The following is a 68,706-nucleotide window of genomic DNA, read 5'->3' as shown; positions in this document are numbered from 1 at the left end:
AGCACTGGTGGCTCTCCTGGCAGCATCTGGGGTCTTCTCTTTACACTCTGCTAGATGGGTCTGAGGAGATTGGGCCTTGACGGTTGAGCCTTCTCTTGCTGCCGCTGTCTGCCATCTGCTCTCAGGCCTCTGAGCTGGGAGGACGGCCTCTGCTGGGCTCATCTGCTTCTTTTCCAAGCCTGGCTGTATGCAGGAGATGGGCCATTGCTCCTTAGTGCTCTTCTTTGGGACTTGGGCATCACCCCCTCCACCTGTCCCTGGTTCCCCTAACTCTGCTGGGTGTGTCCTGGCTCCAGTGCTGGGGCAGGGACCCGGGCACATTGTCAGACAGTGCTGAGGCTGCAGCTTCGGGGCACTGGCCTCGAGCAGCTGGGTGCCCCAGATGTCACAGCAACCTCTGTGTCGCTGGCAGGGAAAGGAGGGTTGCCAGATGTTGAATGACTTCAAATCGCTGCCTGGAGCACACAGGTGGGAGGGCGCTCATCCAGCTTGAGCAAAGGGTCCAGAGAGGGCAGGAGGTGTGGGATACATGACCTAAGCTGGGGGCCCGCCAGGTCTAGGGCTGCCTGGGCTCTGCCAACAGTGCAGGTGCTCCTGGGGGCATGGCTGCAGCCTCTGGCCGCTTCATGCCTCTGCTCGGCAGAGAGATGCAGCCCTTGCCCCACCCCTGGCGTGGAGTCCTGCGTGGAGGCTGTTTGAGTTTCCCATACGTGGTTACATCCCAGCAGAATCACGGCAGCGTGGGGCAGGCGAAGCACTGCAGGTCTGGGAATCAGAGGCTTGAGGTCAACCCCTTCTTTGACACAATTAGCTCTGTGTCCTTGGGAAAGCTACTTCTGCTCTCTGTGCCTCGTTTCTTTATCTGTATAGTGGCAATAATAATACTAATTTTGACTCCACAGGGTTGTTGTGAGGATCCAGGGAGATGATACATGTGAAGGCAGTTTATGAACAACTCTCAGGAGAAAAAGGTCGTTGGCAACACACTGAAACGGTGCTGTCTAAAGCTGCCGCCTGCTGTAGCAACTAGGCCAGCAAAATGCAGCCTAGGGGCAGAGAGGAGGCGGTGGCCAGGAGGCCAGTCTCATGGACCCTTCCCCTGGGCTTTGCAGGCCTCCAGGCCCCTCCCCCTGCAAGGTCTGCACAGGGCAGCTAGAGGGGCTAAGTGATTGTGTAATGGCCACATCTGTCAGCACTGGCCAAATGGTTTTTCCAGGAGTCAGCGAGCTAATGGCCCCACAGCAAGCTGGGAGAGAGTTTCTCCTAAGTGGAGCACTTTATCTACCCGGAACATAAGAGCTGCGTGGCCCCAGGCGGTGGGGACTCAGAGAACAGCTGCTCTGCCTACAGCCTTGAATTTGCGCCCTGTCCCCATTGGCTTGCCTCCCACCTGCTGCCAGAGGCAAGTCTGTTGGTGGCAGCTGAGGTGGCTGGTAGGGAATACAGGAGCCCGGCTGGGGTGTCACCAGACCTGGCCTTGAAGCCAGCACCCTGTACCACCCACAGGCTGTGGGATCTTGACAAGCCCCTTGCCCTCTCCAAGCCTCAGTTTCCTCACCTATAAAATGGAGGCAATGAGAATTAGGCGGGAGGAGATGATGCAGGGTCAGTGTGCCAGCATGTGGCCGCTATTGCTGTCGAGGGCCGTGCGCTCTCCCAGGTGATGGTGATGACAAAGAGGCTCAGACTGCTGAGGGCAGAAGAACTGCGTGAGCTGAGGGAGAAGCCCTGTCAGAAGAAGGGATGTGGCACTGTGACGAGCCTGGGCACCGAGCGTGTGATACAGACAGGCCTTGTGTTCGCCTGGTGCAGCCGGGAAGGCGGGAAAGCCCTGTGCACAGAAGTCCAGCTGCAACCGCGCCTTATAAAATGGGTTCTGTCTCCAGAGAGCCACGGATATCACAAATCCTCCAAATATCGGGGGTATATATACATATATATGCACATATATGTATATATATTTAAATCTTTTTATTTTGAAATAATTTTAGACTCACACGTAAGTCGCAAAAATAGTAGCGTTCCCTTGTACCTGTCACCCAGTTTCCCCCAAAGATAACGTTGACATAACCCTAATCCAATGATCAAAACAAGGAAATTGGCATCAGCACACTACTATTAACTAAGCTATAGACCTTATTTGGATTTCACCAGTTTTTACATATGCTAATTTGGAGGGGGGAGAGTGGATATCGAAACCTCATGACATGTATATTTTCGTGTAACTGTACCATAATCAGGACACAGAACTGCTTCTGCACCCAGAGACCCTCCCAACCCTAGCCCCTGCACCCACTGGTCTGCTCACCTTCTATATACTGTTCTCATTTCAAGACTGTTAAGATATATGGGTGGCTACCATATGTATAGATATACAGTAGCTACATGCTTTTTACAAAACGAGTGTTAAACATGATATGCTAGTCACGATGATTTAGAACATTGACTCTAAAGAGTCAACATTAACTACATACAACATCATTTCTAGGGGGCTCTGCAGATACCATGTGGTGACTTTCATGAGAGAGGAAATCTATTTTTATTTATTTAGTTTTATTGTGGTTAAATACATATAACACAAAATTTACCCTCTTAACAATTGTTATGCAAACAGTCTCTAGAAGTTTTTCATTTTTCACGACTGCAACTCTTTACCCATTAAATGATGGCCTGTTTCCTTTCCCTGCCAGGCAACGGCCATCTGACTTTTCTGTTTCTATGAGTTTGACTACTGTAAGTACCTTATGTAAGTGGAATCATACAGTATTTGTCTTCTTGTGCCTGGCTTATTTCAGTTAACATAATGTCGTCAAGGTTCATCCATGGCATAGCATGTGTCATGAATTGCCTTCCTTTTTAAAGCTGGATAATAACTCATTATAGGAAAGACCACTTTTTGTGTGTCCATTCATCCTCTGATGGACATTTGGGTTGCTTTTACTTGTTGGCTATTGTGAATAATGTTGCTATGAACATGGGTGTTCATATACCTCTTCAAGACCCTGCTGTCAATTTTTTGGAGTATATACCTAGAAGTGAGATTGCTGGACCACATGGTGGTAGTTCTAGCTGTGATTATTCGAGGAGACATCGTTTTCCACAGTGGCTACACTATTTTACGTTCTCACCAATAGTGCACAAGGTTTCCAATTTCTCCACATCCTCACCAACACTTGTTATTCTGTCTCATCAGCAGAGGCTATCTTGAGGAATGTAATTTGCATGTCTCTAATGATTAGTGATATTGAACATCTTTTCATGTGCTTGTTGGAGAAAATTGTCTCTAATGTGAAAGTCTTGCTGATGGAAATTCTGGAAGGAATTGAGTGGATGATGTCTTATTATCTTTCTGGAATAATTTGTCAAGAGGAGATGGAAAGCCAGCCAGCTTGTCTTGGCCAAGGACTCTGTGGCAAACTGTATGTATACCAAAAGGACGCGTGAATTTCCTCTGTATTTGGATCATTACACTGCAACCTACAAGCATATAGGAAGAAAGAAAGGAAGGTGGTCAATTACATCTTCTCCCCGTTGCTGACGTTCCCTATTCTGTTTCTCTCTGTGGGGACGCTCATGGCAACTGGGTTCTGCATATCTACGCAGAGATATGCATATGTACGTGTCCCTTTTCCTACATAAATAGTTGCATATCATACACACTATTTAGTCTTGCTTTTTTTTCTTAAATACATATTTTGGGAAAAGTTCCATATTAATGTGTGTGTGTCTGCTTCTCGAATGTTCTTCTGAAGCTAATTCTCAAGCCACATGTCTGCATTCCCTCAATCGATGCACTTAACCTCTTCAGCTGCCCGCCATGTTTCCTTCCAGCACCTGGCCAGTGCTTGTTCGCTGGCTTATTCCTTACACAGGTGGACATTCAGTGCCCACACTTGTCCATTGAACATCAGAGTGAAAGCAGAGCTTTGTTTGTGGCAGTGTACTTAATCGTTTTGAACTTTTCCTGCTTCAATTCCAGCTAACAACTTGATTTCCCCCTTTAGAGTGTTTTAAAGATAATATGGGCCAGTAGTCTAGTAGAAGACAAACACTATGATGTTGATAGATATGTTGATACTAAACTGTTGACTAGCTTAGAATGTCCATTCATCAGTCGATGTTCCAAAGTCCTAACTTTGACATGCGAAAGTTGATTTAGAGGTTGCAGTCTAATGCATGGAAATTCTGCTTGTGGGAAAGTTGATTTATTCATGACAAGAGTCAGTATCATCCCAAGTGAGAAGAGCAAAGCCGGGAGGGCTGGGGTGCAGGGAGAGCAGTGGAGAACATAGGCAAGGGCAGACAGGAGGGGCCTTGTGAGCCCACGTAAGCTTTACCCTGTAGGTGATGCTGGGAAGCACTGGACTCTGAAGGGATGCTGGGATGACTTGGTCTTTTATTATAAAAATTATGATCATTTATGGACATCTCCTACGTGTCAGCCATTCTACCAGATGCTTCTCGCATGTTATTTCTGATGCTCACATAAATTTACAAGGTTAGTATTGGTTTTTCTAATTTTACATATGAAAAACGTGAGGCTCAGAGGGTTTAAGGGACTTATCCAGGGTCATCAGCCAGTGATTGGTGGAGCCGGAATTTTCACTAGGGGTCATGCGACATTAATACCCTGGCTCTGTGCTTGCTGCTACTATGCTTCCTTTCCTGTTGTCACTGTCTCATAGTGGAGGCCTGTTCCGTGGTGAGCACCAAACTGTTATGAGCGCTCCCACTTTGTCAGAGGGAGAAGAGTGTCTGCTGTCTGCGTGTTGGTTGGCAGATTGGATGGTGCGCCTTCCCCATGGCTTCCAAGCAGAGGCAGGCCCGCAGCCCTGCCCACGCCAAGGGCTTGATTCCCTCTCTGCTGGCACGAGCAGTCAGGCACCCCACATCCCATCCTTGAAGGTCGCTGCAGGGATCAGTCCCCTGCCTGTGAGCAGACCGGGTGTCCCCAGCATGGAACTGGGCAGAGCTTCCTGGAGTGTGGGCTGCACTGCACACTGACAGCAGCCAGTGCAGGCAGCTGGGTACCTCTGCACAGCTATCTGATATGCCTGGCGGCTCAGCCCGTGGTCACTGGGCCTTGCTCCTCTTCTGTTCACTGTTACTCCTGCCCTGGCTCCACCAGCTCCCAACTCTGGGCTTGTTCCAGCCCATCTCTATCCGTCAGGGCCCAGCAGGTACCTCCCATGGGTGATGGAGGAGAGCTTAAGATGGGCTATTTTCAAGCACGGAGGTGGGGTGAAGGGAGGCCAACAAAGAGGTGGTAAAGCACCAGGGGTTGGCGAGCGTGGAGAGCCATTCCCACCCATGGGCCCAGTGCGAGGGCACTGACACTTGGAGAAGGCTCCTGGCCAGCAGCCTCACTCCTTAGGAGCGGAACCCAACCGCTGCCAGCTCGCAGTCTCCCAGTGACACAGCCCGGGGAATAAATAATCCTGCCACTTTCCTTCTGCTCCTGACGCCCTGCTAGAAGCCAGAGGGCAGGGGGGCCCCTGGATGCAGCAGAGTGGGCTGGAGAACGTGGAGAGGGGTGCTGGAGGCTGACTGGAAACCAGGCAGCACACCATGCGTCTGGTGCCTTTGGGACATGGGTCTGATTCAGTCTCCTGGCCTGCCCTGGCCGGTCCTCCCGCTGTCCTATCATGGTGAGGAAAACTTGACCCTAGTCAGCCCTCCCCTGATTTCCTTGGAGGTTCTTGGGTAGGTGGTAAAATGGGGACAAATGTGGCAGTAAGCATGAGAGTTTGGGGAAGTTCTGAGCAGAGTTACAAGGGTTTTTAGGGCACCTCTGTCCTGTCTTTGGGGCACCTGATGCTGCCTACCACCCTGGCTCTGGTAGTTTCCGGAGCTCTGGCTCTGCTCTGCCCTTCCTTAAGCTTTCAGTGCTCATCAATTACTCATGGAAATGAATGGCATGTCCACTCACTCACTTCCATTAATGTCTGTGTCTCTTTCTCTAGATGTCTGTTCAGAGCTGGCTCCCCGGTGCTAATCTTGGGCCAAAGGGCCGTGTTCCTTCTGAGCTCTCGCCTCCTTTGAACGAGGCAGAGTGACAGCCGCTCTGGGGTGAACCTGTGTGGGGCCAGGGAGATGGAGACCCGAGGACAGGACAGTCTCATGAGACACCTCCAGCCAGGCACCAGCATTGCCTCGCCTAATTCCTGACTCACGGAACGGCGAGACAATGAATGATTATTATGTTAGCTGCTAAGTTTTGGGATAATTTATTGCGCAACAGTAGTAGGGGAAACTCATTAAAACATGGAAAGGAGGAGGTGGGCATGGGTGTCAGATGGCAGGAAGAAATGTGGGAGATCTGCCTGCCCCTCCAGGAGTGGGAGAAAGGGAGAGGACGCCTTCCCATGGTTGGGGTGGCTGGCAGCCTGAGTGACAGTGGAAGACTATTGGGGTGGGGGAGGCTGAGGTCCTTTTGTTATCAACAGTGCTCACTGTCTATTGTATGAATAATCCATGCCTGGTGCTGATGTCTGTGAATGAATGTTCGTCTCCCAAGTCTAATCGTTCTGTCGGGGTCCCCCCGCAGATTTATCATTCTGTTCTTTACTTAGTAGTTTTATTGCCAGTGATTAGCGATGGCATCCGTTGGAGTCCCTCTTTATGGGGAAGATTCATCTCCTCGTACTAGTGGGGAGAATCTGGAATGAGCAGGCTTGTGGGGGCAGGAGGCTGTCCTCCCGCTGGCTGCCTTGCCCAGCAGCCCAGGTCCCCTGGTGTCTACACCACCTCAGCCGCCTCCCCTCCTGGCTGGGCCCCCGCCAGCTTGGCTCTGTCTCATTGTCGTCCAGAGGCAGAGAGCACGAGCAGCTCCTCGCTTTTCTTCCCCTCTGCCCCGGTTTGGGGCAGCTTAGAATCCTAGCACCCCTGAGCGTCCCTTCCGCCCCCCCCCCCCCCAGCACCATCTGCATCACACTCGTAGGAGACGTTTGAAGCTGGAAGATGCCCCTGTGGCACACCTGGGGTGTGGCCGTTTGCTGCCGACATGCAGTCTGCTCTTCTCCCCTGCCCGGCCCACTACTGCTGCCTGAGCAGCCTGTGTCCAGGGTGCAGCTTTAACTTCCTCAGTTTGGGTGGCTTGAGCTTCTGCTGCAGCGTCCCTGATGGCAGCTACGCCTCTGGGCAGTGCCTGGAACCCATACGCCCCAAGGCCAAGGTCTAACGTGGGTTCTCATCCCCAGTGTAACCTGCCCAGGCATGGTGCCCCTCTCCTGATGCACCTGTTTCCTGTATGATTCCTAAGAGCTAAACAGGCCGTACGGTGAGCCCTTCCTGTTCTTATGGAGCAGGTGTGTGGAGAGTTGCAGGGGTGAGCAGGTTGGCAGTGAGGGCTTTGTGGGAAGGAGCATGTTCCGTGGGTGGATGGAGGTAAGTCTGCTTGTGGGGGGAGTGGAGGGGCTGGGTAGTAGTGCTCCAAATTGGCTCCTGGACTGGCTTCACATTGCACTTTTAGGCTCCCCCATCCCCCAGCCCTCCTGCACTGGTGCAGGCTGCACTGCGTGGCTGGGCTGTTCTGTGGTCTACAGTGTTGGTGAAGCAGCTTGGGCTTTGCTATTGGATAAACCTGGGATTCAGTTTCCAGCTCCATTCTGTGTATGCACTGATCGCAGGTTTTTCTTCAGCACAACAGAGATAATAATAGTGTAAGGGGCTCACCAATGAACAAAAGCAAAGGAGAATCAAAGTTTGCCAAGACCTTTTGGAGAGACAAGACGATGTTTTGGGCCATGTTATCACTGGTGGTGAAACATGGGTGTACCAATATGATCGTGAAACAAAGTGTCAAAGTGTCAAAGTGTCAATGGAAGTCAGCCAATTCTCCATGACCACAAAAGTTCCGTCAGTCCAAATCAAGAGTCAAAACGATGTTGCTAACCATTTTTTTTTAATGTCAGAGGGATTATTGATTATGAATTTGTACCAACTGGAAAAACAGTTAACCAAGTTTACTATTTGGAAGTACTGGAAAGGCTGCATGAAAAAGTTAGACGAAAACGACCTGAACTTTTTGCCAACAATTCATGGCTCTTGCATCACGACAATGCACCAGCTCACACAGCACTGTCTGTGAGGGAGTTTTTAGCCAGTAAACAAATAACTGTATTGGAACACCCTCCCTACTCACCTGATCTGGCCCCCAATGACTTTTTTCTTTACCTGAAGATAAAGGAAATATTGAAAGGAAGACACTTTGATGACATTCAGGACACCAAGGGTAATATAATGACAGCTCTGATGGCCATTCCAGAAAAAGAGTTCCAAAATTGCTTTGAAGAGTGGACTAGGCGCTGACATCAGTCCATAGCTTCCCAACGGGAGTACTTCAAAGTAACTGTAATGATATTTAGCAATCAGGTATGTAGCACTTTTTCTAGGATGAGTTTGTGAACCTAATTGTCAGACCTCGTATTTTTAAATTTAAATTATTGTATTTTTCATCTTTAGACGTTCCATTGTGTGTGTTTTTTTTAATCTTAAATCCCTGCCCTTGTTATGCTTATGTTTTTCTCTACATTCTGGAATATATGGGATATACTTAAAACAGCTGTTTTAACGTCCTTATCTGCTCATTCATTATTTCTTTCATTTTAGGATCTGTTTCTATTGAATGACTTTCCCCTCTTGGTTATGAATCATATTTTCCTGCTGTTTTTCAATGCCTGGTAATATTTGATTGGATATTGAACATTGTGATTTTTATGTTATTGGTTGCGTGATTTTGTTGTATTCTTTAAATGGAGATGGGTTATATCTGGTGAGCAGCTAAGTTACTTGGAATCAGTTGGATCCTTTAGAATGTACTATGATGATGAAATGTCTTTAATCTGTACTGTTTGAAATGGTAGCCACTACTTCTGAGTGGCTCTTGAGCATTTTCTATACTGCTAGTGCTTAGTTTTAAATAGCCACATTTGGGTGTTGGTTACCATATTGGACACTGAAGATTTAGGCTTGTTTTCAAGCTTTTTAAGGGTAGATCTAGTGAGTCTTTATTCTAAGATTTGTTTAGTCCCACTACTAAGGTGGTGCCCTTCTGAAGATTCTGCATAATACCTTGTATCTTAGGAAGTATTTCTATTCTTATTAGTGGGACATTAACTATTCCTAACTTTGTGTAAGCTCTGGGAATTGCTCTGTCTATGCATTTTTGGTTATTTTTTCCCCTGGCATTAAACATATGTGTATCACTATTCAGCAAAAAGACTTGAGGAGATGCCCTCTGCAGTTTCCCAGAGCTTTCACTCTGTACGGCCCCCTCCTCTCCAGTACTCTGCCCTGAAAATTCTAGTTTTCTCGGCCTCTCCAAACTCTAATTTCTGTACCACAAAGCCAGACTACTGGCTTCTGTTTGGATTCCCCCTTTCTGTACTACAGCCTGGAAACTGTGTCCAGACAATAAGCTGATAAATCATAAGGCTTACCTCATTTGGTTCTCTTCTCTTCAGGAACCTAGTCCTATGCTGCCTGTCGTTCAATATCTGAAAACTGTTGTTGAAGGTAGAAGAATCCCTGTTGCCAAGAAGGGAGGCAGAAGAGGCATGCTTTCACAATGTGTAATTTAGTTAGTTATAGTGGTTTGGTCAATTCAGTTAAAAGCTTATTCATGGAGTATGATAAAATTATTCTTAAGCAGATTCTTGTTGATATCAAGTTCCCATTAAAAATACTAAGGATTCTTGCTTTAAATAAAAATGGCAAAATTGGATGGGCCTACTGGAGTCAACATGGGGGGACGTATCTCTTCTGGTTTGCTAGAGTGGCAGAGAGAAGAGAGTTGTATTGAGAGTTATTTTGGACTTAGTAAATCTCGGGGGCCACCAACAAGGGGCTCAGATTTACTTAGAAAAGCCCTTTCTCTTAGCACCTTCTGCCAATAGCCTGGAGGATTCAGATTAGATTCAAATATGTTGTGGACATTTTTGGAGGCGATAGCTTCTTTCTTCCTTCCTCCTGATTTCTGGAGTGCTCTACTGGGCCCCCTCCCTCACTGCCATGTAGAGTGTAAGAGGGAAAGGCCTTTCTCAGGCCTGGATGGACTGACCAGTTCAGCAAAGATAACATGCTCTGGGAATGCAGTGTGGTCAGCGTTCCTTTAACAAAAGTGCTTAGCTGGGGTCAACTAGTTTCATGTTTTTGATGCCTCAAGAACATGCTCAAAGGAAGCTGTTGGAACTTTTGGGGACACGAAAAATCTCTTAGCGGCTGATTTGTCTTCCCAAGGCCCTTTGGACTTACCCTGTTTCAAAAACTCAGAAAAATTAATTGAGATGTAAAGATGTCAAATAGTGCCTCTTCTAATTTTCTAAAGCTCTTCCATGCTTGGTAATATTCAAATCCTACTTACAGAGTTAAACCTGGATGTATGGGCACCTTAGATAGTGATGCTATGTATCTTTAAGACTCATTTATTTTTCTGTAATAATATTATTTCTCCATCTATGGAACTAAACTAGATTTCATGGACTAATGGGAAATGAGAAGGAGATGACCAGCTTAATTTACCTTCCTTGTCCTGAAGGAGCGCACCTTTGATGTTTTCCCCAGGTGACTTAAGAGTTACAACCCCATGTGCACTAACCGGGCCTTCCCACCTGGCAGCCACACATCATGAAACGCTTCAGAAGACTGTGGTCTGATGCCAACCACTCCCATTGGCAATAAACACAGAATTCAGGTACACTCACCACTTTCATTTAATACAATTTGTCTAATGTCCTCATCATTTCACCATCACAAAACCACATAATGATTTGGTTCTAATTTGGGTTTTGGATGTTACTGTGAGCACTGAGCACGGCTTTGGCCTCCTTTTGCTGGCAGGTATGGTACGTCTCATCAAAGCACATTAGTAAATGTGAATGCTGCCTCATGGGTGCCATTGTGGGACATCTGTTCTTGAGCTATAGGTCCCTGACACCCTATTTGTGGGTCCACAGAGCAGTGCCTGCTTTGGCTTGGACTGGGTGTCAACAACTAGCTGGGAAAGTAAGGAAATAAGAACCAAATGGGCACTGTTTACTCTCCCAAAAGATTTTTACTGACTTCAACACTTGAATTTAAAATAAGAATTTTGCTGAATTCAGTGATGTTTACCTGTTGCCTGTCTTGGACTTGGCCCTGTGTTAGCCTCTGGGATGCAGCAATAAGGTGGACAGGCAAGAGTCCTCCTCCAAGACTGACCGTTGAGTGGACAAACAGTTACAGGCAATTGCAGTATGTGCGATGGGTGATGGGTGGCGCAGACGTGCTGGTAGATTTGGATAGTGAGGGGCAGGGTCAGGAGTTAGAGCACTGGGAATGGCCTCCTAGAGGATGTGGTGTCTAAGGTGGGTCACCTTAAGGTACACAGTAGTTAGACAAGAGAGGGTGAAGATCCAGGCAGAGGGTGAGAGTGGAGAGGCAATGGAGGATGGGAGAAAGAAAGGGCTCTGGTCATCTGCTGCTATATAACAAATTACTCTGAAACTTAATGGCTTAGAACAATTACTTTATTATCTCTCACAGTTTTGCAGGTCAGGAATCTGGACCGGCTTAGTGAGGTGGTTCTGGCTCAGGCAGCCATGGGCAGGAGCTGGAACAGGAAGGCTGGGGTCTCTCCCTGTCTTTCCATATTGTCTCAGGGCCTCCCCAGGCCATCTGCACACTGTCCAGTGTTGGCTTCTTTACAGCAGAGTGCCCAGAGTATGTGGGCTGCTTTGTGGAGGCTGGGGACTTGAAGAGCGTGCATTCCAGAAGACTGGTGGAAGGTGCATGGCGTTTTCTGGCCTGGCCTTGGAATTGTACACTGACTCCATTCTGTTGGGCACAGGCCAGTGGGTGAGGGGACACCCCCCCACTTCCTGTGGAGGAATCAAAGGATGAGCAAAGGGCTGGAAGAGGCCCATTTGGTCAAATCAAAGAAGCTCAGGAGACCTGGAGTCCCAGGAAGCTCTAGGAAGAGGCAGGTGATGAGGCCTTCGAGGACTGAGGACCCAGCCTGTGGCAGCCTTGCATGTCCCCTTCTGGAGCCTGACTCTTTGTAGAGGTGAGCAGGAAGCCCTGGAACATTTTGGATCAGGGTGGGGCATTATTCTGGGCCTTGGGTTCCCTGTGGGGAGTTGTGGTTTGGAAGGGTGTCATATTGGAAGTAGAGGCTGTGAGGGGGCCACGGTCAGGGGGAAGGGTAGGGGTGGGATTCAGATGAATGATGCATTGCTAGATTCCTGGAAGTAGAATTGGCAGGTTTGGGGACTGATTGAATTGGGGGCAAGGGTTTTGGAGCAGTGGGATGGTGCCAAGGACTGCAGCTTGGGCCCCTGGGGGGTGGGCGGTGCAGCTGCTACGCATGGAAGCCAGGAAGAGGAAGGCCTTGTCGGGGAGACAGACCCTGCAGTGTCCTCTTCCTTCCTTTTCCTCTGTAGTCAGGCATAGCTGCTCTGCCATTGCGAGTGTGGATCTGAGCAGGTCCACCCACGGTGCATGCAGCCCGCCATCCTGAGTCCCTCCCTACGCTGGCGCCTGCGCCTTTATCTCTGGGAGACGGTGGAGCCCAGTCTATGCTCCTCTCAATGACAGGGGCAGTGTTTCCTTTAAATGCCAGTGCTGAGCTGCTGCCTCCAGGGTAATGGGATGTTGGCGCTGGTCAAAACGCTGTGGTTTTGTTGTTGTTGTTGTTTTTGTTGTTGTTTCTGGTTTTAAAATTGTGGCAAAATACATGCAGTATCATAAAATTCACCATGTTCACCATCTTTAAGGGTAAATTAAGTACATTCACCACCATACATCTCTAAACCGTTTTCATCTTCCCCAACTGGAACTATACCCATTGTAAATCAATCCCTTACCTCCCCCTGCCCCCCAGCCCCTGTTAACCACCATTCTACTTTCTTTCTCTATGAATTTGACTACTCAGGTACCTCATAAAAGTGGAATCATACAGTATTTGTCCTTTTGTGACTGGCTTGTTGCACTTAGCGTAGTGTTCTCAAGGACCATCCATGTTGTAGCACGTGTCAGAATTTCCTTCCTTTTTAAGGCTGAGTAATATTACATTGTATGTCTACACATTTCATTTAACTACTCTTCTGTTGACCGACAATTGCTTACACCTTTTGACAACTGTGCATAGTGCTACTACGAACATGGGTGTGCAAATATCTGAGTTCCTGCTGAGGCAGGGCATGTCACCTAGGACACTGACACCCCCTCCAGGGTACAAGGTGAGGTGCCCCACTGGTGACACAAGTAACAAGTGACTGTATCCAGTACCTGCACCCAGAGAAAAACAAGAACCAGTTTCATCCAGCTAGGCTGAGTCCTACGACAGGGACTTGACCGTTAGCTAATTATAATGTCATGATAATCTAATTTGCATTGGGGTTACTATGACTCTGGTCATGCGTCTGACTCCATGGCAGTTCTGGAGGAGCCAAATAAGGAAGGAAAAGCGGGAAACAGAGGGTCCCACCCAGGAGAGGAGATGAATGAACCGCGTCAATGGGACGTCACCAATTCCCTCCCCAGGAGGGATAGAAACCCCTGTTCTTGACTTCCTCCATGCAAATCATCCTCTGAGTTCACCCTCACGTGTCTTTCAGCTGTGAACTTTCATTTTCAATAAATCACTGCACTTTCCTGCATCTGTCTCGCTCTTGCATTCTTGCTTGTGTGGAGACAAGAACCCCTTCAGCGCTGCTCCAGGTTGAGTCCTCTTTTGGAAATCCTGTGAGTCTCTGATGACAAAAGGGTCTACTAGCAAAGACTCCCAGCCAACGTTGCCATAGTGGGTCCCCACCTCTGATCTTCCTTGCACTGGCAGCCGGTCGTGTGTTGGTATATGCGAGACTTCTCCATCTGGCCAGGTGACCCACTGCATGAGGCAATGTGATTTCAGTGGGCCTCCCCATCTGTCCTGACCCACACATCGACTGCCTCTCCACTGCCAAGTTTGCTGATTTTCCAAAAGGCGAATGCCGTCTGATGGAAACTTTTTAACAATGTTCAACATCACTAGTCATAAGGGAAATACAAACAATCAAGACCACAATGAGGTGTCACCTTACAGCTATTAGGATGGCTACTATTAAAAAAAAGAGAAAACAAGTGTTGGCGAGGATGTGGAGAATTTGGAATCTTTGCGCATTGTTGGTGGGAACGTAAAATGGTGCAGCTGCTGTAAAAAAAGTATGGTGGTTGCTCAAACAGTTAAGCATAGAATTACCGTATGATCCAGAAATCCTACTCCTAGGTAAATACACAAAAGAATTGAAAACAGTGTCACCAAGCCTCACGGGATGCCCGAGAGAGGACTCAACCCAGAGCAGTGGTGACCGGGTTCTTGTCTCCCTGCAAGAAAGAATTCAAGAGTGAGACAGATGCAGGAAAGCAAAAGTGATTTATTGAAAATGAAAGTTCACAGCTGAGAGACACGTGAGGATGAACTCAGAGGATGATTTGCATGGAGGAAGTCAAGAACAGGAGTTTCTATCCCTCCTGGGGAGGGAATTGGTGACGTCCCATTGACGCGGTTCATTCATCTCCTCTCCTGGGTGGGACCCTCTGTTTCCCAAACATAAGCTCCCCTTATGTAAAGTATCTCTTTCCTTGTGGGGACATGGTTACTGTAACCATGGTTATTTTAAACTGAGGGATACTTCTTTTGTTAGGCACTTCCTGGGCCTTGAGAATTTCAAATGAGATATGACTTTTCCCACTTGAGTAAGATGAAAACAGGTGGAGAGGATGGTTGGCGATTTGGTGGCAGAGCGAAGGTCACGACTTTATTCTCTTCACTTGGACTTGGGGGTGAGGGACTTCATGGATGACGGCCTGCACTCCTGGCTCATTGTCCAGCTGACTCACCAGACGCAGACAAGCCTAATGGCATCGGGTTGGGGATTTGTGCAGTGTTTTCACAACGAACTTAAGGTGTGGCTGCACTTGTTGGGAAAAGAAACTGGTGTGAAATCCTGAATCTAAATCACAAACTCGGAATATGCTCAAAGCTCCTGTGTTTGTGTGAGTCTGGGACTTGCTGAGCTGGGTGCCTCCCCATCTTCCCAGCCTAAGAACCCCACCCCCCCACCCCTCAAAAAAACACCCCAAGGACAATGCGTTTTGTGTGGTCCCCTCTACAGCTGCCCTTCTAAACAAGGGGGAGGTGGTTTTGCCCCCATTTTCCCCCACATTGCAAGAATGAAGAGACTTCAGTGGAAGCCCCATGGGAAGCCCACGTGGACGGGCCTGGCCCCCCTCCCAGCACGGTTGCCCATGCGGGCATCTGCTCACAGAGCCACACTGCTCCCAGAGGTGCAGAGGAGGTTCCTGCATTCTGCTCCCTTGAGTTGATTCAGATACTTTCCTCCAAATCCCAAAGGCCAGAGACTTGGGGAAAATACGATTTCCTTTTGAGCATGAGCACAGCTGCTGATCACTAAATTGGGACAGTCAGGGCCTGGCTCAGGTTCCAGGTCACCCTTGATGGTAGATTTGGGTCCTCCTCATCTTTGCCCCAGGACTAGTGGAGGTCCTGGCCCCAGGAAGCATGGACAGGTGTGGAAGGATCGAGGAGGGACACAGGGAGGCAGGAGACGCTGTGGCTTTTGCTCTGCTCAGACTTGAAGACCCTGCATGGCCTGCAGGCCGAGATACAAGGCCGGGAGGGCACGTGGCCCATGACCCACCACTGCCCACAGAAGAGACAGAGTCCAGTGACAGAACCACATCTGCAAACTTCTTTTACTTCTTAAAAGGCAGCATTTTCTTTATCAGAAAATAGCTCTCAGAGGAAAGTTTTCTCGGTAAAGAAACCCATTCTATTGGAATAAACATTTCTGTAAGATTGCCTTGGGTGGGTCCTCAGCCATTTCCGTCTGAGGTGACCTGGAAATGGCTGCTGTGTTTGAGTGATGGGGTGGCTTGACCTGGTGTTGTGGGACCTAGAGGGGTGTGTGCTGGGTGGTCTGCTTGCCTGTAGGACTCAGCGCAGCCTTTCTGGGGGCCTCAGGGGCTTGCTTCCTGTGTGAGCCTGTTCTAGAGAAGGAGTGGGGCTTGTGCTGGAGCAGAGCAGCCCTGAGAAATCAGGGTGGACCCACCCTCGTGGCAGGGCCAGAGCAGAAAGATGGAGAGGAAGGGAGGGGAAGAGAAAAGGATTAGAGTGGGTCTGGGGTCTGGGAAGGGCTCAGAACGGATCCAGGCATGCAATTAGTGACCCCCCAGGAAGGGGAGCCTTGGGGAGCCCTTCAGGTGAAGTTTTCTCAGGATCCACACTTCCTTTGAGACTGTAGGAATCTCTAATGGCTAAGTATGCAGTGTGTGTGTGTGTGTGTGTGTGTGTGTGTGTAAGCGACTGGTTGATTGCTCTGAGGGAAGGGGAAGGAAGGCCTTCTGGGTGTATTGAGGCGGGGCATTAGTCTGCTGTAATTCTCAAGAAATGCCTTCTGTGGCGAAGTCCTCTAGGTCACTGGTGGAGATGATGCCCATGCTGGGCGTGCCTTCCCCCTCCTCCCCTGGGCTCCGGGGAGGCCCATGGGAGCGCTGGTCTGTACAGGGCTGTTTGGGGACACCAGGAGGCCCAGGGACTGGCTGCAGGTCAGGCGCATGGTAGCTCTGGGGCCCAGGGCCAGTTGCCTCGGTGGTGCCAGGGCCCTGCCTTAGGAAGGTGGGGGCAGAGAGCTGGGAGGAGCAGCGCAGTGGCATCAAGGTGGTCGTGGGCAGGGGCCGGATGCTGGGGTAAAGCACGTACGGCGCAGCAAGCATGTCTGGCAGCGGGGGCTCAGGGGAAACCCCCTCGGAAAATGGGATGGACACCTTGACGTATTTGCCTGTCTCTGGGTCATAGAAAGTCTTGATTTTCACCTGGAGTGGCAGATCGAAGAGAAAGTACTCTCCAGATTGAGGGTCTTGGAGGACCTTCTGGGTGGCCCTGTAAGGGGGCAGGGGCAGGAAGGACTGGGGTCCCCCGGGCTGCCTCCTGACTGGCTCTGAGAAGGTGGACACTGAGTGGCGGTGCACAGGAGCAGGCAGGGAGCGGACCAGGGGGAACCTGGGCCGGGGCCCCTCTTGGGGGGACAGGGGCCGGTGCTCTGAGTCCTCCAGGCAGGGCTTTTCCTCGTGGGGTTCGCCATGCATTTCCTGTGTCTGGTCGGTCTTTCTCCTCTTGCTTGCCAGCTTCTTTGCCCGCCGCAGGGCCTTCTCTGTTTTGGGCGGGACTGCAGGTGGCTTGGTGGCTGCCCTCTCCAGGTGAGCAGGGGGCTCCGGTTTTTCAGGGAAGCTTGCTGAGCTGGGGGCCACGTCCACCAATGAGCCTCTTGGAGAGAGTGTCCTGAGGTCTGCTGATGGCTCAAATTGGGGGTCGGAGCTGGCCTCCCATGTGAAAGCATGTGTCAAGTCCTCCCTCCGCGAGACCCTGGCAGGGCCAGGGCTGACCCAGGGACTGGCACGGGAAGGGGACCCTGGCATCAGGCCTAGTTCACTGGGGGTCTGAGAAGCATTGTCCCAAATACTGCTGGTGGCAGGGGAACATGCATTACTTTCCCCTAGAGAGCTGGTGTTGGGGGAACTTTCCATCTCTCCAGGGGCCAATCTTCTCCCTGGGGGCCCTGCTCTGGGTGTAGACAAAAAGTGACTTCTGAAATCTTGTGTCTCTACTTCCCAAGAGGTTTTATGCTGCTGTGGGGGTGGCTGGTCTTCTAAGTAGCTTTCAGGGAAAGCGATCAGGGGGATGCGCCTCGGAGATTCCAGCTTCCCCTGGTCTGTGGAACCGCTCTTGCCGTCATTCACCACAACCCTCCATGAGGCGTCTGGGGGTGGCTTCAGTCCATTGCCCTCTCCTACGAGGGTAGGAGACGAGACATTCCCATTTGTCTCCGTCCTGGCCACACTGGGCACCCACACGTGGTCCTCCATGCCCTTGTGGACCACATGCTCTAAGTGTGTGCCTTGCATGCCCGTGGGTGTTGGGATGCTGGGCACTTCTTGACTCTGGGGGGCACAAAGATCAGCATCCTCGCCCCAGTGTTGCTGTGGCAGTTCTTCCTCTTTGTGGCCACTGCCCAGTGGGTTCTCTGAGGACAAGGTCCTCAGGAGGGGCAGCATGATGGGTTTTATCACGGGGGTAGCCCTGAGGGTATTGTCTTTAATTGCAAACAGTATGTGCTTGTTCGAAGTGGAAGATGGTGAGGGAGTAAGGTCTTTGGCCTGTGAAAGAGCCACATCCTTACTTCCACTGATCCAAGTGCCTCTGACATTAGCTTCCTCCCTCCATGCCTCCCTGGGTCTCTCTCCAGATACACTTTCCCCTTCTCCGCGCAATGTTCCCCTCTTGCTATGCTCCTCCATGCACGTGTGCCCACTACTGGAGGCACGGTGCTGCAGCTCGTCGTTCCCTATCACCTTCTCCTTCTCATCTTTCTGACTGTCACCTGCACGCATGTCATTCTTCCTGTCTTCCTGCTGGCTTTCGATGAACCACGTCTTCTGCTGATCTTCAAATGAGGCAAAGGACTGATCTGAAGAGCTGGTGCTGAATTTGGCCTTACTCTTGAGGCCTGGCATGAAATCAGACTGGCTGTCACTATAAAACACATCTTCCTCCTCGGGAGAAAGGGGCCCTGGGGAGAATTTCTGGTTGAAGTTTGGATTCTGAAGTCCTGCCTCTCTCTCAGGTTCTGTCTCTTGAGAGATGGGTCTCAAAAACCCATTCTCTAAGCTGGGGTTCTTCGGTTGCTCCATAGCCCTCCCCACCTCAGGCTCTCTGCTGCAAAGCTTCAGGGACAGGTGCTTCCTGGGGCAGCGTTCCCTGGAATCTGGACACCCACTGGACCTGGCAGGGCCCAAATCCGAATCTCCGTTGGCGACATCCTTCTCATAGCTGTTCCTGTCGGCAACCTCTCCGCTGACACAGGAGGGGCCTGTGGCGATAGCTGGAGGTGAGCTGAGGGTTATATGGTTGTCTGCAGAGGTTGCACCTGGATCAGAATTAGGGTCTTTCTGGGTACTGACCTGTGTCAGAGGAGTGTCTGCTGGTCTCTCCTTAGAAAGCTCATTTGGGGGACTTTCCTCAAGCCCATTGGAAAGGACGATGCCATTGCTCGTGGGTTCTTGCTTGCCTCTGGTTTTCTCATCGAGGCCTTTCAAGAGAGGTGAGGGGCTGTATGTGCTCTTAACGCATTTCCGCACATCCTTCAGGTTGAACAACAGGCTGGGTGCTTTGGATTTGTAGCTTTCCCGAGACGGACACTCACTGGGCTCCTTCTCTTGGTATCCATTCAGCTGTGCCTGGGGTGATGGCTGGCTGTCAGATGAATCCAGGACATGCTTGGTGGGTATGACGGGGGTCAGAAGCTTACTGATGTTAAAAGGAGGATTATAATGCTCATTGTCATCCATGCCATTGTCAAGAGCATCATTTTCTGGAAACTGCCCCTGAGGATTGTGCTTTGTATACAAGGCTGGGCCTCTCCTGTCCATCTGCTTCTTCTCTTCTGAAGCATCTGGTACACTTTCTTTTCCTCCTTTGCGAGTCTTTGATTTCCTCCAGGGGGGCTGGATCGACTTCACCTGAGGGTCAGGCTGTGAGCTGGAAGCTTTTTCCTCCACAGGGAATACTTGGACTCCTGGGTCCCTAGATCTCCAGGGTCCTGATGTGGAGAGAGCACCTACTGCCAGTCTGTTCTCTTCTTGACCGCAGCTGGCCCGGACTTGGCAGGGGGAGACTTTGCATTCAGCAGGGGCCCTGGGCTCTCTTAACAAGGGTGCGTCCTCACACTGTTTGGGAGCTTTGCTTTCAAGGACGGCTTCAGCAGGGTCCTTTCTCTCGGGCAGCCGTGGTTGGTGGGTGCTCCAAGATTCAAAAGCACTATTTTCACTATGAAGGAAAGTGCCTTTGCGAGCCCACTCCTTGCTTCTCTCAGGTTCACTCACGGCTGGGTTGTGGGGTGGGGAGGAGAACTTAGACTCCAATGTGTTTGCCACATTTTCAGATGTTGGGAGGAAGCCACTGGAGCCTTGACACACCATTTCGGGACTCTTGGGCGACTCCTGCTCACCATGCTTCTTGCCAGGCTGGAGGCTATTCTGATGGGTGCTGGAGACTTCGGCGGGCACCCTCCTGACAGTCAAAAAGGCAGAATCGAAGCAGAAGTTGACACCACTGTCTGGGAGAGGAGCAAATTTCGGGGGGGTTTTGAGAGCCGGAGGCTTGCTGGTAGGAGGTCTGCTATCACAATGTTGGCTCTCGGGCCTGTCGAAAGATTTAATTAGGGAGGACACTTTGGAAATAGGCTTGCTGCTGCTCCTCAGGCCAGAAATTGGCACCTCCAGTCTCCCCTGGGCTGGTGTCAGTGGGGGGCTGCTTTTGGGATACTTTTCCTCTCCTTGAACGTACTTTGGTAGCTGTTGGAACGTGGCTGCCCAGCCTGCATGCTCTGTGCCCTGTGATGGTACCTGGCTCCAAATGCCGCTTTTCCTGTGGGTGTGGCTCACCGTTCCCTGGTGAAAACTCCCAAACACCTGGCGGGTGATATCTGGGGACAGGGCCAGGTCGGCGTCGTTGAAGGATATGTCTTCTGAGACGCACAGGCTCCGGAATGCCCTGTCCGTGAGGCTGCTCACCTCCCGGTCGGCGTCATCCAGCACACTGCCGATGCTCGAGGAGTCGCTGAGCCCGTCCGTGCACTTCTTATTCCCCTGCATTTTCTGCTGCCTAGGAAGCCTGTCCCCAGGCGGCCAGTGGGCTCCTCTGCCTGATGGTTCCGGGAGGGTTAGACGTACACCTCTTCCCACAAAATTAGAGCTTCCTGTCGATCAGATGTGATTGCAAAGTGGGATTTTTTTTCTCTGCAAAAGGAAGAAGAGCAGGGTATGAACAGGATATCCAACTTAATGGCTCCATACAAGAACTACACACTGGTCCAGATGGGTAATGGTTCCTGTGATGGTTAATTTTAGGTGTCAGCTTGGCTGGGCCTGGTGCCCAGTTTTTGGTCAAATGCCAGTCTAGATGTTGCGTTGAAAGTATTTTTTAGATGTAATTAATATTTAAATCAATAGGCTTTGAGTAACGCAGATTACCCTCCGTAATGTGGGTCGGCCACGTCGGAAAGACTGAGAAGCCCCGAGGAAGAGAGACAGAATTTGGACTGGAGCTGTGACATCAGCTCCTCCGTGGTGTCCGCCTGCTGGCCTGCCCTGCAGAGGTCGGGCTTGCCAGCCCGGCAATTGTGTGAGCCAGTTCCTTACAATGAATCTCTCTCTGTCCAGCCATGTACCACATAACGACATTTTGGCCCATGACGGACTGCATCCATGATGGTGGTTCCACAAGATTATAATGGAGCTGGAAAATTCCTGTCACTTAGTGACATCGTAGCCATCATAATGTCACAGCACAGCGCATTCCTCACGTGTTTGCGGTGATGCTGTGTAACGAAACCTGCTCTGCAGTTTGATGGAAGTACAGCACATATAGTTATGTACCGTACATAACACTTGATAACGACACTAAACCACTATGTTGCTGGTCTAAGGATTTACGATACTATAATTTTTATCATTATTTTATTTACAGTGTACTCCTTCTATTTATATATAAAAAAACTTGCCGTAAAACAGTCTGCCATGTTAGGCCGGCAGCAGCCTCACACATCTCGTGCTGACTGCATCCCTTGATCACATCAGTTTCTCTTGTGCTGATTTAATCTCGTGTAGTTTGTACAGTAACATGCTGTGCAGGCCTGTAGCCTAGGAGCGATTGGCTACAGCACACAGCCAGGTGAGCAGTGGGCTGTGCCATCTAGGTCTGTGTCAGTGCACTCTGTGATATCCCCACAGTGAGGACAGCGCATAACGATGCATTTCTCAGGACATATCCCATGGTTTATTGGCACATGACTGTGTACGTATACACCCTGTTGGTTCTTTTCCTCTGGAGAACCCTAACGAATACAGTGCCTAAAGTTCAGATGTGTCATTTTTGCAGAGAGATCTTCCCTGGCATTCCATGGGGTGTTCCCTCCTCATTCTCTCACAGTGGCTGGTTTATTTTCTTCGTTGTACTGAGCATAGTCTAAAATTAAATTTACTTCTTAGGAGCTTAGGATCCAGTAATCTGCTGTTCGCTGATTGTCCTTGTCCCAGAGCCACCCCAAGAAGGCAGTCCTCCAGAGCCTGCGTCCCCTGGGCTTCCTCAGTCACTACCTTGCCCTTGGGTGTGGCCAATGGAAGGTGCCAGTAGGAGCCTGGAGTGGGAGTGGGGGCATGCTTGCCCTTGTCCCTGGGGCTGTAGGGGAATGGCTCCACTGTTTGAGTGATTCCACATCCTGGGATCTCCCTAATTCTGCCTATATCTCTGTTATAGCCCTTTCATTACATTCTCTCTCTTTTATTTTAAATCGAGGTGAATTATACATGACATAAAGTTTACCATCTTAACCATTTTTAGGTGTAGAGTTCACTAATGTTAAGTACATCCATTGTTGTGCAAACGTTATCGCCATCCATCTCCAGAACTTTTTCATCCTGCAAAACTAAATTCTGTACCCAATAAACAATAACTCCCTATTTTCTCTTTCAGCAGGCCCCTACAACCACTATTCTACTTTCTGTCTCTATGAATTTGACAACTCTAGGTTTCTCGTCTGAGTGGAATCATACATTATTTGTCTTTTTGTGACTGGCTTGTTTCACTTAGCGTAATGTTCTCAAGGTTCATCCATGTTGCAGCCTATGTCAGTATTCCCTTCCTTTTTAAGACTGAACAATATTCCATTGTGTATAAATACCACATTTTGTGTATCCATTAATCCATCAATGGACACTTAGGTTGCTTCCACCTCTTGGCTATTGGGAATAGTGGCTATTGGGAATATCTGAAATATTTGTTCCAGATCCTGTTTTCAATTCTTTTGGGCTCCTACCCAGAGGTGGAATTGCTGGTTCATATGGTAATTCTATATTTAATTTTTGAAGGAACTGCCATACTCTTTCCCACAGCAGCTGTACCATTTTACATTGTGACCAATAGTGCACAAGAGTCCCAATTTCTCCACATCCTTGACAGTGCTTATCATTTTCTGTTTTGGGTTTTTTGTGTTTTTTTTTTTTTTTTGATAGTAGACATCCTAAAGGGTTTGAGATGGCACATGAATTCCCTTCTGGATCCTGTGTGAGGATGTTGCTTCAGGCTGGGACTCTGACCACCACCATACTTCCAATACACAGGACAGGCCTGGCCTGGGCAAGGGATAAGTAAATAAGTACATAAAAAGTTAGATAAAATGGCAAGCTTAGGCCCTAGAGATGGCCCAAGTGGTGGCCATTTGGGACCGCAATCATCTGGCGAGCTGCTGTGAGACCTCAGCTGACAGCAGGAGCATTGTCACACAGCGGCCCTTCACGTCAGCAGCAGGCCGGCCAGAACAATGACACAGTCAGGGCTTTAAGGGCTGGGGGGTGAAGGTGCTCCCATCGGGAGTCCCGATTCCATCCTCGCTCCATATGTGGGAAAGCACAGGGGGCGTCTGCAAAGGCCCATGCTGCTGTGCTCACACACTGTGTTTCGGTCCTGGAGGCTAGCCTTCTGTGGGGTTTATTGTTTCCTGTCTCCTGACCACAGCACTCTGGTGACTTTCCAGTGCTGATTTGTTAGCAGGCCGACAGCGCAGACACTGCTGGAGAAAGAAAAGGGACCCAGCACACTGAATGAGATCAGAAGGAACCACGGACCCACTCTAGGAAAACCCCATTCCATGCTCTGCAGGCCAGCCAACCATCAGGGCTGCTTGCTCCCCAGAAAGCACAGGGTGCGTCCTTTAGAAGGCTGCAGGAAAAGTGAGTCTGCCTCAGACCTTGCTGGCAGCCTCACGACTTCCTCACCCTCCTTCCCCTCATGCACTTCTTCTCTAAAAGCTGCAGAAGATAGCGGCACGTTCTCAGACTCCCACGCAGCCAGTGTGGCCAGGCTGTGACACAGTTCTTGTCACAGGAATGGAAACATTTGGATGTCTGGGAGAGTTCATGTCTTTCTGGTCAGAAGAACGATCTCTATGGTCTGCACTCTGTTGTTTACAATGGACAACAAGAATGGACTGCATTCTTCCTGCTTTGAATGCAGACACGAAATCTGAATTGAGTGTAGTCGTTTGCTAGGGCTACTGTAAGGAAGCAGGACACACTGGGTGATGTAAGCAACAAATTCATTGTTTCACAGTCCTGGAGGCCACAAGTCCCACATCCAGGTGTCAGCAGGGTGGGTTCCTTCTGAGGGTGAGGAAGGGAGGACCTGCTCCAGCCTCTCTCCTTGGCTTGCAGACGCACCATCTTTCTCCCTGTGTCTCTGCACGTGATCTTTCTTTCTTCTGTACTTGTTTCTGTGTGCAAATTCCCCACCCCCCTTTTAAAAAGATTTTTATTAAAATATATCTAACATACAATGTTATATTGATTTCAGATATACACCACAGTTATTCAACATTTATATACCTAAAGAAGTGATCACTATGATAAGTCCCGCAACCATCTGATACAGTACCACATTATCATTATATTATTGACGATATTCCCTATGCTGTCCATTATATCCCCATGACTTATTTATTTTATACCTGGAAATTTGGACCTCTTATTCCCCTTCACCTTTTTCGCCCATTTAAAAATTTTCAATTACAGTTGATATTCAATATCATTTTATCTTACCTTTAGGTGTACAACATAGAGGTGAGACATTCATATAATTTAAGACATAATCCCCCTGACTATCTAGTACCCACCTGGCTCTATACATAGTTATTTCCATATTATTGACTATATTCCCTGTGCTTTACTTTAGATCCCCATGACTATTTTGTAACTACCAATTTGTACTCCTTAATGCTTTCCCCTTTTTCATCTACCACCCCCCCCAACCCCTCCCATCTGGCAACCATCAAAGAATTCTCTGTATTTATGAGTTTTTTTCTGTTTTGTTTATTTCGTTCTTTAGATTCTACATATAAGTGAAATCACAGTATATCTGTCTTTTTCTATCTGACATAACCACTCAGCACAATACCCTCCAGGTCCACCCATGCCACCCCAGATGGCAAGAACCCATTTCCTTCCATGGCCGAGTATCTCTTCTTTATCCTTTTTTCCATCGACGGACACCCAGGCTGTCTCCATATCTTGTCCATTGTAAACAATGCTGCAATAAACATATGAAGTAGGGTTTTGGGTTTCTTTGGATAAATAACCAGAAGTGGGATTACTGGGTCTTTTTTTGTCTCTTGTTATAGCCTTTGTTTTAAAGTCTATTTTGTCTGATACAAGTATTGTTACTCTAGCTTTTTTTGTTGTTTGCATTTTCATGAACTATCTTTTTCCATCCCTTTACTTTAAGTCTGTATGTCTTTCAATCTGAAGTGAGTCTCTTGTAGGCAACATGTGTAAGGGTCTTGTTTTCTTATCCAATTCAGCCACCCTATCTTTTGATTGGAGCATTTAATCCATTTACATTTAAAGTAATTGTTGATAGACATGTAGTTATTGCCATTTTATTATTCCTATTTTTTGTCTTTTTCTTTTTTTGTCTTAAAGAAGTCCCTCTAACATTCCTTGTAATACTGGTTTGGTGTTGATGATCTCTTTTAGCTTTTTCTTGTCTGGGAAGCTCTTTATTTGTCCTTTGATTCCAATTGATAGCTTTGCTGTGTAGCATGAACTTGGCTGTAGGTCATTGATTTTCATTACTTTGAATATTTTATGCCAATCCCGTCTGCAAAGTTTCTGTTGAGAAATCAGCCAACAGTCTTACGGGAGCTCCCTTATAGGTAACTAACTGCTTTTCTCTTGCTGCTTTTAGGATTCTCTCTTTGTCTTTAACCCGTGGCATTTTAATTATGATGTGTCTGGGTGTGGGCCTCTTTGGATTCATTTTGTTTGTGACTTTCTGTGCTTTCTGAGTTTGCATGTCTATTTCCTTTGCTAGGTTAAGGAAGTTTTCCATCATTATTTCTTTAAATAAGTTTTTAATACCTTGTTCTCTCTCTTCTCCTTATAGTACCCCAATGATGTGAATATTGGTACTTTTGATGTTGTCCCAGAGGCCCTTTAAACTATCCTCATTTTTTTGGATTCTTTTCTTGTTTTGTTATTTTGATTGGGTGTTTTTCTGCTACCTGATCTTCTAAATCGGTGATTCGATCCTCTGCTTCATCTAATCTGTTGTTGGTTCCCTCTAATGTGTTCTTCATTTGTTATTGTGTTCTTCATTTCTCACTGGTTCTTTTTTATGTTTTCTATCTCCATTTTTATGTTTCTTATCTTTTTTGAAGTTCTCACTGAAATCATCGAACATCCTTTTAACCATTATTTTGAATGTTGTATCTGGCAGGTTACTTGCCTCCATTTAGTTCCTTTTCTGGAGTTTTCTCTTGTTCCTTTATTTGGGACATATTTCTTTCTTTCTTCATTTTGGCTGTCCCACTGTATTTGTTTCTATCTATTAGAGTTTCTATATCTCCTGGTCTCAGTAGAGTGGCCTTATGTAGTAGGTGTCCTGTGGAACCCAGTAGTACAGTCTCTCTGGTCACTTGAGCTGGGTGCTGTAGGTATGTCCCTTGTGTGGATTGTGTGTGCCCTCCTATTTTACTGTTTGCACATCAATGGAAGGGATTGACCCTCAGATTGATTAGTTGTGAGGACCGGCCATGTGTCACCTGCGGAGGCAGCAGGATGGAGCTCTGGCTCAGTGCCAGCCCTGGGGCCTTTTGGGAGGGGCTCCAACACAGGCCAAGTTCAGCAGCAGCCTGTGTCCTGTCTGGGGCCACCCGGCATAAACGACAAAGCAATCTACAGATGGTCGCCACCCGCACTGGGATTGGAGGTGTCTCAAAATACCAACTTGCAAACCAAGGCTAGATATCACTCATGCCAGGCTTGGAGTTTCTCAGCAAGAGGTATAGGACATGCCAAAGCCAGATGTTGCTTGTCTGTGTTTTGTGAACCTTTGAGAGATTTTAACAAAGTCCGTAGAATAAAGGAAGACAGGCCATTTGTATGGAAAAGCCACTGGAAGTGGCTTGGGTGTGCCCAAAAGTTGAGTGGGATGGAGTCTCAGGAAATCACCAGGACAGGGTGGATAAATGGTATTAGCTAGGTTGATGGAGACTCAATATGGTGGCCACCTGCATCTGCATGTCAGGAGTGGGGAGGGTGCAACAAAGAAACAATGGGTTCTGCCAGCACTTCTGTCTGGGGGAAAGGTGCCCCTCCAGCCTCCTGAAGCCCAACAACTCAGTTCCTCCCCATATGTCCCTGGTGCCTTTTGAGCTGCTGCCCCAGAGCTGCAGCTCAGAGCGAGTGAGTCATCAGGGAGTAAATCTGTAAGTAGATCCTTTAAGAGGGATACCTGGGACTCACCGTCCTCTGTCTCACCCAGCCATAATATCTGCTGGCTTTCACAGACAGAAGTTGTGGGGACTTCTCTCCCTGGTACTGGAACTTTGGGCTGGGGAACATGGTGTGGGACTGGGACCCTTTGCTTCTCTCGGGGAACCTCTGCAACCAAGATATTCCTCCCTATTTTTGCAGGTGTGGAACCAGCCCATTCCAGTTCTTTGTCCCTCCTACCAATCTCAAGGTGGCTTCTCCTTTATAACCTTAGTTATAGGACTTCAGTTCATCTAGACTTCAGGAATTTCTCAATGATGGTTGTTCTGTAATTTAGTTGTAATTTTGATGTGGTCACGACAGGAGGCAAACACAGCATTTACCTACTCCACCATCTTCACTGTAAAATCCAAATTTCTCCTTTTTATAAGGAAACAAATCCTATTGGATTAGAGCACATCATCATGACCTCATCTTAAATAATTACATCTACACTGACCCTATTTCCAAAGATCACATTCTGAGTTCTTGGAGGGTAGGATTTCAAAATATGAATTTCATATGAATTTCAATTCAACTCATGACACTGAAGCATTCACTTTTCATCCATGAGGGAAGAGCAAGGAAGACTAAGGCCAATTTGTTGAAGATGGCAGGGTGGATAGTGAAGAACAGTCTTGGGTCCTTGATGTCACTTCTGTGCCATGAGACTGTACCAGAACCACCTCTTCCAGAATTTGTGTTACTGGGGTGGGTGGGGGACTTTAATGTCTTCAGCCACTGTAACTCAGATTTGCAATCCCTTGAGGTCCAACTAACATAACCAGGGTGTCTTCTGGTGTCATGTATGCTGGGGTTTTCATCTTGGACAGTAGTTGAACTCAGTAATACTTCTATATTAAGATGAAAATTGGAGGTCTAAATTTAGAATCTTAGAGTTAAGTAACTGCACTCCTCCCCAGTCAATTAAATACACCTTATTATTAGCAGATATTTGTTATTTCTTTTGAACACTCAGCTTCTATCCCTTTCCTCTGAATAAAAACAATTGGCACCTTTTGTGGAAATTTCTCTTTCCATGGTGTTTAGTCTTGGTGGGGCTGAAAGTCAAAGTGCCTGCAGAGACCACCCTGGGCCAAGTGCAGATGTGAGACCCATGTCAAGTCCATTGTACATTTGTACTGGAGTGACACGAGGATGGAAATGTGTTTGGGCATCCTTTGCAGCAACAGAGCTCTCTGTTCTTCTTTTCTGCGCCTGGAACTTGGCCTTCGCCTTCAGTCTACAAGGGCTCCAATTTCCTTTGAATACTTACCCATTTCTGCTTGATTTGTCCAGTGTCTGTTTCTGTTGTGCGTGTCCAAGGAACTCCAGCTGATCTTGGGTTTGAGTCATAATTCCTGACAGTAATGCATTATGCTCACTGATATTTAGAGTACTCAGAAAATAACCACATTCCCTCTGCCTCAGGAAATAGAGACCACTCCCTCTTGTAGCTTCATGCAGATGATTTCTTCAATTCTGATTTGATTTACTTGGGTTCAGATGGGACAGTCATAAAGTTGGCCTCACCAACCCCCCAACCCTCCAGTCCCCTACTAACCAGTGGAATTCTTCAGCATAGTAGCTAACAACCAAAGGTGTTACCAGATGCTGGCTCCTGAGTTGGTGGTTCCGTACCTTTTACAGCAGTGGGGGCTCCCAGTGCCTGCCTTGCTGAGTTTTAGGATCTGTAGTTTTAATACTTCTTTTCATGCTTATGTTTGCTGTCATCACTGCCCATCTAGAAAGAAGAGGAAAAATAATTTCAGTGAAACCCAACTGACCAAAGGGCCAAGCACATTTTCTGGGCAAAAGGTATCTTTAAATGTCAGTAATACACTTGGCCTTCTTCTTCTTCTTCTTCTTTTTTTTTTTTTTGTAATCCACAGTTGAACTCAAGAAAATGCCAAGCATAGGCATTTTTGGTGAAAAACAATATGAGACCAATTTATATCCCTTTTAATATTCATTAATTTGTCTATGTCCAAGAAATCTTCAGGAAAATATTTTAAACCTTTGGGATTTCTAATATGATTGGCCCAGTTGTGAATTAGTTTCTGCTAGTCAAATCTGACCAGAGGCCCTTTTCCCATGTGAATTAATAACTCAGGTTTCATAGGAAGGAGAATCAGAGTGGCCGAACTTGAATCCGCTCGGCAAGCTGTAGCACAGTTTTCGATTTATTGTTGGCAGGAAGCTTGACTATCTATTTTGACAGCTAAAAGAACCAAAAAGCTACCCAGGAGAATTTTAAGAATGCTTAGAATGAAGTGTAAACTAATTAAATCCACGATGCAAATTTTAAATGCAGACCATCAGGGCTTCCACGAGACCTTCCTCATCTCAGCTCCTGGACAGTCATCTGGTCGACGGTAGTTTATTAACAATATTAATAATCATAATGACTCAAATTTGTGGAGCACATTCTGTTGGAGACTCACAGAGGTGCTTGGGGTCACCACCACCCAGCTGGCCTGTCCCTGATTCCCAGGCTCTCCTTCATGCCCCCACAGCAGTCTATGGCCTTCAAAATAGTTTGTTCTCTTAAATGCTTCCTATCTCCTCCTTAGCTCTCATTATTTCCTTAACTCATTTTGCTCTCCCTTTGGTCCCCCACCCCTACTAGACCCCCCAACAGGTGATCTTTGCCCTTCATCTGACTTAGCTTCTAAGCTGCAATGAAGACTGTTGACCTCTATCTTGCTGTCCCACCTTGACTTGTGGGATGCCCAGTTCTCCCTGCCCCACCTGCGTGTTCAGTCTCTTATCTTCTTCTGGATGGTGGGATTGCCTCCACTCTCAGCTCTGGGCCTCTTCTCTTCCCCCTCTGTGGTCTCGATAAGGATAATTTTCCTCCCACACTCGCTCGCAGCCAGCAGCCACGCACTGACACCATGGCCAGCCAGGCTGCCCGTCTGGGCTCCAGCCCTGATCTCGGTGCCCACTGGAGAGCTCCACAAATATGTCTCACAGCTGCACAAACTCACACGTTTAGAACAGAAGCCATGACTTTGCCACAAGCCAGTTCTTCCACGGGATCTTAGGACTGTGAGCGTCCCGTGTGACTTCTCCCTCCTCCTCCTCTCCATGCCTCTTCTAATCCGATTCATCTGTCTTCTGCTCACTGCCAGGGTCATCTTGTGAGTCAGAATATGCCAAACAAACCAAATCTGAGCAAGCATCCCCACGAATAATCTTTTTCTCACGATGAACAACGAAATGTCCTTTGCACAGTCACTACTAAATTCTAACCCTTCCAAAATGTTTTCTCACGTGATACTTTTTTCGGTATTGTGTTGCATGACGCTGTTGAATTATCATGGACTGGAATACGCTGCTCTTTGCAGAAACAATGTTCTCTCTCTCCTGGTCCCTTACAAGTGCCTCTGCCTGACCCTCAAGTTCTCCTGATGGGGGAGCTAGAGCTCTCCCCGTGCTCCCTGTCCCTGCGGCTTACAGTGCCCTGGAAGAGGGAACTGCAGGCCCAGACGGGTCCTGGTGTGGCTCCTTGGAGGGGTAATCCCTCTGCCTGAAAGGCCTGTCTCTGTTCTGCAGTCACCAACTGATGACCACTTCCTCCTCAGTTCTCCTAATCCTTGTGGAATTAAAAGAAAAAAAATCGCTTCTACTGCTTTATTCCATTTTGTCTGCTGTGAATTCACTTTTCCAACAAGGCTTTGAACTCCTGGGAGTGAGGTCTCCAGCCTTGCTCGTCTATGACTGACAGGACGCCTGGTGCGTGGTGGTCGCTCCTCAATGTTGTCAGCTGCCCTTGCTGAGTGTACTTCTTGGGCCCCAAGGATGTGATGACAGAGGTTTGCTGAAAGTGCTCAGTGCGCAAATGGAGGCCTAAAGCTCTGCTGCCCATGTTCTCCTTGTCTCCGTGGGGCCCCTGGCCAGCAGCCAGCCCAGGCAGAAAGGTCACATAGCCTGAGCTCTGAGGGTTTGCCTCAGGCTGTGAGGACAGAGTGCCTGGGGAGGGGACTTGTTCATGTCACCCCCTGCAGGCCCTGATCCTGGTCTCCACACACGCCACTGATCTGAGCCCCACCACAGAGGAAGTGTGACAGGCCCAGAGAACCAGGGCCCTGATTGGTGCTTCAGCACCATTCAGCCACATGGCGGTTATTATCAACTTCATTTCTGAGATGACATACAGAGCCTCAGAAAAGTGAGGAGAAGGTTCCATCTCACAAACACTTGTTTAGTATACGTCCCATGCAATATCTGGAATATAATTTTATCAGTCAGTTATCTATAAAATTAATCATCACATACTTACACTAAAAATAGGTATTCATTGTTCATCTGAAATTCAAATTTCACTGGACATCCTGTTTTTTATCTGGCAACCTGAGGTCCTCACCCACCGACTTTTAGGACCCAAGGTGGATCACAGCCAGAAGAGGCCAATGCAGCGAGTCCACACTGGAATGACTCACGTCTGCACGTCACCCTGCAGTTCAGGACTCACTTCCACATCCATTATCTTGTTTAATTCTCCTGACTCCTAGGAGGTGGGGTGACAAGGCCTTATTGTCACCATGTTCTGGGTGGAGAAATAAAAGCACAGAGAGGTGCGGAACATTGCTCAGTGTTACACAGCATGAAAAGAAGAGAACTGGGTCTGGGATTCAGTTGACCAACTTGCATAGATGAAACCCTGACACTCTGTCCATGGGCTCAGGTGAACAAGGTGCGTCTTGGGCTCATGGACTGGAGTTCAAGGGACAATTGAGGATGGGTGGAGGAAAGGAGAGTTTCCATTTCTATTCACATCCCAACAATCTTCTCAACTCAGTTTTTAATGACAGCCACAGAATGAAACCGATGACTCAGCCAGTAAGCCAAGGGTCCCACTTGTTTGGAGAGGTGGGTGTGCGGGAGGCCCAGGTGACCGGTGCAGAGCTGGGAGGGACACTCCTGAGCTGTGAAGGAGGCGGTTTGAGTCTCCTCTTGGCCTGCCATCCCTGCACAGGAAGCCACTGGGGTTTGCTTTGCTGCTGGGTTTGACCACTTGCCTGTCGTGTGGTTTTTGAGCCCAGGCTCTTTGGGTGGATTTAATTACCTTAATTGAATGGTGTTTTCACTTCTCAGTAAAGGGGAAGCAGGAAGCCAGTGAAGATGACAGGGGTTGGCTTTATCACACCCAGAAGGCCCTAACAAGTTGGAATTGATTTTTCCTGCTCCTCTTTCTAGGTGGTTTTTTGAGACATTGCCTCGGGCATGCCTTGAGAAGTGGTTCGGTGAAGTGAATAGTGACAGATTCCGGCCGGTGAATGTGCAGAGGTCCCACATGCAGCCTCCACCACCCACCCCACATTGGTCCTTGCCCTGAGCCCACGCCCTGTGGGTCAATCTTGGGCCAAGCTCCTGACCTCTTTGTGCAATTGCCAACAGCCCTCCTGCTTGCTGTTTCAGAAGGGATGTCCTTGTCTATGTCCTACATTTTACGAGGTGAATAATGAGATGGCAAATCGACTTCCTCTGTTGGGATCCTTCAGGAAAAGGGAGCAGATGTGTGCCGGGTGTCTGTGCGGTGGCAGGTCTCAGGCCCACTGCTGCACATGCCTGTACTCATTCCTCGATAAAACTCAGCAGGGTAGGCCCCACTCCCCACCTTACAGCTGAGGACACGGAGGTTACCTGGGTTTGAGGCTACTTGTACAGGGGACCTCCAAGCCCTTGGACATGTAGGAGTCCAGGTCATCCCAGGGAATGTGGCTGAAGAAACTAGCTTGCCTGGGCTTCCTAGGCTCACGGCGTTGGCTGTGAGAAGTAGTTACAGCTGCTGAGGGTGTTATGCTGCCTTTGGGAGAGCGCTCAGGGGCAGAGACTCTTTCTCCTTGGGGCCCAGCCCAGCCTCCCACTACCATGTCTGGCCTGAGTTGCCAGTCTGGTCTGCTGTGTCTGGACGGGACATTTCCGCAGGAGACTCTGAGCACTGCTCAGACCTGGGCTGTGTCCGTAGTTAGAGGCCAGGAAGCCAGCACAAGAAAGGCCAGGTCTGGTCCAATTTAGTGCTTCACAGGACAAGACGGTGATGGCACCTGGCATCACACACCTGGGGGCAACTCATTTGCAGGAGGAAAGGGAGAAGCAAGGCATGGAGGCATGTGGGGCTGGGGACTGAGCAATTTAATGACCGCCTCTCTGGAGCAAAAGCCCTGCTTTGTAGCTATGGTCGATTTCCTGCTGCTGACCCGGCATCTAGGCAGAGTTGGGAGGAGCGTGCACTGAGGACCCTCACACGGTGGGTGCACAGCAGTTGCTCAGATCAGGCTACCTGGGCAGTGGCTTCACTGCACAGAGGCTCTCAGCAGCACATCTGCACGTTGCCTCTGACCACTTCTGCTGGCCAAGCATCGTGGGGTCACTTCTTGGCTCTCCTGGTGACCAATGGACTGGACTCAGCCTGCACCGTCTCTGGACGCTGCCCTCCACCAGGAGGCGCTCAGGCTTGGTGCTGCCCGTTTCTCTGCCCTGCTGCACTAGGAGCCTCATTGGGTGGCAAGATGCCACTGGGCAAGGCTCCCTAATCTTCCTTGTGGTCTCAGAGGTGCCTGACTTACCTTTATGGGAACAACTACGCTGACATCAAAGGTCAAAGTAGGGACAGAAAAGAGCTGACCCCCAAACAGGCCTGTCCTCACCTCCCTTGGGACCCCAGAGCTGGGTGAGTGCCATTCTCATGCTACTGCTACAGGGAGGTTGGAGAGGAATTGTCTCAGAGGCAAAAAGCTGGGGAACAAAAAGGGGACAGCCTGGCAGAAAGGGTTTTGCTGCTCAACCCTTTGAGCCTTTGGTCTTCTTAGACCCAACCCAAACTCTAGGGGCCACATCCACTGTGGGCCAGCAGCCGGAAGGGAGATACCAACTCTTTCAGAAACACAGGGGCCACCAGCACGGAGGGGCCAGCTGGAATCTAGGCCAAGTCGCAGTGCTGCTCTATACCCACGGAGCAGAGCTTGGCTAGATTACCGCACATCTGTGAGCCTCAGGTTTCTGTTTGTAAAATGGAGCTAATGATCCACAGCTACCCATTAATAACAGGGTTTCTCAACCTCAGCGCTAATGACATCGCCAAGGTCCCCCGGAAGAAAATCGCCCCTGGTTGAGAACTGCTGCTATAGAGTCAAGGGGAGAGCATTAGCCCAGCCTCTGGAAGATCATTTGTTCATTCATTCTTTTATGCCTTACACATTTCCCAGAATATCTTGCCCTGCATTCTGGAAATGGTAGGAAGTGACATGAGACAGGAATCAAATGGGCAGTTCTGGGCAGTAGAAAGGGCTGGAGACCTGGATGGAGGCAGTGTCATGTGGGCAAGTCACTGAACCTCTACCTACACCTGTAAAACAGGGACAATAAAAATAGCCCTGGCTCTTCCCCCACCCCAGGGGCGGGGCTGCTCTCCACACTGGAGAGGGCAGAGGAAAAGAATTATCATGAAATTGGTCCCAGGGCAGCCAATGCCTGAGAGTCTCCAGTTGCTCAGAGCCTCCTGACTCAACTAGTCCTGGATCCTTCCCCACCCTGGGGGACGCCTGCGCCAGAGGGAGGCACAGTGAGCGCTGGCCACTCAGCCCTGCGATTTAACTGCAGGCCGAAGGGCAGCAAGGGAAATAAATACGTCGTGCCCTTTCTCTCCATGTCTCCCCAGAGCAGAGTCTGCACACTTGTTTAGTTTTCCCTCAACAAACAGTAAGAAATATATTTACATCATGGACACACACACACACCAAACCAAAGAAAATTCATGAAACAAACCCTACCCTGTTTATATGTACTGTCTGATATTTCCATTCCATTCCATTCCATTCCATTCCATTCCATTCCATTCCATTCCATTCCATTCCATTCCATTCCATTCCTTAATTAAAAAACCCAATCTGTAATTTAGTAAGTGATTTCAGGGCTCAAAAATGAGTTATGATCTGCAATGGTTTTAAAGAAAACCATTCTGGACCAGACATCCCAGGTGTGCTGATTGCTTTCAGTTGCTGCCGTGTCCTTAGTGATGCTGGGTTTTCATCCGGATGGAGAAATGGAGATCCGATGCCCCAACGCAGTGACTGGCGGGGTCAGACCAGATCCGCATGGGGGAGGGGAGGGGACACCTGAACTGTGCACCTACAGGCCAGGCCCTGACTGTCGGCTTCAGTGCTGTGTCCCCAGTCCCCACGCAGAGCCTGGGCCTACCACAGGGCCATTCATTTGTTAAACAAATGAATGAATGAATCAAAGAAATCCCCATTGACTGAGTATCTGGTGTAAGATAGGCATTTTATACACTCCAATATTATTGATTCATATTGATTATTATGTAATGATTCTTGCAACCTGTTTAGTAGATATTGCTGGTGCTCCTTACAAGAGGAGGAAACTGAGGTCCACCAAAGTTTAATACCTGGTGGTGTGGGGTTTGAACCTGAGACTGTTGGAGAGGGAGAGGGTCCCTGCAACCTGCATTACGGAGGCTCCTTCAGGGGCCTGCTGCACACTGAGAACCTCTGCTCAGCGCCACCATCACACCCCTGGCCACCCTGCCCCCCCACCCATCAGGTCTCTTTGGTGCTCATCTTAAGACCACAGGATGTCCTTCTATTCCCTGCACCTCATTACACCTGGGAGTCCACAAACGGGCTGCAAAGGCCTTGAAAGTCTGCCCTGCCCCTTACTGATAGGCACACAGCTCTCTAGCTAATAGCTGTGGCATCAGACAGACTTTGGACAAGTCACTCAATTTGTCCAAGCCTTAGTCTTGTTTTTGTAAACTGGTGCTGATAGGAAGGCAAACCCTTCTCATGGAAGCCTCTATGGATTGTAAAGTGGGTGTTTCAGGGATGAGTGTGATCTATGGCCCAGACTCCACCTTGGAGAGCCTTGTCCACAGAGGAGGCCCCTTCAGAGGCTCCCAGAAGAAGAGGCACATGGGTTTGCTGGGAGTGGGGTGTTTCTCAGCAACCATCCTCTCTCCAGCCACTAGGGAGGGACACTCCTTGAAAGCAGCCCTGGGGTGTCCTCAGGCTTGGGCAGGGAAAGGAGTTCCAGGCAGGGCTCCTAGAACCACCAGAGGGCTGGGGTGCTGCAGAGTTCTCCTCACCATCTGTGAACCCAATTTCCCCATCTGTGAACTGGTGCCATAAGGCTGGGTGACAAAGGCAGAGAAGCGCTGGAAGAGCCATCACTGAGCATCGGGAGTCTGCCGGGCACTTTCAGAGGCACGTCCTGTTTGCCCAGCTCCCACGACCTGCCATGCACTTATACCCACAACCCCCAGGCCAGTTGGTGTGGCTTGTGCTAAGGAAATCTGATGCAGAGAAATTGAGGACCAGAGAGGTCAAGGAACTTGCTCAAGGTCACACAGCCAGGGAACAGGAGAGTTGGGATTCAGGTCTCTGTGCTACATGCCTCTGCCCTTCCTATATGGCCAAGGGGCATCAGGTATGTGTGTGTGTGTGTGTGTGTAGGTGGGGGGTGGGGAGAGATCACCCTCTGTAATAGTGCTCTTGCAGTGCAAAGACGTGGGCAGCCTTTCTTTTAGCACCTTCTCTTCCATCTCCTGTGGCCCACTGCTTTTTACGAGGAAGCATCTTTTCGACCTGGCTGTCATGCGGGGCGCATCTGGGAAGGCGCCATCTTCCTTGTCCCTGATGGCCAGGGAGGTGAGAGTAGCTGGTATGGGGGAGAGCTACTGCGAATTTCTAATCCTCCCCCACACATCAGAGACCAGCTGTCCCTGGCCATCTCACTTCCTGCTGGTGGCTGGGAAGTAGATGGGAGATGGCTGGTTGGTAGAGGACAACTGTCCTTTCTCTGACGAGTGTGGTCGCGGTGAGTCTGGCTTTGCCAGGGAAGGAAAGAGAGAGAACTTCCCTGCCATGGGGATACAGTCACAACACTGACAAACATCCCACCTTCTTCATGGAATGCTTTACAGAGGCAAGAAAAAGAATTCAGATGTAGCTACCCAGGTTATTTTTCTGAAAATTAAAATGGAAAATTGCTCTTCCAACAGGCAAGGCTATTTAAAACAATGGTTCAAGTTGATGTGAAAAGATCAGCTTCTTGGAACTTCTACTGTGTCTGAGAACAAGGAAGAAATCTGTCCCTGTCTCCTTCCCTAAAGCAGTGTCCTAACTTCTCAGAGGGCCCTGGGGTGGGGGGGCAGGTTATGAGACTGCATGCTGGGCCACACCCAGGAGGGGCCAACTCAGGAGGACAGCGTGGGGAAGAGTGGGGATGGGCATGCTGCTGTCTGGGACCACGCGGAGCACCGCCACCCTGGGCCCCTTCTGGGAGGCTTTATCAATAGGTCACAGGCTCTTGGGCCAGTTGGGTCTCAGGGCTGTCACCCACTGTGGGTTAGGCTGTGTTTGCCTTGCTCTAGGCCTGGCCCTGGGCAGGCCGTGCGTGTGCAGGGTGAAGAGATGAATCAGAAATGTGGTTCTATGCAAGGGATGATCACCTCTGAAAGGATACCAGACAGGGGTAAGTACGAGCTGCGTGGCCAGGAGATGGAAGGAGAGGTGGGCTTGCTTGAAGGCAGCTGTGGGAGAGCTTTGGCTGCCAGTCCATACACCAACAGCCAGCAGGGTCCAGCCTGGGCACCAAGCAGAGGGTGGTGGAAAGAGCAGGAAGCTTAGAGTCAGACCAGCACCCCCGTTCCTAGCCCTGTGCCATGCGACAAGTTACATCACCTTTCTGAGCCTCTGCGCATTCATCTGCAACAATACCTACTTCCCGGGTGACTGTGCAGGGTGGAGGTAAAGAACTGTTAAGTGCCCATTAGGGACAGACATAGACAGAGTAAGGACTTGATGAATGGAAGCTGCCACCACTAGAGACCTTGGATCTTTGAAGCAGACAGTGCAGGGAAGAGATTCTGTATCTACAACAACAGGATTGCCTAGTGCCTTAAATGAGCTCATGTATGGAAAGCACATAGTAGGTGCTCATTAAAGCCCACATGTGTCATTTCAAATCTCCAGACTGGGCACTATAACATCATGCAAAGGACCTGGATGGAAGCTAGACCCCCTTGGGCATGGTTCCTGGCTGTACTGGCTGTGACTGTCCCTTGGCTCATTACGAAACCTCTTTGTGCTTTGGTTTCCTCATCTGTGAAGTGGAACTACTAGTCGTACCTGCCTCATGGGGTCATGGTGAGGACTCCATGATTGGTGTCTGTGAGGTGGTCGGCACCTGGTGACCATCCATAAATGTGACTGTTGTCCCCACCACATAACCTGTTTAACCCAGGGCCGGGGACCTGAGGGTCACTTTCCCCAACACAAATGGGGGAGAGAAACGAGGCAGCGACTGACTAGAGCACCCAGAAAGCTCCCCTGTCCTTGGTACCACCCGTGTTTGCCCTCTCGCTGGTTTCCTAGCCTTAGCAAAGCACTCCGGTCTCGTTCTTAGAATGGATTGTGACTGCCCCACAGCAGCACGAGTGCTTGCACGGCATTGCTCCTGAACGATGGGTCTGCATCTCCTAGGCAGTCATCCAAAGCCATCCTGGGAAACCTTGTACTTCAGTTACAGTTCAGACTCTTGCCCTCCCTTGCCCTTGAGGTTTAAGATTAAAGTTAGGTAAATTAGGTCAAATTAGGTAAAGTTTTAACTGCCTGTCTATTCCTCAGGAGGGTCTGGGAGGCAGAGCAGGGTGTCCTGGCTGACACTGGTGTGTGCTGAGGTCACCAGATACTGCCACATTGCTGTGTGTTGGCAATATCACTTCCTCTCCAGGGCTGCGTCCTCACTCCAAGCACTAAAGGTGTCAAGATCCACGAGTCTCTTTGGCATAAGACGGGAGGCAAAAATGATGTGTGAATGTTCAGAGGCCACTGTGAAGATGGGATCAGTTCTCTGTGGTGCCAGTTACTCTGCCCCAGAGCAATGAGCACGATCAGCTGAACACTGAAGCACTGGAATTTCTCTTTAGTGGCCTCTGGGAAGAAAAGCCCCAGGTTGGAGTTTAAGCAGGAGAGAAAATAATGGACAAATAGGACAGTTGAAGGGAGCAAGCAGTTCTTGTATTTCTGTCACAGCCTTGATGCTTTTCATGTTTGCTCATTTAATTCATGAAGGACCCTTTGAGATAGAATTCCCACTGGTTGGCAGCCAACACTGTTGGTATCCCCATTTTGCAGAGGGGGAAGTTGAGGCCCAGGGGCTTGCTGAGAAGCGTGGAGCTGGCCAGTTCTGCTACGTCCTGATACCCCTGCCGAGCGCTCCAGCAGCCTCCCGGGAGCAGGGTGGACTGTCTGAAGCTCTGAGGGGACGGACTTGCCTGGGCACTTGTGGCCTTTCTTTCTTTCTTTCTTTCTTTCTTTCCTTTTTTTTGTGTGGCCTTTCTAAGGGAGGTTTTGACTTGTGGTGAGTGGAACAGCCTCCTTTGCAGAGATTCCTTTGGAGGCTGATGCGAGCTATAGGTCTAGTGAGCAGCTAGGAACAGATGTGGACTTTGGACTCAGGCTGTAAGTTTACATCTCTGCCCCTTGGTAGCTGTGCATACTGGGGCAAATTACTCAACCTCTCTAAGCTGCAATGCCTACTCTATGAAGGGGATCCTAAAACCTATCATGCTGGATGACCTTGAGAATAGGGCCAGGAAATGTACATAACACCTTTCATATGGGAGTAGTGCAGCCAGCAATTGCCCTAATGAAAACGGTGGGCACACTGAGGGCAAGAAATGACTCTCAGTTCTGATCTGCTGACCTCCGTGGCCTTTGGGTTTAACCTGTCTCCGAGAGGAGCAGACAAGGCCAGGCGAGGTGATGAGCCGGTGATACTGCATGTGGCTAGGCTGCCCTAGGACCGGGCAAGCCAAGGGGCAGCTCCAAAGTGACCCGGCTGTCACAGGCAGGGCTCAGAGGTGGGAAGCCTGAAACCAGCCTCCACACTTGGCAGGGCGTGGGGGAAGCACCGGTCACTCAAGCAAATCTCAGAGTTTCCTCTCCTTCTGGCCTTCCCTAAGCTGCAGGCGAAGGCTTTAAGATGGGAGGTGGCTGAGATGAAATCCATCCCTTAGCTCAGCCCTGCAGTCCCTCGGAGGCTCAGCTTCTCCTTGGAAGAGGCCCCTCAGGGACAGAAGAGACCACCTAGGGCCGGGGAGTAGCACGCAGGCTGCACAGGTCCCTAGGAGGCCCCAAGTTCCCGCTGAGGCCAGGTGCTGGCCCCTCCTGGGGATTTGGAAGCCCTTCTGGGCCTGGCCGCCTGGGCTGTGCTCATGTTCTCTCTGGGCACAGCTTTGCGGGAGGCCCCACGGAAGAACTCTTCCCCACCTTCCCGTGATGTGGTCCATTTCCCCTTCCTACCAAGAAAAGGAGATCTGTCTGTCAGGTGCTGGGAAGAAAGCTATTACTGGTTGATTGGCTCTTTGGATGCCCAAGCTGTCAGATTCCTTCTCTGCTTTCAAGCTCCATGAGGCTGACTGACACAGTCTCCAAAGGGAATGCACTTGAACCAAGCGGTCTTCAGTCTTGCACTTGACAGCTGAGGTCAGCTGAGAACGTACTTTGCTTCCATCTTGACTTGGGAGGTTATGTGTTACACACGCAGCCCCCTCCAAGGAATGTTCTAGAATGATATTGATGACATGCGGTGGGGTGACATATCAGCAGTGCTTCATATACTCCATTTCTGGGTCTTGATGCATGTACCTTGACCTTGTCGTTCCCTCTCCATCCACCCTCACTAGCTTGAGTCATGCAATTCCTGGGAACCAAGTCAAAACTAAGAGATGTTTGGGGTTTTCCCAACTAACTAAATGAAATATAAGATTGAGTTGTAGGGCCATGGATTGGCTGGATTTAGTGAAACCCTCAAATGGCATAAAACCAAGACCCACGGTAGCCTGTTGGGAAGTGTCAGCACTGTGTGTCCGCATGAGGGCTGCCTTCTCTTAAAGACCTTTGTGTCTCTGTAGTAACCGTGGGCAGACGGAATGAAATCCCAAGACACAACGAAGAAGATGGCCCAGCCCCAACCCCACTGGCCGGTAGATTTCCCTGCTGAGATTTCTGGCCTAAGTTGGAGGGACAGGGCTATTTCCAACCATGGGACTTCCCCATTCTGTAAGTGTCTCTAGGGCTTCCTTAGGGTCAGGAGTAAAGACGTGCAAAAAGATAAGACACTTGCTCGTGAAAAGACGTTGGGGTGAGTGCATGCTTCTTCTGAGGACTTGTGGCCCTCTCTGGTCTTCCCTGTCTCCTTCATACACTTGTGTTTCCCTGGTTTCCGGGGCATCCAAGCCCCTCTGTTACCAGGACCCAGCATTCCACCAGTCCCCTTTCCTTCCAGCAGGCACAGGTGCTCCCATCCCAACGAGCTTCTGGTCACCAGAGAGCAGGCACAATTGTTCTCCTCTCACAGACCCAGGGGCAGACGCACGCTGGACTCAGGTCACCCGGAGATGTCTATTTATAAACCATCCTGATAAGCACAATCTGCCCTGCTCAACTCAGGCCACACTCCACAGCAAAGCTAACTCTCCCAGTGGTGAACTGAACACTTCCTGTACCAGCCAGACTACAAAAACCGGCCCATGAAGAGGCAGGGGGTTCCAGAGCCAGCCACTGGCCCTTCAGGGTCCAGGCTGTTTTAACTGCCAGAACTCTCACTGTGGGGTGTGTGTGACTGTGTGTGTGTGTGTGTGTGTGTACAAAATTGACTCATCTCAGGGAGCATTGTCGTACAGTACTTTTTCTGTAAAGGGTTGAATAATCAATGTTTTTGTTTTTGCCAGCCCTATGACCTGGGCTGCTGTAGCCATAGACAATATGTAAATGAACGAGTGTGGTTGTGTGCTAGTAAAACTTTATTTACAAAACCAGGCACTCAGTCCACAGCCATGGTTTACCAACCACTGCTGTAAAGGGAACTCAAATGCTGGAAAATTGGACCTGAAATGTATGTAGCTTTACTAACAATTGTCACCCCAATAAACTTTAAAAAAGAATTGGACCACATTTAACACAAAAATGTATTTGATCTGGACTTCAGGATCCCTATACTTGTGGGTTTTAAAAATATTACTTCAAGTAGACTTTATTAGAATGGGGCTAGATGTGTTGAAAGAAGTGGCCCATAATTTAGTTTTTAAGAAGATAACCTTTATTTTCTAGAGCAGTTTTAGGTTCACAGTAAAATCGAGCGACTGAGTGAAAGACACAGAAGTTTCCCACAGACTCCCTATTCCCGACACGCATGGTCTGCTCCATTATTAACACCCATGCGGGGGGGGGGGTTAAAGTCCCTAAATAATAATTGTTTAAGGTTATCTAGCTTTGCACATATGTTCAATATTGTTCTTCTCAATGATCAATTCTTCTCCATGAGAAAAAATAAAGATATGATTTTAGATTTGGTGAAGCCTGCCCTGCGGGAGTCTAGTTGGGGATCCCAAGGGTATGGGGGGAACACGCAGCCCGGTGGGGGGGGGGGCTCTGCGTTGAGGACACTCATGCTCTCAGTGTCCATGGCCAGAATGTCCAGATGACCAATTAGCATCTTTGATACAGCTGGTCGGATCCTGCCTGGCCCAGCGCTGGGGGACACAACACAGCCAGTCTCCTGCCATAGGGCGTGTGACCATGGGGTCGCCCACATTTGGCAACACAGCAACCTGGGCACATCCACAGGCCTGTGACCACTCGGCCATGTGGGAGTAGAGTGCCCTGACAAATGCACATAAAGACAAAGTCATACATGTCTACGCCACATATTCTGTACATGGACCCCTCATGGTCCACAGCAGTCCCGCACTCACGGCACACCCAGCAGGCTGAGAAATCGCCTCTTACCACTCACACGCCCTGCGCAGTGCCCTGGCCCAGAGCTCCTTCCCCAACCCCGCTGGCCCAGAGCGAAAGTCCCTGCCGCAAGGGGAGCTTGTGCTTCCTTGCGTATGCTAAGAAACCAAAATCTGCACCCTACCTTTCTCTCTCTGAGTCTCTGCTTGCTTGATCTTCAGGCCTCCACAGGAATGGATGAAAAGCCTGACTTGTAGCAGCCCAGCTCTCCAGCAGCCAGACTTCTTCTCTTGTTCGCTGGGCTGCCCAAAGATGAGAAGGGAATGGATTTGAGACCCAAACCTCTTCTTCTCCACCTGAGGAAACCTGCCCACCTGAGGGAAATCAGTGACCAGAAGCTGGCCAGACACTGGAAGTTTGGGAAGCGTACCTAAATAGAGACCCAGCAGGGGAAACCAAATGGTGTTCTTGGTGGGGAAGAGGCAAACAGTGCGTACTGCAACACCCGCGTGGTGTCAAGTAACAGTCAGATTAAACAAACAGCCTCAGCAGCTATTTTTACATCCAGAATGGCTGAGCGGGTAATAGATAACTTGGGGAGTGCGAAATTGCTGGCTGCTTAGCTGGACCCTAAGCATGATTCCAACTTCAACCCAGAACTATTTCTAAAGCTATTCCAGCACCTACATTCAAATAAAAATATCCCAAGGTGCAAAGGCAAACATTTGTTTAGGGAAACAGTAAAAACATGATAGTGTGTGCTGGGAGCCAGCGCCCCGAGGCCTGCTGATGTCCCTGGGGCAGAAATAGCCCCTTTCATCATCGGCTCTGAGGACCGCAGGCTGCATTCCTCGAGTAAGGAGCTGTACTCTGCTGTGCTTTGGGAGCAAAATAACATCCCCAGCTGCAGGCTGGGGGAAGGCCAGGCTGGGGTTTCAGGGAGAGGGTTGCAGAAGGATATGAAATAACCAGAGAAGAGGCAAGGTAAGTGCCCGCTTGTGAGGCTGGCCATGCAAGGTCCAAGTGCCAGTAGACAGATCCCGTTTTGCCAGGTGAAAGCCCCCTTCTCCGTCTCTGGGAGGGGCTGGCCCAATGGTCCTTTTCTGTCTGGCCCTGGGGTCACCTGCTCCCCCGACTGCCTGCAGACTCCCAGACATTCTCCAACCCCTATGCCTTTGCTCATGTGGTGCCAGCTCCTGGGTGACCTCACCCTCCCAAGTTGGTCCCGTGAGAGTCCACTCACTGCCAGGATTTAAAGCCAGAACTTGTTTTCTTTCTTTCCAAGAGCTTTTCTCACACTCCTTGCCCCATAGCCTGGAAAAGCTGAGGTGCCCAGTCCCCACTGGTTGCCCTGCTCTGTGTGGTCCTCAAACCCCAGGGAAATGTGCATCGCACTGTATCTCCGTATCTGCAGACGACCCCTCCGGCCCCCATGGGCTCCTCATGACCAGCAGCCTCTGCCCCAATCGCAACGTGGGGCCTGGCACCACTCCCAGCCTGGAACCCGCTGGAGACACCTCAGTTAGAACCAAGTCGGAAAGAGCAGCTAGGTCCTCGTAGCCCCACAGATGGAGGGGGCAGATTCCAACCGGCAGGAGCACCCGGCCCCTCCTTCTCCTGGGGCCTCTGAGAACTTAGGACCTGGCTGTGGGGACACCTGCTCACTGATCAGCACTCAGACATGGTTTGAGGGGGCCCCAAAGTGAACACTTTGATTTTACCCACCCCACCCTCCTCCTCTGCTTGTCAAAACTAATGTTAGCCAACCCGGCAGATGAAAAGAATCAACTTGAGATATGAACCAGCATGTAAAAAACAAAACAAAGCGTAGGATTTGGAGCCTTGGCCCATCGTACTTTTCAGCTATTTGACATCAGCCAAATCATTTAAGCTCTCTGTGCCTCAGTTTACTCATCTCTAAGATGGACAGATTGCCAATGCTCCGTGGGGTTGAAGAGCAGAGTTCATGTACACGGATATGCTTGTATATTGCAAAGCTTCTCACATCTCAGTCTTTGCTATGCTTTTCATGATTTTTGCCACATCTTCAACTCTCTGTACCATTGCTTCCTTACTATTTTTCTTAAAGAGATCTTAAAAATAGAGCTTTATGATAAACGACAATACCTTTGAAATGGTGGATTTAAGGTTCTAGTTAATTTTTTTCCATTTTACACGTGGAAACAAATTTATAGCCAGTACATATGTTATCTGTGTTTGACTCAATCCTTTTGTTCCAGAGTTTAGGAAAGATTGCATCACTAAATCTCATCTTTATGGAGCAGTTTGCTTTGGGGCTCGAATAATATCAGCTGAACTGATTCAGCAGGGCCCTGGATTTTCCTGACTTGCTTTCCTCCCACCCCTCAGTACATTTCTTCCCAGCTTACTTTTCATTCTTTACAGGTGGAGAACATGACCTCACGTCTGGTTTCGGATCCTAGAAGTGGTGAGCTTTGCTGCGCTGCAGGAGCTGATGGAGAAAAGAACCATGAGATGACCCAGGAAAACTTCAGAGGGCGGGGCAGTGGCCAGCAGGTTGTCAACAAGAGAGGTCGGAGAGAACAATAAACATAGGACAAGGCAAGAGCCTGTCCTGGGAGCAGGAGACCTCAGAGTGTGGCCTGGGGCCCCATCTAGCTAGCCTGACCACAGCTGACTGCTGCAGAATCTGTTTCTCCCAGAATGTGCTTCCTCCTCCCTCGTGCCATGGGCCCCACCTCTGGTTTGGTCATGGTGGGCACACTAGTACCTATTACCCCAGCACCAAGCACAGCCCAAGCTCTAGATCAGGAGCTCAGGATCTGCATGAGCCGGAGTTGACATCTTTCCAGGGGACCGGCCCAGGCAGTGACCACTCTCTTCCAGTCCAGGAGCCATGAGCTGCGTGGAAAGAATGTGAATGAAGACACAATTCTAAATGTAGAATCACGGACGCTATGTGAGCCGCCTCTCTAATCGTCCAGAAAAACAAGACCCGCTTGTACATTCTGCAAGAGCGTAAATAAAGCTGTCCTCAGAAGGCAGGCTACAGCGTCCCAGCCTTGCAGTGACTTCTCTGGCCCCAACTCCCAGCAGAACCTCTGGAACATTGTGGGAGCTGCCCACCTGTCTGTGTGGGTGAAAATAGCCCTGCTCTTGCCTAGACAAGCATGATGCTTGCTAATTTAATTTTGCAGCAAATTTACTATGTTCTGCATCTGTGTTAGAAAAGTTCAAAAGCTGGTAATGAAGGCAATGTGGAATGGGTCCATCCGGCCAGTTTCTGGTTCTGGGTGTTTGCTGCTCACATGTCCGCAAATGCCACAAGGCATCTCCCCGATTCTTCCACCTTGTGACGTGGTGACTTGCACAGGAGTCTTACTTGTCAGGAGGCTTCAGGAGACTTGTCTTCACTAGTGCTCAGCCTTCATTAGGAGTCTTTTCCATAAACTTCTTCAGGAGGCTGGTGCATTTCTCTGGCTTAATAATAATAATAACAACGATAATAGTAATAACATAATAATAATGCTAGCTAACACATGGAACTCTACTCTGCACCCTGCACCGTTCTCAGCCTTTATGTGAATTAACCTACACACTGTACACTCTTTATCTTGGGCACCATTTAGTTCCATCCCTACAGATCACGGCTTACCTGTCAGGGAGCCAGGAAAAGATGAGGTAGGGAACCGGTATTTCCCAAGCTCCTGTTGTGTGCCAGGCTCCATCTGTGCTCTGTCACTCCACCCTCACAATGCCCTGTGTGATGGCTGCTCATGCCCCCTCTTACAGATGAGTAAACTGAGGCTTGTAGAAGTCACACAGGCTCAGTTGTGTGACTTCCGGATGTCACACAGCTAGCAGTGGCACTGAGGATGTGGACAAGGGTTCGGTCTGCCTGCCTGTCCCGCTGGCACATCCCTGTTGCACCCCCAGCTAACCGCTCTTCCAGCCCAAGCCCAGGAGCATGGCCTCCTTTCACCCACCTGTTCTCTTTGCCTCTCTCTGGCGAGAGAGTGGAGTCAGGCAAGGGCGCCTCCTTAGCTACTGGTTTGTTATGGGAACCGAGGGGATTCTGTACGTCAGATTTGGAACAGTAAAAGTGTGTCCTCAGGGCTGATGGCAGGATGGGTTGTCACTACAGGATGGTGCTTCTGGAGCTCAGGCCTCACCGGGCTGCTCATCTGCTCAGAACACTCTTTCAGATGGATTTCCTTACTAACAACTCTGGGTTGGTCCCTTGGTTGCATGATAATGTGTATGGAGTGTCTAGGTCAGAGGCGCTGCATTTATGGGGGTAGCGGGGCTCTCTGTTTGCAGCTCATGCTAAAAAACAGCCTACCAGCCTAGGTCACTGAGGCCCTTTCCCTGGCTGCTGTCTTCCCAACTCACCCACCTGGTGCCAGGGGCCTCTCCTGAAGGCTTTTCTTCAGGATTCTTTGATTAGAACTTTACAATGAAAGATCTATTTATTTACTTATTCTCTTTATTTAAAGTTAAAACATTTCCACAATTAACAGCCAACATACTAATTACTCTTTTTTAATTAATTTATTTTTTCAGTTACAGTTGACATTCTATATTATTTTATATTAGTTTCAGGTACATAGCATAGTGGTTAAACATTTACATACTTTATACATCGATCCCCCTGATTAGTCTAGTACCCACCTGACACTATGCACAGTTGTTGAAACATTATTGACTATATTCCATATGCTGTACTTTACATTTCTGTGACTATTTTGTAACTACCAATTTGTATTTCTTAATCCCTTCACCTTTTTCACCCAGCTCCCCAACCTCCTTCCCCTCTGGCAACCACCAGTTTGTTCTGTGTCTAAAAGTCTGTTTCTGTTTTGTTTGTTAATTTATTCTGTTCTTTAGATTCTACATATAAGTGAGATTATGTGGCGTTTGCCTTTCTCAGTCTAACTAATTTCACTTAACATAAAAACTTCTGGGTCCATCCATGTTGTCGCAAATGGTAAGATTTCATTCCTTTTTTGGCTAAGTAATATTCCATTTTATATACATACCGTATTTCGTTATCCATTCATCTATTGATAGGCATTTGTGTTGCTGCCATATGTTGGCTATTGTAAATAACATTGCAGTGTACATAGGGTTGTATATATCTTTTCAAATTAGTGCTTTGGATTTCTTCGGGTAACTATCCAGAAGTGGAATTGCTGGGTCATAGTTCTACTTTTAATTTTTTGGGGAACCACCAAGTTATTTTCCATAGTGACTGAACCAATTTACAATCTCACAAACAGTACATGAGGGTTCCCTTTTCTCCACATCCTTGCCAAAACTTGTTGTTTGTTGATTTATTGATGATAGCCATCCTGACAAGTGTGAGGTCATATCTCATTATGGTTTTAATCTGCCTTTCCCTGATAATTGATGAAAAGCATCTTTCATATGTCTATAGGCCATGTGTATGTCCTCTTTGGAGAGATGTCAATTCAGGTCCTCTGCCCATTTTTTAATTGGAGTGTTTGTTGTTTTGGTGTTGAGTTGTATGAACTCTGTATAAATTTTGGATATTAACCCCTTATCAGATGCATCATTGGCAAATATCTTCTCCCATTCAGTAGACTGTCTTTTCTGTTTTTCTTTTAAGATTTTTTTATTAAAATATAGCTAACATACTACATTATATTAGTTTCCAGTGTACACCATAGTTGTTCAACATTTATATGCCTAAAGAAGTGACCACCATGACAACTCTAGCCATCATCTGACACGGTATTATGCTATCACAATATTATTGACCATATTTCCTATGATCTACATTACATTACCATGACTTATTTGTTTTATACCTGGAAACTTGGACCTCTTACTCACCTTCGCCTTTCCCCCTTTTAAAATTTTTCAATTACAGTTGACATTCAATATTATTTCATATTAATTTCAGGTATACAATATAGTGGTTAGACATTTATAGAATTTAAGACATGATCCCCTGACTAATCTAGAACCCACCTGGCACTATACATAGTTATTACCATATTATTGACTATATTCCCTGTGCTTTACATTTCCATGACTATTTTGTAAATACCAGTTTGTACTTAATCCCTTCACCTTTTTCTCCCTGTCCCCCAACACCCCTCTCATCTATCAACCAACAGATCTAGTACCCATCTGATACTATACATAATTATTACAATATTATTGACTATATTACTTATGCTATATTCTACAACCCCATGATTGCTGTGTAACAACCAATCTGTTCTTTTTAATTCCTTCTCCTTTTATGCTTACCCCCAAACTCCCTTCCATCTGACAACCATCAATATGTTCTCTGTATCTATGAGTTTCTTTCTGTTTTGTTTGTTAATTTTCTTCTTTAGATTCCACATATAAGTGAAATCACATTGCATTTGTCTTTCTCTGTCTGATACTCCACTCAGCACAATACACCCCAGGTCCATTTGTGCCACTGCAAGAACCCATTCCCTTTCCTGGTCGAGCAATATTCCATTGTATATATATGTACCACCTTCTCTTTATCAGTTTTTCCATCGACAGACACCCAGGCTGCCTCCACATCTTGACCATTGTAAGCAATGCTGCAATAATCATATAGATGAGCATGTCCCCTCAATGTAGCGTTTGGGTTTCATCAGATAAATACCCTGAAGTGGGATTACTGGGTCCTTCTTTGGCTCTTATTATATATAGCCTTTGTTCTATTTTGTCTCGTATAAGTATCGTTACCCCAGCTTTTTTTGTTTGTTTATTTCCATTTTCATGAAATATCTTTTTCCATCCCTTCACTTTCAGTCTGTGTTAGTCTTTCAAACTGAAGTGAGTCTCTGGTAGGTAGCATATGTAAGGGTTTTGTTTTCTTATTCATTCAGCCCTCCTATGTCACTTGATTGGAGCATTTAATCCATTTACATTGAAAGTAATTGTTGATAAATATATAGTTATTGTCATTTTATTATTCATAATTTCGATCTTTTTGTCCCCCTTCTTAAAGAAGTCCCTCTAGAGTCCTTGTAATACTGGTTTGGTGTGATGAACTTCTTTAGCTTTTTCTTGTCTGGGAAGCTCTTTATCTGTCCTTCAACTCTAAATGATAGCTTTGCTGGGGAGAGCAAGTTTGGTTGTAGGTCCTTGCTTTTTATCACATCGAATATTTTATGCCAATCCCTTCTGGCCTGCAAAGTTTCTATTGAGAAATCAGTTGACAATCTTATGGGAGCTCCCTTATAAATTACTAGTTGCCTTTCTTTTGACGATTTTAGGATTCTTTTTTTGTCTTTAACTTTTGCCATTCTAATTATAATGTGTCTTGATGTGGGCCTGTTTGGGTTCATCTTGTTTAGGATGCTCCACAAAAAGCCAGGGAAACCCGAGGCCTGCTGTACCTGGTTTCTATGTCTTTTTTTAATGCTTGCTATCGCTTTGTTGAAGTTCTCACTAAGTTCCTTGAGCATCATTATAACCAGTGTTTTGAACTCTATATCTGGTAGGCTGCTTGCTTTCATTTTGTTTAGTTCTTTTTCTGGAGTTTCCTCCTGGTCTTTTATTTGAGATGTATTTCTTTGTATCCTCATTTTCTCTGTCTCTCTTTTTGTTTCTATGTATTAGGTAGATCTGCTATGTCTCCCAGCTTGGCCAGGTAGCCTTACGTAGTAGCTGCCCTATAGGGCCCTGACACAGTCTCCCTGGTCACCTGCTCTGGGTGTTTCAGGAGTGTCCCTTGTGTGGGTTGTGTGCCCTCCTGTTATAGTTGAGTTTTGATTGCTGTTGGCATGTCAGAGGGTGGGATTGACCCTCAGCCTGATTGGCTGTGGGTTTGGCCATGTCCACAACTTACAGGCTGCTGTGGGGGGGGACTTACCCCACTGAGTGGGATTTTCCCCAGTGGGCTCTGGGCCCTTTGGGTGTATCACTTGTGGGCCTAATTGGGTGGTTTTCTGCTGTGGTCTGAAGCCAACCTCTGAGCATGTTGGTTCTGGGGCCTTTTGCGAGGGGCTCTGGTGCAGGCTCAGGTCCCTCTGGCCTGTGACCAATCTGGGACTACCTGGTAGGCGCTACATAGTGATCTGCAGTTTTCACTGTCTGTACTAACCCTGGAGGCATGTGGTTGAGGCCATACTAGGAACTGAGGACAGCTGCAACCATACTAGGCTCGGTGTAGCTCTGCAAAAAGCCAGGGCACCCTGAGGCTTGCTGCCACCTGCCTGCTCCCTTAAGCTTGAGCCCCTGATAAAGCCTTGTGCAGTACATGAGTTGAATAGGGCAGGGTCTCAGGGAGTCACTAGAGAATTGTGGTCAACAGGTTAATGTAGACTCTGGTTTGGTATCAGTGCTGAACTTGGAGCTACTCAGCAAAAGTCTTGGAGCACACTGAGGCCAGCTGCCATCTACCTGAGTCCTTCAGACTCCGATAGTTTTCCAAGAAACAGTGCAATTTGGACCGGGCTGGCTGATCTCGGAGAAAGTGCCTCGGTGTTGGGCAAGTTGGGTGGGGTGGGGTCTCAGGGAATCAGCAGGGTGGAGGAAGTGGAGCTCACCAGGCCAATCAGATTCAGATTTGGCCTGTGGGGGAGGGCTCAACACAGGAAAGATGGTGCTCACCTCCTGGCTGCATGGGAGGAGGACCCCACCCAGATGGTTGGAATTTCCACTGGTTTTCACAGCCAGACGTTGTGGGGGCTCCTCTTCCCAGTACTCTGGGCTGGGGAGGCTGGTGTGGAGCTGGGGTTTCTTGCTCTTTGGGGGGAGAGGGGAACCTTTGTTGCAGAGATATCCCTCCTGATTCTCAACCACCACATGGAGGCTTGGGGTCAGCCTGTTTCCTATCTCCACCCCTCCTACAGTCTCGATTTGGCTTCTTCTTTATATCCTTAGTTATAAAACTTCTGTTCAACCAGAGTTCAGATGGTTCTCCAGGTTGATTGTTCTACAATTTAGTTGTAATTTATTTGTTCATGGAAGGAAGCAGGCACAGTGTTTATCTATTCCACTACCTTGGATCTCTATACCTGGCTGTGTTTTCATTTTGTTGGTGGTTTCCTTTGCTGTACAAAAAAAATTTAATTTGATGTAGTCCCATTTGTTTATTTATTTTTTGTTTCCCTTTCCTGAGGAGACAGATCAAAAAAAATATCACTAAGGGTACTGTCTGAGAGTTTACTGCCTATGTTTTCTTCTAGGAGTTTTATGGTTTTGAGTCTTACATTTAAATCTTTAATCCACTTCAGTGTATTCTTGTATATGGTGTAAGAAGGTGGTCCAGTTGCATTTTTTTGCATGTATCTGTTCAGTTTTCCCAACACCATTTATTGAATAGACTGTCTTTACTCCACTGTATGCCCTTGCCTGGTAGACTAAATGACCGTATAGGTGCGGATTTATTTTTGGGCTCTCTATTCTGTTCCATTGATCTATGTGTCTTTTTTTTTTCCAGTACAATGCTGCTTTGATTACTATAGACTGTACTATAGTTTGATGTCAGGTAGCATGATACCTCCAGTTTTGTTTTTCTTTTTCAAGATTGCTTTGACTATTTGAGGTCTTTTGTGGTTCATTACAAATTTTAAGACTATTTGTTCTATTCTGGGAAAAATGCCATTGGTAATTTGATGGGGATTGCACTAAAGCTATAGATTGCTTTGGGTTGTATGGACATTTTAACAATGTTAATTCTTCATATCCATGAACATGATATATTATTTGTATCTTCTTCAATTTCTTTCTTCAGTGTCTTACAATTTTCTGAGTACAGGTCTTTTACCTCCTTGGTTAAATTTATTCATATATATATATATATATATATATATACTTATTTATTTATTCATATATATATGCAGTTATAAGTAGGATTGTTTTCTTAATTTCTCTTTCTGATAGTTTGTTATTGGTGTATAAAATGCAACCAATTCCTGAATATTAGTTTTGTATACTGTTACTTTACTGAACTCATTTATCAGTTCTAATAGTCTTTTGGTGAAATCTTTGGGCTTCTCTATATATGGTATCATGTCATCTGCAAATAATGACTGTTTAACTTCTTCTTTTCCAATTTGGATGCCTTTTATTTCTTTTATTTGTCTGATTGCTGAGGCTAGGACTTCCAATACTATGTCAAGTAAAAGTGGTGAAAGTGGCATGCTTGTCTTGTTCCTGATCTCAAGGAAAAACACTTTTAGCTTTTCCCTGTTGAGTATGATGTTAGCTGTTGGTTTGTCATATATGGGTGAAAACAAAGATGACTGGGGCCTTCCCTCAGAATGTGCGTTTCCAACATGTTCCCAGGTGATGCTTCCACTGCTCGTCCGAGGACCTCACTTGGAGGGGAAAAAGCTGTGACTGGACAAGCTGGGCCAGTTCTGCCCTCCCACTGTTGCTACAGAGTATTTACTGGGAGATGCTGCTCAAAAGTGCTTCCTACTCAAGTTGAATGAACAAATATTACTGAGTACTCACTGCGTCTCTGAGGTAGATTTACAAGTGAGAGAGCTGAGGCATGAGTTTAATAAATGGCCCAAGATCACGGAAATAGGAGAAGATGAGGCTGGGGTTTGAATTCAGGGTCACTGCACTTAGCTCAGGCAGGAGGTATGTTCGCGTCCTAGCCTGCTGCTTTTCTGAGGTCTCGCCTCCCAGAAGACTTTGGGCATGGGTCATGGGTGCCAGGTAGACCCAGCTGTCTGTTGTCCCTTCTTATCTGTGGGAGGCTAGGCAGAGCTGCGCAGAACTGGAGAAAGCGCAACCAGGAGAGTCTGTTTAGCTGAGTGGCTAAGATTGTAGATTTTGGCCTCAGAGATGTAAGGGTTCCATTCCCAGACCTACCACACCAGCTGTGTGACCTTCATCATACGACTTGTTTTCTCCAAACTTCAGTTTGGTATTCCCTTCATTCATATGCCTGTAACCAATGTTAAATGACATGATGCAAGCACTTAGCACAGTACCTCCACATAGATAGGTACAAGAGGCCAATGAAACTATTTTGTTATAACTCTGGTTGCCTTGGCTGTACAGGGTTGAGGAGAAGGGCAACAGCAGGTGTGCAGTGATTGCAAAATCTGCAGTGAGGAGGTGGTAAGCAGAGGACCAGGAAGCTGGGTTCCTCCTCATGGTGGAGTACTACACAGCTGTCAGACAGCTCTCCGTTCTTGCAGGGAGGCAATGCCAGGACACGGGGCAGAAACGTGGGTATCATATACTACCATTTATTCAAGAAGGAGAAGATACCAATGTGTGTGTGTATTTATATGTACTTGCTTATGTTAAAGGACAGCAATTGGAGAATAAACCAAATAACAGAAACAGTGACCTGTCGGGATAGGAGGGCACAGGTGTGGGGATGAAAGTAGGAGCTTGATTTCTCTGAGTCTACCTGGGTTGGTAGATTTGACGTGGAGCGATGTAAGTACCTGAAAGAATTATAAAACTAAATTAAATAAAAAAATATTTTAAAGGCAGTCCCTAAAATTTAAGAGCAAAATGAAACAAATGAACTTAATGTGTAGGTACCATAATTTCACGAAGGGGATTATTTTAAATGATTTTAAAATTCATTAATTTACCTTAATATCCATAAGAAGAATATACCCTAACACAAAATTAACTGTAAAGTAAAACCTTAAACTGTTCTCAGAAATAGATATAGATAAAACAAATTAGTATATTAATCTTATTAGAAAGCAAAACTTTGTTTAGTGTTAGAGAAGAGATGAAAATATAAAACCAAAATGGTAAGTAAAACCTGGTACTTGTATATTTGAATATCAATATAAAGTGAAGAGATTCTATAAAATCAAACATGAAAATATCAAATATAAAAAACAAATCTAAGATATACTTTCCTTTAAAATAAAGAAAAGTATTTCTTACTGAAAAGGTCTTGAAACAACCAACATAAAAGCAATGAACCTCCTTTGTACCTTGATTTTTGCCTCTAAATACAATTTCTCATTAAAAAGAACAAGCATTTCTTGATCTGGAGCAGAAAATGTGTAAGAAGAGTTTGGAACCCCTTGTCACACCAAAAGGCAGTCAGACTAAGAAAGAATGCTGGAATGAAACCAAAGAACTAAGAAACCAACTTGAAGAGGTTCCCACCAGAGAAAAATGGAGCAGTATGGACATCAGTAAGAATGAATACTACGATGGATTGAAACACATTGAATACATTTGAGCCCATGAATCCATAATGATACTAAAAAATAAAAAATAACAGAAACCGCCCTCCATGTTCCCCTTGGAGGATGCAGTGAGCAGCTTCTTCTTCTGAAAAGTGGAGTAGAGTCAAGTCTCACCTGCCTTTCCTGTATGAGCGGACCAAATAGTCCAAGGAACCAAGTGATGGATGAAGGAGAGTTTCTCTAATAAAGAAGGAAGGGTAAAACTGAATATTATCATTTTTCAACCCCCTGGCAAAATAATGGCTCAAGACAATGATCGTCAATGGACCTCCTGTGAAAATGCCCATCGTCCATGAATTATCCTTGCTGAAAAACCAAACCTAAATCAGAACAAGCTTCTAAGCCTGGATTTAACTACCAGATTATAGGAATAACAGGGACAGAGGGAACTGATAATGATACCATGAGGAAGCAGTCAACAAAATCTGGGGGGTGGAAAACTACAGGACAAGCAACCAATTTCTTTAACAAATAAGCTGTTGAAATCGAAGCAGGTGGAATCGATTAATTTAAAGACAGTAAAGAGGCACATCAATTAAAGGCCGCTTACAGACTCTCTGCATCCCAATTCCAACAAAACATCTATGGCAAACATTTATAAGACACTTAGGAAATATGAACGCCGCCTGGGTATTTGATGATATTCAGGAATTACTGCTTATGTTTTAGGTGTGATAACAGTATGTTGAAAAAATAAGCTTCGTTATTTAGCAAGACTTACACTACTATTTATGAATGAAATTATTTGATATCTGGGACTCAACTTTTAAGTAATGCAGTGTATGGGGAAAAGAGTTGGAGTGTATGACACAAGATTTTTGAAGTTGGGCATTTGTGATACTATCTTTTGAACTTTTGTATACATTTGAAATGTTCCATAATATTAAAAAAACAGAAAATTCCTTGGGGCATGGGGGAGAGAAAAAGAGGATCAGAGTAAGCTGAGGGGAAAGTGGGAGCTCCAGGGAAGGAGAGAGACGCTGGAAGTCAGAGAACGCTCTGCGGGAGCCAGGGTGAGATCTGAGACTGTCCTTTGGGCCACATGGCAGAAGTGGTGGCACTTGGGCCTGTCTGGCCCGTCTCATAGACTCCAGTCTGTCTGGTAACCTCTCTTAGGGTTATTTGATATAAAGTAGCTTTAAGGAGGCCAGCGTCTCTACAAATACTGGCAGGTACACAAAACATCTAAAACAAACATCTCATTTCAGAGGTTCGTTGACTAAGGCTATGCTTAACAATTAAAAAGTTAATATACAAGAAAATAGCTATAGTAGGTTGTTAAGTAACCAAGTAACAATGGAGTTTATATATTGACATAAAAATGTGTAAATTCATGGAAAGAAAAAAAATGGTAAAAATGTAGTTTTGAAAAAACAAAGGTCTGAAATATATCACCAAGCATTGAGTAAAAAGATTTCGAAACCCAACAGATATTGTTTTGTAAGCAGGATATATATGTGTTTTTTTTTTTTATTTTTACCTTTCTAAAAAAAAAAAAAAGACGAGAACGCATTTTTCATTGAGATGATTTGTGGCAGGGTGAAGAAAAGCTGTTCTGACGTGACAAGAGATTACAGTTGGACCCACTTGCAGGGAAACCCGAGTTGAGCATTTCAGCGAGATACTTCCCGTTCCCTCACCCTCACGCCCTGTTGGGGCCAGGCAAAGGTGAGTGGCTAATTTCCCCTGTGACGTTAACACCCTGGAATGGATGTAATGGTGGGGCTAAAAGTACTCAGTGCAGGGGAGTTTTTCCAGAAAACCCGGAGCTGTCTACTCTCTCCCAGGGCCTGGGGGTGGCTCCCCAGTGGCTGTGATGTGGGGACTGTGTCAGGGGCAAAGCTGCTTCTTGGACCGTTGCACATCCCAGGGTCCTTTATAGGCATCATCTTTGCTGCAGAGAGTGAGCTACCTCAGACCCCAGGAGGGAGGCTGGGGAGCTAACCACCAGAGATGGGCTGCCCAACTCATGCACCTTTAATCTTGTCAGAGCTCTGGTTTCCTGTTGGGAAACAGGATGTCCAGACCCCCTCCCTGAATATCAGGTCCACTCTCATTCTCCTGTCCGGTGTTAGGGCACAGAGTGGGAAACAGACACCCACAGTGGGACCGGGAGTGGTCAGGCTCCTTGTGAGGTTGGCATAGAGCCAGTTCATCCTCAGATGAGTAGCTTTGCAGGTCACCTTCTCCCCTCCAGGTTTGCCATCTGACATTCAGTTCCCAACTCCCCAAGCCTGGCCCTGATTTCAGAAGCTTCCAGGGCCAGAATTCAGGTTACTGTGAGATGTTCACACAACTTCCTGGGAATCCACTAGTCGCCGTTCCTTCGGCATGAAGGGTGCTGTCTGGTCTGCAGAGGGCTCCTTATCATTGTAGGGGCCTTAGGTCTAGTGCAGCCCTTTGAGGGGGAGGTATCAGCCACCTTGTCACCCTACACTTTCTAGTAGAGGGAGCAGGGTAGGCCTCAGGGACTTATGGAAGTCATATGGCGAGTCCATCAGGTAAGGAAGCCGGTGCCAGACTGACCCTGGGTGCCCCACAATTAGGCCAGGGGCTTTCTGGCTCTTTCCTGGCCTTTGTGGAGGGGCCAGCACATAGCTTTGCCTGCATATCCCTGGCTTTCGGCTCCAGACTCCGGATTCACCCAGTGCAGCCCATGGCCAGATGTGGTGCAAAAGTCTGCAAGATGGTTTTGTTCTAAATTAATTTGGACTGGTTAACAGCATTTAAAAATCAGGAGATTTTATGGCAATTGTAATATTTCTAGGTCTTTTTAATGGAAGGTGGGACACTGCTGGGTGTCATTTCTGCAAGGGGACAGGAGCTGAGGCTGAGCCTGCCCCTTCAGACAGGGCATGAACCCTCTTTCTGGCCACGAGTGAACTTCACCATTTACATCCCCTGCCAGGACTGAAGACTTCAATATTTGCAGCTCTACTCTAAACAGGGGGTGGCTTAGACTGTGTTTAAAAGGAATAGCTGGTCACAGCCAAGCGAACCTTCTCAGTGTTTCCCCTAAAGCTAGCTGGCGGTCTGGGTCCCGAACACCCAGCCCTGCCATCCTCCTTGCCACTGGACACCCTCAAACACTTGGAAAAGTGGGTGCCACACTGAGTTGAATTAAGCCTTGGAGAGGACACAAACCAGGAAGTGTTCTGCTGGCATTAATATTAAATAAGGCTTATCTTCGGAAACATTTACCTGCTGTGAGCAGATATGTCTTCATGAAATATGAAATCCACTCAAATTTATTAAAACCGCCTGCGTAGTAGTGGGAACTCAAACTGTGCAGCCCTCCGTTAGAGCCTCATTATTATTACAGCATTATTTATTTATATCCTACCCTAAGACAGACATGATGTAATCCAGTAATTAAGATTGTTATGATTGAATATTTATTAAGCACCTACAATAAGCCAGTCACTGATCCACATAAAATGAGTCTTTACCCTCAAGAGCTCCTGTTTTGCTGCCATGGGGAACTTAGGGACTCTTATGGGGAGCAGGGGGAGTTTAATGGGTTTTGTCTTCCCTGAGCAAGCCCGAGAAATGACGCTGATCAGAAATTGGACGCAGTTTAGTCTCACTTTTCAATCTGAATGAAATGAAGATAATCCATTACTGGCTTTAAAAAGAAATGGGGGCACAGAGGGGCTGTTCCCCCAAAATGCCTCTGACGAGGAACCAGGCCTCCCAGGACCCAGGGGTGGACAGGGTGACAATCTCCTCTGGGACAGCTGGGCAAGAGGCGTGGGAGCTTGAACTGCTTTGTAAACTTGTCCCTGGGCCCAGATTGGGTGGCCGTTCTGTACTGCTCGTAAAATTGGCCCCGCTCTGACACGTCACAAGCCAGCATTTGCTTGGTCCCTATTGTGTACCAGGCCCGGGGCTTCACAGGGAAACCCCATACACAGCCTCAGGCCTCCCTGGAGCTAGCTCCCGACACAAGGCCTCACAGGGAGCTTTCTCCATCTGCCCCTCTCCAATTGCTCCAAACAGCCTGTGAAAGGTTCCAGGGCTTCTCTTCTCTCCAGTTATCCCCTCCTGTTTTCTTCCTCCTTTGTCACATGGGGTGCTTTTCCCTAAGAGGAACTGCTTCTGCCTACAAGGATCTTCTGGGCTATGAACTCACCAAGGTTGAGCCTGCACTTCCCTGCTTCTGGGCCCCCCGGTTTCTTCCTGCCTCAGGGCCTGACAACTGTTTGTACAGTAAAAGAGTAAACGAGTGAATGAAAACACGAAGGGGTCAATGCATGAAACACAATCATGAATGTGTGTCTGGCATTGATACATGAACTTCTGGAACCAACTTTCTTCACCTACAGTTTTTCCCCAGCAGATTATTTCTGTGTTTGGAAAGAGAGTGCAATGTCCCCTGGGTTCTCTGGTGCCTTTGGTCGGAGATGTTTTGAAAACTGACACATGCATGCCTGGCTTCCCTTAGCACTAGCCCTGACTCCTACATTTGGTTCAGATAAAATCCACATTTGGATAAGATAAAATCCTAGTCGTTTCTACAAAATATCAGTGTTGTTGTTGTTGCTGTTGTTGTTGTTATTGTGATTTTTTAAAATTGTGGTGAAATACATGTAACATAAAATGTACCATCTTAACCGTTTTTCAGTGTACAATTCCGTGCCATAAGTACATTCTTATTGCTGGGCAACAATCACCACTATTCAACTCCAGAACTTGTTCATCTTCCCCAAACGAAACACTGTACATATTAAATACTAACTCCCCAACCCCTACCCACAGCCCCTGGCAACCACCATTCTACTTTCTGTCTCTGTGAATTTCACTAGATACCTCATGTAAGAGGAATCGTGCCGTATTTGTCCTTGTGTGACTGGCTTATTGCACTTAGCATAATGTCCTCAAGGTTCATCCATGTTGTAGCCTGGGTCAGAATGTCCTTCCTTTCGAGGCTGAGTAATACTCCATGGTATGTATGCACCACACTTTGTGTATCCGGTCATCTATTGACACCTGAGTTGCTTCCACCTTTTGGCTGTTGTGAATCATGTTGTTATGAACACTGGTGTGCAAATACCTGTTCAAGATCCTGCTTTCAATTCTTCTGGGTACATACCCAGAGGTGGCGTTGCTGGGTCATATGGTAGTTCTATTTTTAAGTTTTTGAGGAACTGCCATACTGTTTTTCATAGTGGCTGCGCCAATTTATATTTCTACAAATAGGGCTTAAGTGTTCAAATTTCCCCGCATCCTAACCAAAACTTGTTCTTTTCTTTTTTCTTGTTTTGTTTTTTGTGACCGTCCAAATGGGTATGATGAGGCATGTGATGTGGCTTTGATTTACATTTCCCTGAAGATTAGTGCTATTGAGCATCTTTAAAAAATATCTGTTTTTAGAGAGGCATCCAAACATCACTCAATGAGGTTTGATTTTAAGTGAAAGTCTTCAGATGGGACATTTCCCATGGTCTGTAATTATTTCTTTGGATTGGCATGCAGATGACCAAGGGGGAGACCCTAGGAAGGTGTGCAGCTGGGGGGATGCCAGCTGTGCCACTCTTCCCTTTAATACAGGGCCACTTGCACCCCAGCTGTGGGGTCTTAAACACTGTATTACTTCCTCCTACCTCTTACCTTTCTGATTTCATCTGTGTGGGGCGACGCTCAGCCATACACAGGGGAGGGTTACAAAGCTTCCCACATTGAGCTGATGTGCAGCCAGGCTGGGAACCCCTGCTTCAAGCTGTGCTGTTGTGTCCTTGCTGTGGGGACCTTCTGGGGCTAAAGATGGGACATAACTGCCCGTGTAAGAGTAGATGAGAGCCTCCCTCCAGGTAGATGATTCCTGGTGCTGGTGAGGGGTGCCACACGGAGGTCTGCTTCAGTTCTTCCTTCCTTAACACTTGCCCTGGTGTCACCAGGAAACCCCGAAGTCTGGCTTCCTGACCTTACAAGGTACTCCTGGCTAGGCTGGGGGATACCTTCCTCTGCAGGAATGCTGATGCCACCTGTTCCCCACATCCTTACATGGACCATTTGCTTTCACCCAAAAAGTTTGTGATCTGAAACTAGTTGTTAAGCTGCTGCGTCTCTCAACCATCTCTGAGAGGGCTGGCCTGAGGGCTTGTTCCAATAGTTTACCAGGCCTCCCCTGTGGAGCTTCTAATTTGGTAAGCCTGGGTTGGTGCCCAAGACCTGTTTTGTGTTGTTTTTAAACAGGCAGCCCCGATGATACTTGTCTGGAGTTAGGCAACACTGCCTGACGTGTGGGGGTGGTGCCAAGGGGAGCAGCTTCCCTCTGTACAGGCCTTGCCCTGTATCCTAACACCTCTCACCATGGGCCTCTTCACTCTTAGCCAGACAGTCTCCAAACCTGGTCCCTGGTATTTTGGGCTTGCTAGAAATACAGATTCTCAGGCTCCACTGAATCAGACACTGAGGGTGGGCCCTGAAAGCTTTGTGTTTACAAGCCCTCCAGGGAGTTCTCTTGTGACCTCTGGTTTTAAAGCATTTTCACACCTGACCTCATTCAGCCCTTGCTCTTCACAGGTGGGAAAACAAGGCCCAGAGGGAAAGCATGGCTTTTCCAAAGCCAGACAGAGAACCAGGGGCAGGCTGGATCCAGAAACCCTCCATGTGCTCCTCCTGCAGAGGGCACAAGGACTGTAAGGACACAGCCTGGAGCTGTGGTGTTTACAAGGATCTTATCCCTGATTGTAACTCATCTGCAAGGGATGTGGAGAACCAAGAATGGAAGCAATGCAACATATGCCATATGGATATATCTTTCACATAAATTAGAGTGTATTTGGCCAATAAACACATAAACAAACCTCTATTTAAAGACAACCCTCTTCCTCTAAGAAAAAGCCCTATCAAGTAGTGCCTAGGATTCTAAATTACACTAGGATTGTAAATTAAAGAGGAAGAACTCTTTAAAAGAAAACCTTGCATAACTAGGCAAGTCAGATGTAAATATGCTGTCACCACCCAGGGCATCAGTGAAAACTAGTCACCAGAGAACAGGACTGTCATTGACCCTAGTTTTGATTTGGAGCAACACCAAGCCACCAGACCCAGGCCACACCCTTCAGGAACTATTTTAAAAGAGATTGCTATGGGAATACCACCAGGTCAGCCAAGAGTGGAGAGGAAACCCCAGAATGGCTGGGCTTGAAAGAGGAGCATGATGTCCAGGCAGAGCTAGGACTCAGGGAATGCTTTCTACCTTCTCTAAAAATATCGGCCCCTGCCCCCTGGCCCCCCACATCCCTCGCAACCCCTCCAGATGAAAGGGGGTCGTGAGGCAGCCAGAGAAGAGAAAAGAGCTGGCATCTGGCTTCGAAGCTGGTTTGGTGTCTTACTAGGTTTGTGGGTGTGGGCAGAACATTCATCCACCCCTACCTCAGTGGTCTTATCTATAAAGTGGGCATAATAATATTGGCCTGGCAGTTTTTGTTAATATTAAGTAAAACAATGAGCATTCAACCCTTAGTTTCATAATTTATCTGATGCTGACACTCAGTGGAAGCATCTGTGGTCCTGAAAGAGGCCTCTTAGGCAGACCCTGTCTCTTCTGGTCAAGGCCACAACTGCAAGCCATGCACAGCAGAGCCAGGATGCCTCTTTGTCTGTAATTAGTGCACTGGGCAAAAAGTCAGTGCTGTCACCCCTTAATGTTTCCCTTCCCAGAAAGACAAAAATAGCCCAGTCTTCCATCTTTTTAAAGTCCCGACAGCGAGCTTCTTGCGGCCATTTCCCCAGCTTCATTTCCTCCTAATTCACACCCAAGTTTCATTGTTTTAAGTTCCGTTGGGTAGTCGCATTCTTAAAAATTTTCCATGTGCATTTACAATACAGTCATTTGGGGGTGGTGGTGATGGGAAGTATGTACAGGTGTGTATGAGTGTGTGAGAGTGTGTGCATGCATGTGTGAATGTGTGAGCATATGCGTGTGGCTGAGTGTGTGTATGTGGCACAGGAAGTTTTGTGGGTCAGATTTTGTATTATCATCTTACCAAAAAGATAACAAGAAGCTGATTTCTACTGTTTGGGGAGTTAATTTTCTAAGGATCTTACCCTGAATTCTTTGTAGGTGTTATTATGTACAACATAAAAACTAAAATGTGCCTCCTGAAATGTCTCGTATTTGGAAAGTGCTTCCATAGTGAGAGTTCATTATATATTCAGGTGATCCTTAATGGGGTCAGGACCAGCACTATGGAAGGGCTACTATAGTTCATCCTATCCCCTCATTCTACACCTGGGGAAACCCAGGCGCCGGGGGAGGGAGCCTGGTCCATGTTGTGTGGTGTGTGGATGGCAAACCCCAGTCCTGGCATCTTTCCTAGGCAGCACAATGGGTGGAACTGGCAATTAGCATGGCCTTTAGAGACTAAAAGAGGCTAGATATTAACAGTTCTTCCTGTGGGATGGTGTAATGCCTGTAAACTCCATCACTTCCTACAAAACCCCATTTCCCAATTTAAAGTTGCAAAGAGTGCCAAAAATGGGCCTCAAACTCATCTATTCATTTATTCAAGGTGCCTGTGACTCCTTTGGTTCTGGATACTGGGGACCCTGAGATGTGCACATAGGCATGACCTCTACCTAGGCTCAGCACTCAGCTCCCTGCTGGTGGGAGGCCAACATTGCAGGTCATGGTCTCCACAGGACTTGGAGGCAGTTTGTGTGTGTGTGTGTGTGTGTGTGTGTGTGTGTGTACTTGCATACTTGTATAGTAAAGCCAGATGGTCTCTGCCCAGGCTATAAGGCTGCAGGTTGGAGTGGGGCTCCTCGTCGAAAGGAAAACTTTCCAAAGTTACAGGGAGTGGGAGAGTGAGTTCAGGAGGCTTCCATAGGAGGCCAGATGCAATTTGATGTTTTCCGGAGGGTTGAGGTGTTGAGAAAGCATGAACTCCCCACCCTGGGAGAAAGTGGTGTGTGGACAGGGGAAATGAGATCACAAACTTAAAATGGTGTGGAATGCCAATGGTGAAATAAAGAGGTGTATTAGAAAGCAAAAGGGCTAAGAACCTGTCTGCATTCTCCCTTTGGGATGAAGGGTTCTACTTCTTGTCTTTCCTTCTTTTTCCTTCCCTCCTTCTCTCCTTTTCTTCTTCTCTCTTTTTCTCCCTTCTTTCTCTTCTTCCTCCCTAACAAAATGCATTTTCTCATTATAGGCAATTGGACAATTTTTTTGGGGGGGGAAAGTAGGGGGAAAACCCATCTAGGGATATTGATAATAGAGGCAGCTATGCTTGTGTGAGGTGGGGTGGAGGGGGGTTATATGGGAAATCTCTGCATCTTCTGCTTAGTTTTGCTGAGAACCTAAAACTGCTCTAAAGAATAAAGTCTGTTAATAAAAAAAGAAGAAAACAGAACCCTCCACCCGTAAGTCTTATGTGCCATTCATTCATTTCCTCAGTTTTAAAAAGATATCATGTGAGATATAGATAATGTAATACAGAATTGTACACCTGAAATCCATGTAACTTTACTAACAATTGTCACCCCAATAAACTTTAATTTATTAAAGTTTAAAACAAAACAAACAAAAACAAAAACAAACAAACGAAAAAACATATCATATCATTTGGACAATTTTGTGACCTTGTTTTGTCATTTCATTTTATAACAAAAACATTTCAATGTCACTGTGAATTTTTCTGAAACAGTATTATTTTTCTGGAGGGGTTGAGCCGCTTTATTTTTAATTTTTTAAAAAGATTTTTATTAAAATATAGCCAACATACAACACTGTATTAGTTTCAAGTGTACACAATAGTTATTCAGTATTTATATACCTAAAGAAGTGACCACGATGATAAGTCCCGCAACCATCTGACACCATACCATGCTGTCACAATATTATTGACTATATTCTCTATGCTGTACATTACATCCGCATGATTTATTTGTTTTATTCCTGGAGATTTAAACCTCATATTTCTCCTCACCTTTACCCCCCTTTTCAATTTTTTTAATTACAGTTGACATTCAATATTATTTTATATTAATTTCAGGTGTACAGCATAGTGGTTAGACATTTATAGAATTTAAGAAGTGATCCCCCTGAGTAGTCTAGTACTCACGTAGAACTATACATGTTTATTACCATATTATTGACTATATTCTCTATACTTTACATCTCCATGACTATTTTGTAATTATCGGTGTGTACTTCTTTATCTTTTACACCCTGTCCCCAACCCCCTCCCATCTATCACCCCAACAAATCTAGTACCCATCTGATAAACATACATAGTTATTACAATATTATTGACTATATTCTTTATGAAATACCCTGCATCCCCATGACTACTGTGTAACAACCAATTTGTACTTCTAAAACCCTTCCCCTTTTTTACTCATCCCCAACCCCATCTCATCTGGCAACCATCAAAATGTTCTCTGAATCTATGAGGTTGTTGCTGTATTGTTTGTTGATTTTGTTCTTTAAATTCTACATACAAGCAAAATCTCATTGCATCTATCTTTCTCTGTCTGACACTCCACTCAGCACAATTTTCTCCAAGTCCATCCATAATGCTGCAGATGGCAAACCCATTTCTTTTCCTGGCCGAGCAATATTCCATTGTATATATGTACCACCTTCTCTTTATCAATTTTTCCATTGACAGATGCCCAGGCTGCCTCCACATCTTGGCCAATGTAAACAATGCTGCAATGAACATATGGATGCAAATGTCCCCTCGATGTAGCGTTTGGGTTTCTTTAAATAAATACCCAGAAGTGGGATTACTGGGTCCTGCTTTGTGTCTTGTTATGGCCTTTGTTCTAAAGTCTATTTTGTCTGGCATAAGTATTGCTACTCCAGATTTTTGTTTTTTTTGTTTTTTTGTTTCCATTTTCATGAAATATCTTTTTCCATCCCTTTACACTTTGCCTGTGTGTGTCTTTCAATCTGACGTGAGTCTCTTGTAGGCAGCATATGTAAGAATCTTGTTTTCTTATCCATTTAGCCATGCTGTGTCTTTTGAATGGAGCACTCAATCCATTTACAATGAAAGTAATTATTGATAGACATGTAGCTATAGCCATTTTATTATTCATAAGTTTGATTTTTTTTTTCCATCTTAAAGAAGTCCCTCTAACATGCCTTGTTATACTGGTTTGTTGGTGGTAAACCCCTTTAGGTTTTTCTTGTCTGGGAAGCTCTTTAACTGCCTTCAAGTCTAAATAATAGCTTTGCTTGGTAGAGTAACCTTGATTTTGGGCCCTTGCTTTTCATCACATTGAATATTTTGTGCCAATCTCTTCTGGCCTGCAAAGTTTCTGTTGAGAAATCAGCTGACAATCTTATGGGAGCTCCCTTAGAAGTTACTTGCTGCTTTTCTCTTGCTGCTTTTAGGATTCTGTCTTTGTCTCTAACCTTTGCCATTCTAATTATAACATATCTTGGTGTGGGTCTGTTTGGGTGCACCTTGCTTGGGACTCTGTGCTTCCTGGACTTATACATCTATTTTCTTTGCCAGGTTAAGAAAGTTTTCAGTCATTATTTCTTCAAATATGTTCTCAATCCTTTTTTTTCTCTCTTTTCCTTCTGGTACCCCTATGATGCAAATGTTGTTACACTTGATGTTTTCCCAGAGGTCTCTTAAACTATCTGCATTCTTTTGGATTCTTTTTAGTTTTTGCTGTTCTGATTAGTTGTTTCTGCTACCTTGTCTTCCAAATCACTGATTCAATCCTCAACTTCATATAGTCTGCTGGTGATCCTTTCTAGTGCATTCTCATTTCAGTTATTGTATTCCTCATGTCTGACTGATTCTTTTAAAATGGTTTCTATGTCTTTTTTATGCTCACTATCTCTCTGTTGACGTTCTCACTAAGTTCCTTGAGTATTCTTACAACTATTGTTTTGAACTCTGTCTCTGGTAGATTGCTTGCATCCATTTTGTTTAGTTCTTTTTCTGGAGTTTTCTCCTATTCTTTCACTTGGGATGTATTTCTTTGTTTCCTCATTTTGGCTACATCTCTGTTTGTTTCTATGTTTTAGGTAGATCTGTAACATCCCCCAGTCTTGGCCAGGTGACCTTATGTAGTAGGTGCCCTGTGAGGCTCAGTCACATAGTCTCCCTGGTCACCTGCACAGAGTGCTCCAGGAGTGCCCCTTGTGTGGGTTGTGTGTGCTCTACTGTTATAGTTGAGCCTTGATTGCTATTGGCATGTCATTAGGTGGGATTGACCCTCAGGGATTGACCCTGTAGGTTTTTGCCATGCCCTCAGCTTACAGGCTGCTGTGAGGGGGCTTACCCCAGGATTTGCCTCAGCATGTTCTGTTGCCTGTTGATACCACCTTTTGGGTGTGCAGCTTGTGAGGCTAATTGGGCAGTGTTCTGCTCTTGTCTGAAGGCAACCTCTAAGTATGTGAGTTCTGGGACCTCTTGCCAGGGGTTCCAGTGCAGGCCCAGGTAACCCACTGCCTGTGACCAGTTGGAAACTACCTGGTAAGAGCTACAATGTGATCCACAGTTGTTCACTGCCTGTGTTAACCCTGGAGGTGCGTGGAAGAGGCCATGCTGTGAACTGAAGATGTCTGCCACCAGTACAAGGCCTGGGGTAGCTCTGCAAAATGCCAGGACACCCTGAGGCCTGCTGCCACCTGCCAGCTTCCTTAAGGCTCAGCCACTGGTAAAGCCTTGTATGGTATGCAAGTTGGGTGAGGCAGGGTCTCAGGGAGTCACTAGAGTGGGAAGAGTTGTGGTTACCAGGCTAATGTAAATTATGGTTTGGTGCCAGTGATGAGCCTGAAGCCATTCAGCAAAAGTCTCAGAGCACACTGAGGCCAGTTGCCACCCACCTGGGGTCTGTTGAACTCTGATAGTTTTCCAAGAAGGAATGCCATATGGGCAGCGCTGGTTGCTCTTGGAGACAGTGCCTCCTACGTTTGAGGAGTTGGACAGGGTGAGGTCCCATTAGGTAAGCAGGGCGGAGCTTCAGAGCTTGCCAGACCAATCAGATTCAGATTTGTCTGTAAGTGTAGAGGGAAGGTTCAACTTAGGAAAGATGACTCCAGCTTGCTGGCTGCATAGCAGGAAGATCCCTCACAGGGAAAATGCCAATCGTCCTCCAGTCCTCATCTCAAAACCACACAACTCAGTCTGCCCCTGTATGTCTCTGATGTCCCCCAAGTTACTGCCCTTCTGCTAGAGCCCAAGGTGAGTGCCTGTGAGTGAGAGAGTCTGTGCTCAGGCCCTTTAACAGGATGCCTGGATTTCCTGCCACATTCTGTCCCATCCAAATGGTCAGAATGCCCACTGTTTTTCACAGCTAGATGTTGTGGAGGCTCCTTTTCCCAGCACCTGAACTCTGGTCTGGGGCGGTCGGTGTAGGGCTGGCGTCCCTTGCTCCTCTGTGGGGAACCTCCACAT

The 68,706-nt window shown here is 47.2% G+C and overlaps 1 protein-coding gene across 1 annotated transcript; it reads right to left on the bottom strand.

The window, feature by feature from the left end:
• Positions 1 to 15,715: 15,715 nt before the first annotated feature.
• On the bottom strand, positions 15,716 to 43,672 carry LOC308507954 (cardiac-enriched FHL2-interacting protein). Its single transcript, XM_081074064.1, has 3 exons — positions 43,354 to 43,672; positions 29,044 to 29,146; positions 15,716 to 20,835 (listed from the first exon to the last, which is right to left on the bottom strand). The coding sequence occupies exon 3, from the start codon at positions 20,689 to 20,691 to the stop codon at positions 16,423 to 16,425; it is 4,269 nt and encodes a 1,422-aa protein (XP_080930190.1). The 5' UTR covers positions 20,692 to 20,835; positions 29,044 to 29,146; positions 43,354 to 43,672; the 3' UTR covers positions 15,716 to 16,422.
• Between the last annotated feature and the right edge of the window lie 25,034 nt (positions 43,673 to 68,706).

Source organism: Rhinolophus hipposideros, assembly GCF_964194185.1.
Source record: "Rhinolophus hipposideros genome assembly, chromosome: 15".
Taxonomy (NCBI): Eukaryota; Metazoa; Chordata; class Mammalia; order Chiroptera; family Rhinolophidae; genus Rhinolophus; species Rhinolophus hipposideros.
Note: the sequence above shows the minus strand (reverse complement) of the source record. Positions and strands in the feature narration are given on the sequence as shown.

Bases quoted from the DNA above. Each gene is read 5' to 3' on its own strand.
- LOC308507954 (XM_081074064.1), bottom strand. From the start codon at position 20,691: ATGCAGGGGAATAAGAAGTGCACGGACGGGCTCAGCGACTCCTCGAGC.